General features: G+C 41.0%; 2 protein-coding genes across 4 annotated transcripts; one reads left to right on the forward strand and one right to left on the reverse strand.

Annotated features, from left to right (window-relative positions):
• The first annotated feature begins 13707 nt into the window (after nucleotides 1-13707).
• CNIH1 (cornichon family member 1) lies at nucleotides 13708-32843 on the forward strand. Of its 2 annotated transcripts, XM_067028460.1 has the most exons (6): nucleotides 13751-13935; nucleotides 19179-19247; nucleotides 19491-19538; nucleotides 23414-23526; nucleotides 24781-24924; nucleotides 28443-29448. In XM_067028460.1, the coding sequence occupies exons 1-6, from the start codon at nucleotides 13855-13857 to the stop codon at nucleotides 28468-28470; spliced, it is 483 nt and encodes a 160-aa protein (XP_066884561.1). In that variant the 5' UTR covers nucleotides 13751-13854; the 3' UTR covers nucleotides 28471-29448. The 2 variants fall into 2 exon arrangements, with proteins under 2 accessions (XP_058912636.1, XP_066884561.1); XM_059056653.2 differs by lacking the exon at nucleotides 19491-19538 and having other exon boundaries at nucleotides 13708-13935; nucleotides 28443-32843.
• A 1466-nt stretch (nucleotides 32844-34309) lies between these two features.
• CDKN3 (cyclin dependent kinase inhibitor 3) lies at nucleotides 34310-49301 on the reverse strand. 2 transcript variants are annotated; one of them, XM_059056655.2, is made up of 8 exons: nucleotides 49208-49301; nucleotides 46755-46837; nucleotides 45398-45453; nucleotides 44632-44676; nucleotides 42023-42245; nucleotides 38029-38060; nucleotides 36233-36336; nucleotides 34317-34549 (listed from the first exon to the last, which is right to left on the reverse strand). In XM_059056655.2, the coding sequence occupies exons 1-8, from the start codon at nucleotides 49214-49216 to the stop codon at nucleotides 34463-34465; spliced, it is 639 nt and encodes a 212-aa protein (XP_058912638.1). In that variant the 5' UTR covers nucleotides 49217-49301; the 3' UTR covers nucleotides 34317-34462. The 2 variants fall into 2 exon arrangements, with proteins under 2 accessions (XP_066886773.1, XP_058912638.1); XM_067030672.1 differs by lacking the exon at nucleotides 44632-44676 and having other exon boundaries at nucleotides 34310-34549; nucleotides 49208-49288.
• Nucleotides 49302-72089: the final 22788 nt, after the last annotated feature.

Below are 72089 nucleotides of genomic sequence, written 5' to 3' on the forward strand. Positions count from 1 at the left end.
TTAATCCATCTCTAGTCATGGGATTAATGGTGAGATTCCTCCCAACTGCTCCCAGTCAGAAGTACCTGACCCAGGGATGGTTGAAGAGGTGATTGTCATTGAGACTGGAATATGGCCCAGGAACTGAAAGCACCTAGCTTGACCTGCAAGACCGAATTTTCTGGTTTTCACGTCAAATGCAGAAGTTTGTTGATCCTCTTCCATTAGGGTAATAAAGCACCTATCTGTCTATTCCACTGTTGCTGCAGTTGAACTGCCTGACCATGGACTCTATTAGCCTTTTCTCAATCTCACCACTTTGGCTTGCTCAAAACCAGTTAGACTTCCCTTTACTCATGGATGATCTTAGTCCTTCCTGCCTCATAGCCATTCTCATTATGAATTCAGATTCAGTTCCTATAACAACCTTTTTGGCCTGGGGGTGGTAGCGGCTCCTGGCTATTTCGGGCTGCAGTGTACTGCATGCCCCCTTGTTAGTTTCCTTCAGCCTTGCCCACAGCACTGCAAACAGCCCGGTGCACTGCAATGTGGTACGTGTCCAGGCTGGCACCTGCCCCGGCCTGGCCTGGCCAGGATGCGGCCCAGCTTCCAAAGGAGAGTCCTTATAACCTTGGATGTGAGAGGTGGAATCTCATTACTGTTCTACTCACCTGGGGCTCTCTCTGAGAAACAAATGAAGCTGGTCCAATAGAACTGGAGGAAAATGAGTTCTTTTAAAGTTGTAAACTTGGGACTTCCCTGGTGGCGCGGTGGTTAAGAATCGCCTGCCAATGCAGGGGACACGGGTTCGAGCCATGGTCCGGTAAGATCCCACATGCCGTGGAGCAACTAAGCCCGTGCGCCACAACTACTGAGCCTGCGAGCCACAACTACTAAAGCCCGCATGCCTAGAGCCCGTGCTCCGCAACAAGAGAAGCCACCGTAATGAGAAGACCGCACACTGCAACAAAGAGCAGCCCCCGTTCTCCTCAACTAGAGAAAGCCTGCGCGCAGCCCGCGTGCAGCAACGAAGAGCCAACGCAGCCAAAAATAAACTTTAAAAAAAGACACATTTTAAAATAAATAAAGTGTGTACTTGTTACTTAAAAAAAAAAAATTAAAGGGACTTCTCTGGTGGTCCAGTGGTAAAGATTCCGCCCTCCAGTGTAGGGGACACAGGGTCGATCCCTGGTCAGGGAACTAAGATCCCACATGCCGCAGGGCAACTAAGCCCGTGTGCCACAACTACTGAGCTCCCAGGCCTCAACGAGAGAGAAAACCTGCACACCACAACTAGAGAGAAGCCCGTGCACCACGACGAATGATCCTGCATGCGTCAATGAAGATCCCAGGTACTGCAACTAAGACCGGATGCAGCCAAAAAAAAAAAAAAAAAAAAGCCAAAAAAAAAAAAATTAAAAATGTTTCTAATGACAAAAGCATATAAAGATCTTAAGAGGGTACAGTTTAAAGATTAACCACAAAAGAACATAAAATTCAAAGATTAACAAATGATAAAGCAGATACACATGCACTCATTATCCAGCCTAATCACCACATGTAGAAGCCCTGAGAATGATGCTCCACGCTAGCTAGAAAGCACTCGCATGCACCACAACTTGCTGTGTTATATCTGCAAGTTTGCTTTTTTTTTTTTTTTTTCCTGTTTTCTGAGCCAGTGGAGTTACTAGACTCCCAACGTCAGGTTCTGTGATGTTTCAGGGTCTAATGAGGTTGGCTTAGGATGACATGAACAATAGATACAACAGCAGCCAAGCAGTGAACATATTGAACTTTTGACTGTTATTGAGTTTGAATAACTTCCCATTCTTGTTTAGGAAGAGAAGCAGGCTACTGTGGGGAAACCAGCTTCTTTACTTCTGCTTAGACATGGTTTTGATCAACTCCTTCTTGTGTTGTTTATGCTTCCAGCTTACCCTGGGATTCTGCTTACTCCTGGGTTCTGTTGACTGCTTTCTCTTTAGTGTCTCTCCACTTGTGGCCTTGCCCTCGGTTGCTGAGTGTCCTTGTATATCTCATATTCAAACTCCCAGAGACACAGGGTCTGTGTGATACCCTTGGGGATGTGGTTCTGGGTGGGCGGAACAGCTCCCAGGCAGCAGTACCTGGCTCCTCTACTTCTCAGTCTATCCTTAGGATAAACTTCCCTAAATCCATGCCACCTGGGCATGACTCTGTTCCTTGCAACCCCAGTGGGCCTGAATAACCCCTCACAGATCCAATTGGCAGAACATCCAGTAAAGGAAATTTGAAAGCAGTATGTCCTGTAAGGAGACTGAAACACAGGGGGTGTTCCAATTACAACCTCAGGAAGTCACATCTAAAGAAGATCAAGCGCTCCCTGGTACTAAAAGGTGGCTAAATAATTTCTTGAAATAATTATGGCGTTTTTCTCTTGTATTTCCTTCTCCTCCTACGCTGTGAAGGTGGCTAGGTGGTTTGGGCTTCCACGCCTTGGGGATTTTTGCAGACAGGACAGAAAGAAGAAAGCCATTTGAAGCCAACCACTCTCCTTGCCCTTTATGAGAGCCCTAATTGCACTGAAGAGACTCTGCCAGGTGTCCCAGATGGGGAGGGTGATGTGTGAAGGTTTTGGGGGTCCAGGAGAGAAAGAAGAGAGGATAGCTAATCAGTCTCCTAAAGTAGAAAGGGATGAGAAGCCTGTGGATCTTGCACAGCTGTGGGTAGCCAGCATCTAGGCACTGCTCTGCTCAACCAGGACAACATCCCCAAGTGGACCACACAGACCCTATCTCTCAGGGAGTTTGAATGTGAGATATACAAGGACACTTGGCAACAGATGGCAAGGCCACAAATGGAGAGACACTAGGGAGAAAGTAGTCAACAGAACGTAGGAGTGGAGATCTGTGCCCTGCTCCGTGGGCCCTGGGGAGGTGCTGACATAATAGAAAGGGTGACCCCAGGGTGCCTGTGGGGGGACCAGAGTTTCCAAACTTGGCAATGATTCTAATACCTGCCAGTTCTGCCTCTGTGACCACATACATTTCCAAGACTCTAGTGTGACACTGGGAAAGAGGATCCCCAATAATACCTGGTACACAATCTTTCACGAATTCAGTGGAAGCAGAACTGGAGTTAGAATTAAGTGTTTTAAAAACAATAAAGAACATAGCACCTTCTCTATGACCCAGCCATTTCATTAATATTTACCTAAGAGAAATAAAATATATGGCCACAAAAAAAGACTTGTATAAGAATGTATATAGCATATTTATCTGTAATAGCTCCAGAATGGAAATAACCCAGATGTCCTTCAATAAGAGGATGGATAAACAAATTGTGATGTATTCATATGATGGAATATTACAGAGCAATAAAAAGGAATGAACTACTAATACAGCAAGAACATGGATGAATCTCAGAAACATGCTGAAAGAATCCAGATGTAAGAATACATACTATGTAATTTTAATGATAAGGTGCTCTAGGTAAGACAAATCTAATCTGTAGACAGAAAACAGATCAGTGGTGGCCTTGGGCTAGGCATTGGGAAGGGACACAGTGGAACTTTCTTGGGGTGTTGTAAATGTGGAATGCACTGATTATGGGTGGTTACCTGAGTGTGTAATTTTGTCTAAATTCATTGACTGTGCACTTAAAATGGGGATATTTTATTTTATGTAAATCATACTTCAATGAAGTTGATTTTAAAAATGAATGAGGGACTTCCCTGGTGGTGCAGTTGTTAAGAATCTGCCTGCCAATGCAGGGGACACGGGTTTGACTCCTGGTCCGGGAAGATCCCACATGCCACAGAGCAATGAAGCCCGTGTGCCACAACTACTGAGCCTATGCTCTAGAGCCTGCATGCCACAACTACTGAGCCCATGTGCAACAACTACTGAAGCCCACGCACCTAGAGCATGTGCTCTGCAACAAAAGAAGCCACTGCAATGAGAAGCCTGTGCACCGCAACAAAGAGTAGCCCCCGCTCGCCACAGCTACAGAAAGCCCGCGCACAGCAATGAAGACCCAATGCCGCCAAAAAAAAAAAGGAACTCCACGGAAGAGTCTCAAAGAAAACCCCCAAATGTTATGCTGAGCCCAAACAGCCAGACACAAAGAATACATATCATAGGATTCCATTTAATGAAGTTCAAGAACAGATGAAGCTAATCTATGTTACTAGGAAGCAGGACGGTTGTTGCCTATGGGGGTGGGCCGTGAGGGAACTTTGTGGGATGATGGCCAAGTTCTCTATCTTGTTTGCAGGTGGTCATTACATGCGTGCGTGCATGTACTGAAACTCCTTATACACTTAAGATCTGTGTTTTTCACCATTTAAAAATTTTACCTTCATGTGGCTTTATAAAAAAATGCACACATTAAAAAAAGAATACCAGTAAAGAGATATTTTGCACACATGAGATTGTTGAGTAATTTTTGTACATTGATTCCTCTCATAATGGTTGTATAACAGGCACTCCTAGGGCAAAGGGCAAGGTGGATAACACAGCCACCTGATGTGAGAAACCACACAGGCTGCTGGACAGCCTGATGCTGTCTATTTGTATATAGGGACTTCCCTGGCGGTCCAGTGGTTAAGACTCCGGGCTTCCACTGCAGGGGGTGTGGGTTCGATCCCTGGTCAGGGAACTAAGATGTGGAGCAGTAAAAAAAAAAAAAAAAAAAAAAAATTGTATGCAGCCTTAACCCAATGATTTAGAAATGTATGTGGTAAACAGAAAATAACACGAACAGCCATCAGCTCTGCCCCATACAGAGCAGCTGGGAGTCAGACATCACTCTGGAGGGCAGGAGCTGCCTTCTCCTAAAACCCTGGGCTGGGGAAGGGCTCCTCCTTGAAGCACATGGGATGAGGGTCATGAACCCTTGAACAAACTCTGAACTCTGCCAACAAGAAAGAAGTGGGAGTGGCTTGAGGGGCAACCAATACTTTCTGCTATACCTCCCATTCTTCTTAGCTCCACAGCTATTCTTTCCAAGGCTTACATCTCAGACACATGTCCAGATCCAGGTGCCACCCCACAATCACCGGGTGAAATTGATTTTCCCCCGAATATGCAAACCTCTTCTGGAACATTGGGAACCGCTGGCCTACCACTTCCCATGCTCGGTATTCAACGTAAGGGCCTAGGTCCTCCCCAAACATCATAGGTTCCTTATGGTATATGTCATCTGGATGACGTGTTCCCCTCTTGTTCCATGCCTGTGGGAGACCTTGAGTTGGTTGAGGACACGTTCACAGTAGTGTTGGGACTCTCCCTTTATGTTACCACGTGTCTTTGAGGAGCCTATTCATTCCCTCTCCATGGAGAGGGTGCCTGGTTTACCAGCCTCCTGGGCCAAAGAAAGAGGAACGTCTCCTCGGCAGGGGCTGAATGTGGTGCTGAACGGAGTGGTGAGCATCACTCCCCCTTGGAAGATGGGTGTGTGAAGACGACCTGCTGTCGAACGGCAGTTCTCAACAGACACCAACGGAAAGGAAAACTGAGCTCAGCTGCCAGGCGCTCGCTGGAGTTTGGCAAGGCGGTGCTGGTTCCCAGGGAAGCTTGCAGCTTGCTTGAGCTCACGTTCTCCTGACTGCTCAGCACCTCCTCTCTTCCCTTTTCCTCAGCACTGGCTTTCTTCATCTAGTCTAAGGGGCTGGAAAGTTCTCTCAGGTGTGTATCTGAACTTTTTGGATCCAATTCGTAGACTACAGGCTTTGTATTTGTGGGCTTTGCTTTCCAGCTCTCTGGTGGCTGACCTCCGCCTAGCTGTCTGGGCTGAGGGCGCGCGAGTAGAGGCAAACTGATGGGAAGACAACTTGAACAAAGGAAATTTGAGTGGGGGAAGAAAAGGAGGGGGGGAGAGGGAGTGAGTGAGCGAGCATAAGATTGATATTTCTTTGCAATATCATCCAGCCCCATCCATGTATGTAACTAGAAGAAGGAACTCAATTCACCATCTACTACAAGATTACTACCATGGGCTAAAAAGGGTTAATGCAACTTTTTAAAAATACTGAGAATTGTTTGCACTTTCTGCTCATAATGGTCCTCCAAAATATAAAGTAAACCCATTCTTTTCCTCGACGACGGCCTTGTCTATGGTTGGTTCATCTAATTAGCTATTTGCCCTCATTAAAATCGGTGTATTTTCTAACCGATTACCGTTGTGTAATATTGTCTGAAGCAGTGCTGTCCAACAGAACTTTCCGCGATGATGGAAATAGTCTTTATCTACGTTGTCCAAGAGGGTAGCCAGAAGCCACATGAGACTATTGAGCACTGGAAATATGGCTAGTGTAGCTGAGGGACCAAATTTTTAATTTAATTTAATTTTAATCAATTTAAACAGCCACGTGTGACTAATGGCTCCTGTATTAGACTACACAGGTCTAAAATTTACCTGTGTGCTCTGGTAAAATGTAAAGGGGGCTTCACACTGTCCCAACCTCTGAGCGAATCAGTCAGCATTCTATCTGATGTAGAATAAACCCTTGTCGAGACACCTAAAATGCTACCCTTGAATGAAGTTCAAAATTTCTCTTGCCCATTTTTTTCTACTTTCTTAGGTGAGTTGTCCCTTGTAGAACTGAGGGTGGGTCCTCGGGAGACAGTTCCCCTTTGTGTGATAAGGTGCTGGACATAGTTACCAGGCAAGGGAAAGATACATTTCAAGTATTGACCTGAAATAGATTGCCAGATGTTTCTCCAGCAAAGATGGGTTTATTCCAGATCAGTAGAGAACTGTGATTCGGGATCTGCATCCACATGCAAGTCCCCCAAATGGCAAGGAAGGAAAAAGAACACTTTTATAGAGGGGAAAAGGAAGTTGGGAGGACTATGGCAAACAAAGAGCCCACGGCTTTTAATTGACTGAGTCCTTGCCAGGAAAGAGGAGGAGTCTTTCATTTTCCTTTTGGGCTCTGCTGTTATCACAGGGTGTGAGAGCTCCCTTGCTGGTCTCCCAACCCTATTTAATTCAGGTTTCTATTAATTTTTTGCACAAATGAAGCTGGAGAGGAGCTTGTTGCCAAAAGGTAGGACCTCAAGGTATATGGTGATGAAACATTATTTTCCAAAGTGTAGATGGGATTCATTTATAAGAAGGTGGCTGGAGCTCATGGTCTGGCTTGGACAATTCCATGTAAACTCTTTTTTCCCCCGACCTTAGGAAACTGCCTCTGCCCTCATTAGATCATGAGTTCCCCTGGACAAATATTGCCCAATGCTGTATTTTGTCATGCTTCTGTGGCCTGTAGTACTGTTTATGTCTTCTTTGACGCCTTCCTTTCTCTCACCACTGCATACAGTCAACCAAGTCCTACTGAGCTTATCTCCTAAGTATTATCAAATATATTCACTCCTTTCTCTCCCAGGTTCCACAGCTTTAGTCAGAGCCACAGCAACTTTTACCTGGATCATTGCTATGGGCTCCTTGCTTCCAGTCTCATGCTTCTCTAATGGGGGTCATCGTGTCCAGTTGAGCAGTTTGTATACTGCAAAAGGTGGCTGGCCAAGGAGGTTAGTAGGGCTGAAGCATCGCCTGCATTCTTGTGCACGGGTACAGGAGCTCTGTTTATCTGGAGAGAGTACCTTTGTAATTTGCACAAAAGTGCCACATAATCCTCATGGCTATCCAATATGGTAGCCACTAGCCACATGTGGCTCTTTAAATTTTTTAAATAATAAATTTATTTATTTTATTTATTTTCATTTTTGGCTGCATTGGGTCTTCGTGCTGTGTGCGGGCTTTCTCTGGTTGCGGTGAGTGGGTCTACTCTTTGTTGCGGTGCGTGGGCTTCTCATTGCAGTGGCTTCTCTTGTTGCACAGCACGGGCTCTAGGCATGCAGGCTTCAGTAGTTGCGGCAAGTGGGCTCAGTAGTTGTGGCGCATGGGCTTAGTTGTTCCGCGGCATGTGGGATCTTCCTGGGCCAGGGCTCGAACCCGTGTCCCCTGCATTAGTAGGCAGATTCTTAATCACTGCACCACCAGGGAAGCCCTGGCTCTTTACATTTTAATTAATTAAAATAAGTAGAATTTAAAGTTCAGTTTCACAGTCATACTAGCCACATTGCAAGTTCTCAATAGCCACAAGTGGCTATTGGCTACTATATTGAACAGTGCTGATAAAGAAAATTTCCACCATTGCAGAAAGTTCTGTCAGACAGCACTGGATAGACTGCGTCTAAACCATTCTCTATACAGTTCGCTGGTGTGAGCGATCTTTAGCACAAAGCTAAACATGTCCCTCTCTTGCTTAAAAGCCTTCAGTGATATCCATTTTCATCAGCATTGATCATTTAGCAGGTGGTGAGCCAATTCTGTGGGTGACAACCAACATTAAAAACAAGATAGCAGGGAAAAGCAACAAATAACATACAAGGGAATCACCACAATGTTAACAGCTGATCTTTCAGCAGAAACTCTGCAAGCCAGAAGGGAGTGGCAGGACATATTTAAAGTGATGAAAGGGAAAAACCTACAACCAAGATTACTCTACCCAGAAAGGATCTCATTCAGATTTGATGGAGGAATTAAAACCTTTACAGACAAGCAAAAGCTAAGAGAATTCAGCACCACCAAACCAGCTTTACAACAAATGCTAAAGGAACTTCTTTAGGCAGGAAACACAAGAGAAGGAGAAGACCTACAATAACAAACTCAAAGCAATTAAGAAAATGGTAATAGGAACATACATATTGATAGCTACCTTAAATGTAAATGGATTAAATGCTCCAACCAAAAGACATAAACTGGCTGAATGGATACAAAAACAAGATCCGTATCTATGCTGTCTACAATAGACCACTTCAGACGTAGGGACATGTACAAACTGAAAGTGAGGGGATGGAAAAAGAGATTCCTTGCAAATGGAAATCAAAAGAAAGCTGGAGTAGCAACTCTCATATCAGACAAAAGAGACTTTAAAATAAAGACTATTACAAGAGACAAAGAAGGACACTACATAATGATCAAGGGATCAATCCAAGAAGAAGATATAACAATTATAAATATTTATGCACCCAACATAGGAGAGCCTCAAAACATAAGGCAAATGCTAACAGCCATAAAAAGGGAAATGGACAGTAACACAATCATAGTAGGGGACTTTAACACCCACTTTAACCAATGGACAGATCATCCAAAATGAAAATAAATAAGGACAAATGCTTTAAATGATACATTAAACAAGATGGACTTAATTGATATTTATAGCACATTCCATCCAAAAACAACAGAATACACTTTCTTCTCAAGTGCTCATGAAACATTCTCCAGGATAGATCATATCTTGGGTCACAAATCAAGCCTTGGTAAATTTAAGAAAACTGAAATCGTATCAAGTATCTTTTCCGACCACAATGCTATGAGACAAGATATCAATTACACGAAAAAAATCTGTAAAAAATACAAACACATGGATGTTAAACAATACACTACTAAATAACCAAGAGATCACTGAAGAAACCAAAGAGGAAATCAAACAATACCTAGAAACAAATGACAATGAAAACATGATGACCCAAAGCCTATGGAATGCAGCAAAAGCAGTTCTAAGAGAGAAGTGTATAGCAATACAATCCTACCTCAAGAAACAAGAAACATCTCAAATAAACAACTGAACCTTACACCTAAAGCAACTAGAGAAAGAAGAACAAAAAACCCCCAAAGTTAGCAGAAGGAAAGAAATCATAAAGATCACATCAGAAATAAATGAAAAAGAAATGAAGGAAACAATAGCAAAGATCAATACAACTAAAAGCTGGTTCTTTGAGAAGATAAATAAAATTGATAAACCATTAGCCAGACTCATCAGGAAAACAAGGGAGAAGACTCAAATCAATAGAATTAGAAATGAAAAAGGAGAAGTAACAATGGGCACTGCAGAAATACAAAGGATCATGAGAGATTACTACAAGCAACTATATGCCAATAAAATGGATAACCTGGAAGAAATGCACAAATTCTTAGAAAAGCACAACTTTCCGAGGCTGAGCCAGGAAGAACTAGAAAATATAAAGAGATCAATCACAAGCACTGAAATTGAAACTGTGATTAAAAGTCTTCCAACAAACAAAAGCCCAGGACCATATGGCTTCACAGGCAAATTCTATCAAACATTTAGAGAAGAGCTAACACCTATCCTTCTCAAACTCTTCCAAAATATAGCAGAAGGAGGAACACTCCCAAACTCATTCTACGAGGCCACAATCACTCTGGTCCCAAAACCAGACAAAGATGTCACAACGAAAGAAAACTACAGGCCAATATCACTAATGAACATAGATGCAAAAATCCTGAACAAAATACTAGCAAACAGAATCCAACAGCACATTAAAAGGATCATACACCATGATGAAGTGGGGTTTATCCCAGGAATGCAAGGATTCTTCAATATACACAAATCAATCAATGTGATACACCACATTAACAAATTGAAGGAGAAAAACCATGTGATTATCTCAGTAGATGCAGAAAAAGCTTTTGATAAAATTCAACACCCAGTTTTGATAAAAACCCTCCAGAAAGTAGGCATAGAGGGAACTTACCTCAACATAATAAAGGCCATATATGACAAACCCACAGCCAACATCGTTCTCAATGCTGAAAATGGAAACCATTTCCACTAAAATCAGGTTCAAGACAAAGTTGTCCACTCTCACCACTATTATTAAACATAGTTTTGGAAGTTTTAACCACAGCAATCAGAGAAGAAGAAGTAATAAAAGGAATTCAAATCAGAAAAGAGGAAGTAAAACTGTCACTGTTTGCAGATGACATGATACTATACATAGAGAATCCTAAAGATGCTACCAGAAAACTATAAGAGCTAATCAATGAAATTTGTAAAGTAGCAGGATACAAATATAATGCACAGAAATCTCTTGCATTCCTATACACTAATGATGAAAAATATGAAAGAGAAATTAAGGAAACACTCCCATTTACCACTGCAACAAAAAGAATAAAGTACGTAGGAATAAACCTACCTAAGGAGACAAAATACCTGTATGCAGAAAACTTTAAGACACTGATGAAAGAAATTAAAGATGATACAAACAGATGGAGAGATATATCATGTTCTTGGATTGGAAGAATCAACCTTATGAAAATGACTATACTACCCAAAGCAATCTACAGAATAATGCAATCCTTATGAAACTACCAATGGCATTTTTCACAGAACTAGAATAAAAAATTTCACAATTTGTATGGAAACACAAAAGACCCCGAATAGCCAACGCAATCTTGAGAAAGGAAAATGGACTGGAGGAATCAGGCTCCCTGACTTCAGACAATACTGCAAAGCTATAGTAATCAAGACAATATGATACTAGCACAAAAACAGAAATATAGATCAATGGAACAGGATAGAAAGCCCAGAGATAAACCCATGCACATATGGTCACTTTATCTTTGATAAAGGAGGCAAATATACAATGGAGAAAAGACAGCCTCTTCAATAAGTGGTGCTGGGAAAACTGGACAGCTACATGTAAAAGAATGAAATTAGAACACTCCTTAACACCATACACAAAAAAACCCTCAAAATGGATTAAATACAAAATGTAAGGACAGACACTATAAAACCCTTAGAGGAAAACATAGGCAGAACACTCTATGACATAAATCACAGCAAGATCCTTTTTGACCCACCTCCTAGAGAAATGGAAATAAAAACAAAAATAAACAAATGGGACCTAATGCAACTTAAAAGCTTTTGCACAGCAAAGGAAACCATAAACAAGATGAAAAGACAACCCTCAGAATGGGAGAAAATATTTGCAAATGAAGTAACTGACAAAGGATCAATCTCCAAAATATATAAGCAGCTCATGCAGCTCAATATCAAAAACCCAAACAACCGAATCCAAAAATGGGCAGAAGACCTAAATAGACATTTCTCCAAAGAAGATATACAGATTGCCAACAAACACATGAAAGGATGCTGAACATCACTAATCATTAGAGAAATGCAAATCAAAACTACAGTGAGGTTTCACCTCACAGCAGTCAGAATGGCCATCGCAAAAAATCTACAAACAATAAATGCAGGAGAGCGTGTGGAGAAAAGGGAACCCGCTTGCACTGTTGGTGGGAATGTAAATTGATACAGCCACTATGGAGAACAGTATGGAGGTTCCTTAAGAAACTAAAAATAGAACTACCATACGACCCAGCAATCCCACTACTGGGCATATACCCTGAGAAAACCATAATTCAAAAAGAGTCATGTACCACAATGTTCATTGTAGCTCTGTTTACAATAGCCAGGACATGGAAGCAACCTAAGTGTCCATCCTCAGATGAATGGAGCAATAAGATGTGGCACATATATACAATGGACTATTACTTAGCCATAAAAGAAATGAAATTGAGTTATTTGTAGTGAGGTGGATGGACATAGAGTCTGTCATACAGAGTGAAGTAATTCAGAAAGAGAAAAACAAATACTGTATGCTAAAACATATATATAGAATCTAAAAAAAAAAAAAAGTTTCTGAAGAACCTAGGGCCAGGACAGGAATAATGACGCTGATGTAGAGAATGGATATGAGGACACCCGGAGGGGGAAGGGTAAGCTGGGACAAGTGAGAGAGTGGCATGCACATATATACACTACCAAATGTAAAACAGATAGCTAGTGGGAAGCAGCAGCATAGCACAGGGAGATCAGCTTGGTGCTTTGTGTCCACCTAGAGGGGTGGGATAGGGAGGGTGGGAGGGAGACGCAAGAGGGAGGAGATATGGGGAGATATGTACATGTACAGCTGATTCACTTTGTTATAAAGCAGAAACTAACACCGCATTGTAAAGCAATTATACTCAATAAAGATATTTTAAAAACAAATAAAAACCACCTAAGAATAAAAGAAAAGAAACAAACAAAAAAAGAAAACAAAAAACTCTCCAAAAACAAGACAGCAAAAAAGAATAGAAGGTCAAGTACTCGTGGATATTTAGTTTTGTGAAATCTTTGTTTGTTATATCTGTATTTCTTTGTCTCTGTATCCAGATTTCCATGTCTCTATAATTCCACGTGTGTATGATGTTCTGTTGTGTTGCAATGAAGAAGTCTAATTGTGTGTGGTGAGCAAAAGAGGTTGAAAAACATGGGCTTATGGGATATGAAGTCTGAGCTCCTTAACCAGGCATATAAGGCCCTCTGTGATCTAAACCCTTGATGACCCCTAACTCTCAGCACTGCCTTGTCCACTAATTTAGAACTGCTTAGGAGGTTTCACCTAAAACACCGAAATTTTTTTTTCTTTCATCTCTGTGCCTTTGCTCACGTTGAACCCTCTCCTTGGACGGCTGATTCTACCGTCTCTTTGCCTGGACAACTTCTACTCATTATGTACGCCTCAGTTTAAGAGACATCTATTCCAGGAATCCTGTCCTGAACGCTCCAGGGTGGGCTTGGCGCCTGCTCTGACCTTTCATAACATGCTGCAGACTTCCATTAACAGGGTAATAATGCTGTAATGATTTATTTACGTATTCATTTCCGGTACTATACTAACTTCTTTCCGTGCTAGTACTATTTTACTCACCTTTGTATCTCAAAGGAGAAGCACAGTACCTGGAACATACTGGCACTCAGTCAGTGAATATTTGTTCAAAGAATAAAGGAGCGAAGTATGCAAAATAAATTAATCCTCTAGGCAGACAATACAAGTGCATGGCGGACTCCGGCCACCGGAGGGCGCCTTGCACCGGGGTTGGTGCGCAGGCGTGCTGGGAGGGCTGGCGCCCCGGCGGCGGCGGAGGCGGCGGTGTGGGTTTGTGGTCGCGGGAAGTGAATGGTTTTACCCATAGAGCCCTGCGCCGCCTTTCTCCGCTGGCACCGGCGCTGCTCCCTGCTCCTCCTCCCCGGCCATGGCGTTCACGTTCGCGGCCTTCTGCTACATGCTGGCGCTGCTGCTCACCGCCGCACTCATCTTCTTCGCCATTTGGCATGTGAGTAGCCGGGGCTGGGGAAAGAAGGGCGAGGTGGCGGCGCAGCCTCTTTTCGTCCCGGGCCTGTGGTCGGGGCGGCCACGGCCCTCGAAGGTCCGCACAACGGGGAATGGGGCCAGGCCGGGGCGGTGCCGGCCGCGCGGCCAGGGCCCTGCGCGCCCTCGGTCCGCGAACCGGGGGCTGCAGGTCCAGGAGGAGCCCAGGCGTCCGGCGGCTGGCTGGCTGCGCCCGCTGTGTCCTGCCGCAGGCCGCGCGCGCCGCTACTCCTCCCTCGCCGGGTGGGGCGGCCGCGGTCCTAGCGGGCCCTGCGGGCCAGCGCTTAGCTGGCCGGCGCCGCATCCCCGCGTTCCCTCGTCCCTCGGGAGGATGTCAGGGGCGCAGAGGGGAGTGCTACGTGCTGAGCCGGAATGAAGTTTGCCGAAATATTATTATTTAATGCAGATTGCCTTTGTTTTCTGGTGTCCACAGGAGTGTGGCCCAAATGAGGTAGTTATAATCTACTTTAGATAAATTTCCAGCTCTACTTTTCAGGCACTTGTTGGGTGCTCTTCAAGAAGAATCACACACACACCCCGCCCCCGGCATTGTCTCCTGGTGAACTTTGATGCCGGTTGAATTGATTACTTTGTTGACCACTATCTCCGAACTTTCCCCCTAAATCATACTTTGACCGACAGGTTTCTCGAGAGACTTCCTAGCCACCTCTGTGCTCGGAGTAGCTTGATTTAGTAGAGGTAGTTTTAATTTGATTTTGAAAATGCTCAGAAACCTTACGCTTCTCTAGGATATATATATATATTTTTCTCTTACTCACATCATGTTGCAGGACAGAAGCACATCCTTACTGGTCCCTGTAAGGAACAAGTTAAGTTCCCTGTGAAATACAAGAGATTTTTAAGGATTCCTGTTTCTCTAACACAAAATTAGAAGCAGCCTTTTGGACATAAGCATTCATTAAAAATTTTTCTTATTTTTGCTCTGCCCTCCATATTCTAGTACCTTCTGGAATATTGGTTTTAGTTTGAATGATTGGGCATGTTCACGCTCGTGTAAACTTTCAGTCAGGTTTCATCATGCCCATAGCAGGGATTTGTTATGGAACATACAGGGGCAGAGTGGTTTACGTGGTAGCAGTGTCTTGTGAAAAAAAAAAAAAATTCTCAAATCCATTCCCTTTTGCTAAGGAGTGTAATTACCTTTATAATTATTTGAAACCCAACTGCTTGTGTAGTGGGGGAATGCTTATGTAGGCTGCTCCCTCAAAATGCTTTGTCAGTAGGAACCCATAACTTGAAGAGCATTTTGGGCTCTTCTTTGGTGGAATAAAGACAATAAGTAAAGATAATTTGGGATGCAAACTAGTTCTGCCTTAGTAAGCCTCTGATGAAACTGAAATGTGTGATTCCCTGCCATTTGTAGATGAGGATTTAATCACTTCCTGCTTGATGGGCACTCTGTTTTCTGAGCTGATGAGGATTCTTAGAAGAGAGCTGTAGATGGCTTACATTTAGAACTAGATTGTGTTTTGCTAAGAAAACCTGAACTGCACTTTAAAGAAAAAAATGGGTAATTTAAATGAATATGTGTTTGGGTGAAGTAGATGATTTTAAGTCCTGTTACAGAATTAAAAATTTGTTTGTACTGCACAGATTAGTGGAGAGCTTATATCCTTAGGATTTCCAGTAGTTCAGAGAATTGTGCATCCTTTGGGAAAAAATAGAAAATTCTAATAAAATAAATAAAATAAAGATATAGTTTTAATTTTTCTGTTAACTATGTAACCTTCAGTTTCTTTTCTTTAAAAAAATTTTTTTTTATTTTTAATTTTTAAAAAATAATTTATTTTTGGCTGCATTGGGTCTTCGTTACTGCACGCGGGCTTTCTCTAGTTGCAGCGAGCGGGGGCTACTCTCCGTTGCGGTGCGCGGGCTTCTCACTGCAGTGGCTTCTCTTGTTGCAGAGCATGGGTTCTAGGCACGTGGGCTCAGTAGTCGTGGAGCACAGGCTTAGTTGCTCCGCAGCATGTGGGATCTTCCCAGACCAGGGCTTGAACCTGTGTCCCCTGCATTAGGCAGGTGGATTCTTTACCACTGCGCCACCAGGGAGGTCCCCGGTTTATTTTCTTAGGTCATTTTAAGTATCTGTCAGAAGACTCATCTGGAAATTTCAAGTATAAATTCAAAAAAACCAGTTTATGTTAATTGTTGTATGGAGGATTTTTTTTATGCTAATGGTTACGTCTGTCAGCTTAGTCCTAATTCATGTGACTGATGCTTTTTGGAGAATAGAGTTGGGAGTATAGATTTGTTTGAAAGCTAAAAATGCAGAAGTCATTCCCCAAAGATGTGCATCGAATTTGAAGGTATCCTGAATTGTGTAGTTTGCTATCTTTAGGGATTTTTGTTTGTTTGTTTTGTTTTTGCACTTTTGTGGAAAACTTTGTGAACGTCCTTGTCCAGACCGACAGGCACAGCATTGAAAACCACTAGTTTAAGAATCTTTTCAGAAGAGTTTTGACAACTCTAGCTTATAGCACTCAAACAGAAACCCATTCAGCAACATACGCATTAAAAGATCCTTTGAAATCACCTGAAGAAACCGTTCAGTGGGAAAAAAGTTAAAGCACAAGTTTCATACTCTGCTAGTAAATTGGATCTTGTTATAGGGAAGTAATTGTATTTGCGATCACAGTCCTTGTCTTAAACGTTATTACTAAAATGCATTGGGGACTTACCTGGTGGCTCAGTGGTTGAGAGTCCGCCTGCTGATGCAGGGGGCGCTGAGCCTGTGTGTCCGGAGCGTGTGCTCCTCAGCGGGAGAGGCCACAACAGTGAGAGGCCCGCATACCGCAAAAGAAAAAAAAAAAGCATTGGGAATATATCACAGCTAATGTCAGGTAATTGACTAATTATATCCATAAATAATCAGAAATTAGTATCTTCTATTTGTATATTTATAGTTTTAACATTTATATGTGTTAGGGGTCATTAGCAAAGGAAAATGCCTTTTGGTGAGTTCCGTACTTTTTTTTTGAAGCATAGGACTATTTTTTCCTTTTTCCTCCTTTCATTCAGTAAGTATATTTTTTTAATATTTATTTGGCTGAGTCAGGTCTTAGTTGCAGCAGGCGGGATCTTCGTTTCGGCATTTGGGGTCTTTCGTTGAAGCTTGCGGGCTCAGTAGTTGTGGCACATGGGCTCTAGAGCATGCAGGCTCAGTAGTTGAAGCCTGGGGCACGTGGGATCTTAGTTCACTGACCAGGGATCGAACCCACATTCCGTGCATTGGAAGGTGGATTCTTAACCACTGGACCACTGGGGAAGTCCCATTCAGTACATATTGATTGAACACTTATATAGGTGCCAGGCACTATTTTAAGCCCTTCGACATAGCAGTGAACACAGCAAAAATCTTTGCTCTCATGGAACTTACATTTTAATGTTTAATTATTTTCCTTCTATTTCTACCTTCATTAAAATTTTTATTAGGCCAGGTTGGTAATTTTATAAAATTCTAGAAATTAAAATAACTCATCTTTTTATGAAGCTAAGAATTTCAACAGGGTAAGCCAGTATATTAAAAGCTAGAAATATATGACTTCAGTGATTACTGGTAATATTGAGTAGCACTGTCTCACATCTAAAAATACTAGTCCTAACCCACCAGAGGAAGGGAAGATTAAATTCTTTGTCCCCTGGGTGACTGGTGGCAGCAACAAAATAGCTCCCCCATAAACTTGGGGCCTTTGGCTTCTTATTTTGACACAAAGTGGTGTGTCACCCCTATTTGATTTTTAGTGCATTTTGCCTTTGAAGTTCTGTGTTCAGTGACCTTAAATGTTAAAGCCACATTTCTTCTCAGAGTGTGGACAGGAACATTCTTGCTGTTTTTTTAATGGTATGATATAAAATTTTTATTTACTTATATTAAAGTATAGTTGATTTACTCTTGCAATGCATTTTATTTATTTATTATTTATTGGCCACGCCACAAGGCATGCGGGATCTTAGTTCCCCGACCAGGGATGGAATCTGTGTCCCCTGCAGTGGAAGCACGGAGTCTTAACCCCTGGACCGCCAGGGAAGTCCTTGCAGTGCATTTTAAGTGGATGAGATCTTTCTCCCCTTATCATGTTTATAACTGTTTCACTCACCACACCATGAGAAGCTGGCCTTATCTGGACTTTACCCTTCTTCAGTCTTTAGTTTGGTGACCAAATGAAAGGACCTGCATGTGGTAGGAATATACAGAGGACATGAAAGGAGGTCAGATTGATCATTTTTGCAGTGCCCTTAAACAGGCCTGCTCTTGCCTATGTGGTGCCTTAAGGTGAATTAGAATAAGATGCCTCTTGAGGCAGAGGATTAGAAAAGTCCTCCCTCCTGAATAGCCCCTGGTGCAGAGCCCATGCCAGGGTGCTTGGCAGCAGAAGCGTGCGTGGCATTGTGTCCCCACCTGGCCTTTTGTTCTGTGCAGAAACTGCAGTACTGTATGTGGTGGTCCTGGCTGTGAAGTTTAATATTCTCTTAGTGTTCCTCTATTCTGAGGCTATTTCTTGAATTTCCACATCAAAGCAGGACCGTGAAATGTATGTGTTTAGGTACAAATGGGAACAAATTGAAGCATACAAGTTCATTTCTAGTGTCCCGCTGAACACTGTGACAAGGGAGGGACATGCACAGATGACTAAAAACACTTCACCCTGAGGGGCACACAGTCTAGTGGGGGGGGACACAAACCTGAACTTAAATCCTCTCCTCCAGTATGAGAAATGCCAGCCTGATAGCGTTATAAAGCCTTGTACTATGTGGAGATTAGACAGGCGTGCAATTATTTCTGCCCAAGGGAGTTAGGGAGACCTCCATGGAGGAGTTGACATAGGAAAAATGTTTTTTTAGGATAAAGCGGAGCTTCTGTAAATAGTTATGGCTGAGGGAAAGACTATTTCAAGCAGAGAAAATAACTTTAGTGGAGGCATTGAAAAAATTGAAAATTGAAGATATTTATCACAGTGATACCAGATCATTTTAATGATAACAATATACAAGTGTTTTCAGTTCTTTGAATGTGATTCTAGTTATTTATTAATTACCATATATTGAGTTTACTGTAAACTGGTACATATAAAGTTGCTACACTTCTGCTTTTGTCCTATCAACTTTATTCAGTTATTGTTTGATGGGCAGGTTTATTGCTGCTTTTTATTAAAGTGAGAGATCCTAACTATTTTATTTTTATTTTAGATTATAGCATTTGATGAGCTGAAGACCGATTACAAGAATCCTATAGACCAGTGTAATACCCTGAATCCTGTAAGTTATAATATAGGCTATTTCTCTAGATTTTTAAACTGTTTTTGCTTTTAACTTGATATAACTTGAAAATGGCCAATATTCTCAGTAGCATGATAAATTTGTACTTTTTGAAGTAGGCAGAATTTTAAAAAATATTCTTTTTCCTGTCCTGCTTGACTATTCTATTATTAATCTGCTGGTGATCTTGTCAGCTGTCATACTAACATTCTTCCAATCTGCTTTTTACATTGTCGGCCAAAGACAGTTGAAAAGGTCAAAAAGATTAAAAGAGTCAAAATTGCATTAAAGGTGTGTACTGCTTTTTAGTTTAATGTTTTAATGCTACATTCATTTCATGGGGAGGGTTAGGGCATTTGTATTTGTAAACTGTTCTGTTCAGTGTGCTTGTTCATATGCCTGTTGAGGTTTATGATTTCATGAAATTTCATATTTTATGCAAATGTTTGCTTGCTGGCCCAGTCAAGTAGGGAAAGCTGTTAAATGCTCATGCATTTAAAAAAATGTTATAGCCATAGGCACTTCGATATTAAATTATTAGGTTCAGTGTTTGAAAGTTGGTTAACATGAAATGACTTTAATAGGTGAGATTTCTTTTGTTGTAACTTACTCTGAGGTAGTCTGTAGGTGGAGTCTTTAGTACCATACTATTTTTATCTTTGGTTTTGTCTATTCTGGAATTTATTTATTCTTTCAGCAGCTGTTTATTCAGTGCCTTTTAGGTGGATAGCTCTGTTCTTAGGCTCTGGAATCTTGCAGTAAGGCTTAGCTTTGGATTCATGCTGTCAGAATTTTGTGGATAACAATTTGTATACAAATGTCTACATAGTTATTTCTAGTATATATCCACTCTAAGTTTCTAAAACAGACCTGTCTTACACTAAGTTCTGAGCTCTTCTGGACTTAGTTATAATGTGGCCCCATTGTGCTTAGGGGTTTTATATGTATATTTGACTTCATTTAGTTTACAGGAAGATTCTCCTTTAGCCTGTAGGTTTGATTTTTGCCTAACTGGTCAGAAACTGAAAGGTTTTTTGTAAGAAAGCAGTGAGTATGTCTTCAAGAAATAGAATGTAATAATTCATCTTTAAAAATTACTTAATGAAGATGAAAACATGTATAGACTTATAGTTGCGTAAAACTGTAAAGCACTAGCATGCTAGAGGGATTTTATTTGGAAAGGGTCTATAAAGTTGGTTTGCTACTTTTTTTTTTTTTTTTTTTTGGCGGTAAGTGGGCCTCTCACTGTTGTGGCCTCTCCCGTTGCGGAGCACAGGCTCCAGACGCACAGGCTCAGCAGCTATGGCTCACGGGCCCAGCTGCTCCGCGGCATGTGGCATCTTCCTGGACCAGGGCACGAACCTGTGTCCCCTGCATCGGCAGGCGGACTCTCAACCACTGCGCCACCAGGGAAGCCCGGTTTGCTACTTTTATCATTATTTCCTAGATAAATAGCCATGATGGAATAGATTCCTGGTTTGTCTCTAAAGAACTGCTACAGTAAGACTTGATGTAGGTACAATTAAAAGTATTAACTTACTGTTTCTCTACTCTTATGAAGCAAAATATGAGATGAATCTGCTTTCTCACTGGAAAGTAATAATGTTCATTGTAAAACAACTTACTGTTTAAACTAATTGTTACCAAGAAATTAAGAAACTGAAATTTCTCCTTTTGATGGCTGTTTATTAATAGTATTCTATCTTCTTTGGCTTTTCATTACTTCAAATAACCAAATGATGATGAAGATGATAATAGCTGAAATCAGATGAGGGCTTTCCTGGGTGCCAGGCTCTGTGCTAAGCATCTTTACCTGGGTTTTTTCATTCAGTTTTCATGACAGTCCTGAGAGGTGAGTATATTATACGCATGAATAGGAGAGTAAACTGAGGCTTAGTGAGGTTCAGGCACTTTGCCCAGAGTCACACAGCTAACATAGAGTCAGAATTCAAACCCAGACAGCCTGATTTTATTAGGTTTAGATTCTTGTATTTTCCTAATTTACTATAAACTTAAGAGGGACTAATTTCATTTTAAAATATAGAATGTGATTTTTGGCTTTTTTTTAATGGAAGGAAATTCTCACTTTGTGCTTGGGACATCCTAATGCTGCAGTGGATTGGAAGGAAGTTTCTACACCAGCACAAGTTGTGTTTTGGATAGGGTGCCGATAATTGGCTTAATAGCAGTGCATCTGACAGTTTTCCCTATTGAAAATTTGTTTTGACAATTCTGCCAAAGTATGGGGGAAGACAAATACCACTATATTTAAAAATGTGAACCTTAACTATAGAATATTATGATTTGCATGTTTAAGTACTATCATTTCAGCCATATTTGCATGAGGTGTTTATGGATACTAGTTTTTGTGTAAATGTGGGTTCCTAAATGGAATCACTTTGTGCCACTAATGGGGAAATTTCGTCATTAAAGAATGATTGAAGAGGACTGGTCTTCATGAGAGATGCGTAGAAAAAGTATCTGGACTGTGTGAGGAGAAGGGAGGGAGTGTGGCATTTGTTTCATATTAAAACTGGTAGAGTTGCAGATTATCTTTATTATCACTCTTATTAAAGAATATTGTTTAAGAGCAGTAGGGATCATGCTTTCAAAATCATTTTCTCCCCATACCCTAGTCTGGAAAACTTGGATGATGATTTGTATTGTTAGATCACTTGGTTTTAGAGGGCTGAAATAGGCTCATTATATTTTAAAGAAAAATCTTTTAATTTAAACTAGTATTATAAACAGCAGCTTTAGTGGAACTCCTAATAAATGTATTATGTATTTTTCTTGGTTTGTCCTGGTTGTAGTCTTTGTGTTCCAAAGATTTTCCTATGGATATTTTCTTGCAGATGTTTAACTTTGATCTTAATTAAATGCTGGCTTAACGGTCCATGTTATTTACATGTCTCTATATACGTGCAGAGTTTATCTTCTTATTATATTACTTAAATTTGTAGAAAATATCTGGTTAGTGGTATAGATTAATTGGTTTTACTGGAATTTTATTTAAAATAGTATTAATTTAAAACTTTGCTTTACAGCTTTGAACGGGAAAAGTAATTTGGGAGTACTAGAAAATGGACTTGAATAAGTAATATATTATTTCTACAGCTATAGTTTCCCCTCAGGAAAGATCTGATGGGACAGTGCAGCACATTTGAGAAACTGGCTTTGCAGCTGTGACTTGTAGGAAGCTCTTTGGCTGAAACTTGAAATGAAAGGTTTTGGTATTTATATTTAACAGGGTCATTAGGCTGAAATCTATAGGATGAGAAAGATAATTTAAAGTAAAGCATGAACTCCTGGTTATTTTATAAAAAGCATTTTGCTTGAACTAATTTTTCCTCACTTAATACTCCCTGCTGTCAAAAGATGTATTTTGTTTTTGAGTTCTGAGCTTCTACTGGTCTGCTGTGTTTGTAGCACTTCATTGGAGAAAGCAGGCTGAAAGAAATAGGAAGGCCTTGTAGGGATGGGAGCTCAGGAACCGGGAGAATTCCAATTTCATGGTTCAGATCTTAGTCTTTTCCCTCCTACATTGCAGAAAGCACATCGTTTGCATCTGTGCATATTAATGTTCTTTCCCCCCCAACTGTGCTGAGATTATTGGCTGTTGGCTTTCCATTGAAAAATTACTTTTGTGGTAATGTGATGTGGTTTGCTAAATATTGTATATGTAACACCCCTGGTTTCTGTTTAAAGGCTTAAAAACACTAATGTGTAAACTTCTAAAGGGGAGTTTTGTTTTTGTGGATTTTTTTATATCATGTTGCATGTGATCAGATATTTCATTTTTGTATTTTCATCATTCTTGAATGGTGGAAAGAAAAAATATTCTGAGTGATTAGCAAATAACTGTGTTTGAACAATCTGGGTGGTAACTTTGTATAATTTAACCTGTTGCTCTAAGAGTATGGATTTTAAATTTTAAGTTATATCTTATTCTTTTAGTGCAAGCTATATCCTCTGGTCAGTTGGCATATAATCCTGCTTTTGTTCAAAAGCTTAATATGGAAGTAAAGCTCAGTAGCATCTTTCATTTCTGATTCTAGGAAAACAGTGATTTTTCATTATTGAAACTTAGTTGCCACCTGCTTTCCAAATTAGCAGTTGATTTAATGCTGAGGCATTTTGATAACTGGCTTGTGTTTTTCTTCCAGCTTGTCCTTCCAGAGTACCTCATCCATGCTTTCTTCTGTGTCATGTTTCTTTGTGCAGCAGAGTGGCTTACACTGGGTCTCAATATGCCCCTCTTGGCATATCATATTTGGAGGTAATATTTAGATACACTTCTAATACTTTTCCTAATTAAATTTTAATTATACTATGGTTGATATGGTTATCTTACGTGCTAGTCACCTAAATGAAATTATTTGGCATTTATTTTTAAAAACACAGATGGATGCACAAATAACTGTGTTAATACCTCTTATGGAGCTTGTTATTATTCTTTAAAGGGTTTTTTTTAAAGTGAGGTATAACTTACATACGATAATGTGTGCACGTCTAAAGTGTACAGCTCAATGGATTTTTACATATGTATACACTTGTGAAACTACCGCCCAGATCAAGATATACAGCACTTCCAGCCCCCAGAAGAGTCCATTGTGTCCCATTCCAATCAGTTAGCCCTGTACTTTCACAGGAGAACCAGTGATCTCTTGCAGCTTAGATTAGTTTTGTCCATCTTTGAACTTCATATAAATCAAATTGTACAGTGTGTGTCTAACTTCTTTCTCCATGTTTACTTTATGACTTTAAATTTGGTTATTTACAAAAGATTCAGATTTCATAACTTCTAAATGTTATATCTGATCTATGTAGCATTAGAGTGTTTTGTTTTAGATAGGCATGTCAAAATCTGATTGCCCTTGATTTTAGGAAGCACATACGGAAGAAGTATTTAGGAGTAAAGTGGTTTCACATCTGTAACTGGCTCTGAAATGGCTCAGAAAAAAATGTACGTGTATTTAGAGAGAGAACAGAAAAGAGAAGGACAAAGCTGTGTGGTAAATGTGAACGTTTGGAATATCTTGGTGAAGTGTTCTTTATGTTAAAATAAAAAGTTGAAAGAAAAAATTGTATTTCCTTTTTACAGTTATTCTTAATTTTCTTGGATTTCTGAAAGTGTAGAGGAGACCAGATATGACTTGTTTAACCACCTTGTTCTCTGTAGGGGCTCCAGTTTTATTTTTATTTTTTATTTTTTTTAACATCTTTATTGGAGTAAAATTGCTTTACAATGCTGTGTTAGTTTCTGCTTTACAACAAAGTGAATCAGTTATACATATACATATGTTCCCATATCTCTTCCCTCTTGCGTCTTCCTCCCTCCCACCCTCCCTAGGGGCTCCAGTTTTAAAATTAAGATGATAAAAGGAAAGAACTCCACCTAGAACTAAAAGTATGCTTCCCAATGTGGACCACCTCTCATTGTAACAAATATTAATTTGAGAAGAAGAATGCTCCTTTCCATCCTGAAGGTTAGCTTCCTTTCTGAGTGGCTAATCAACTGTGTTTATTACAGGTATATGAGTAGACCAGTGATGAGTGGACCAGGACTCTATGACCCTACAACCATCATGAATGCAGATATTCTAGCATATTGTCAGAAAGAAGGATGGTGCAAATTAGCTTTTTATCTTCTAGCATTTTTTTACTACCTATATGGGTAAGTTTAAAAAACAAAACGAAAATATGATTTCACTTTGCTGCTGGAAACATTTGCAGGCTTTATGGTCTGAACACCTTAAAATCCACTTAAAGAATAACTCATGTCTTGAACGGTGGTACGGATAACGGCACAGTGCATACTATCAAATTCATACACATTGAATAAACTGGTACTTGTCAAGGCAACCAGCGGATATGCAATCAGAGGCAGAAAGTTGGGTCAGGGATGCTGCTTCCAAAGTCTCAGACAAGTCAGTGAAGGACAGTCCTCATTCTCCATGGCAGAGCAAGAGGACATGGCTGTGTGCGTTTGCAAAAAAGTTTCTGCTTGGCTTCAGTGTCTGTCTCAAGATTATGTTTAATTTTTTCTTTATCATTCTTCATAAACTGTATGCTCTACCCTTTATTTTCTGGTTTGCATGACCCAAATGGGATGAAGGAAAGAAAAGTTCTATCACATAGGATGCTACAGTTATTTATTTTTTAAATTTTTAATTTATTTTTTTGGCTGCATCGGGTCTTAGTTGTGGCATGCAGGATCTTCATTATGGCATGTGGGCTTCTCTCTAGCTGTGGCGCGTGGGCTCCAGAGTGCAAGGGCTCTGTAGTTTGTGGCAAGCGGGCTCTCTATTTGAGGCACGCAGGCTTAGTAGTTGTGGTGTGCGGGCTTAGTTGCCCCAAGGCATGTGGGATCTTAGTTCCCCGACCAGGGATTGAACCCACATCCCCTGCATTGGAAGGCAGATTCTTAACCACTGGACCACCAGGGAAGTCCTGATGCTGCAGTTATTGATTTTCCTCCCTTTATACTGTGATGGACTCATATCATCATTCCTCTAGGTCAGGGTTTCTTGACCTTGGCACTGTTGATATTTTGGGCAGGATAAATCTTTGTTGTGAGGAGCTGTCCTGTGCATTGTAGGATGTTTAGTAGCATCCCTGGCCTCTGCCCACTAGATGCCAGTAGCTTCCCCCTGCCCCAGTCATAATAACCAGAAATGTCTCTAGACGTTTGCCAGATGCCCTCTGTGGGGCAAAATCAGCCCTGCTTGAGAGGCACTGTTCTAGGTGTACTGTAGGTGGAGGAAAACGGCTGCTTATTAAAACTAGAAACGGACACGGGTGAGTATGGAGTTATAATTTTTCTTTAAGCTTTATAAATACACTTTTCCCATTTTTTATTGATAAATATTCAACTGGAGAGGAATTTCTACCTGATTGTCAAAATATGAAGAAAATTAGTTGTATTAGATGAAATTTTGGCAGTAGTTAAGTTTCTCTTCCCTCTCCTTTTTGTTACTTGAAAACTTGCTTATTTCTTGTTTATATCATTACTAATTTCCATTATGGAAAAGGGTGAAGTGCTAGACTTAAATTTATGGAAAATGTATTTTTACGATTTTAGACGTTGTATTTGTGAAAAATGAGTGTCCGTTAGTACACCTAGAGACGTTCATACATGAAACAAAGATAGTGAAAAAGTTCTGAGAAGTGAAATTCCATGTGTCCTTTTAATTTCTGTTAATTTTCAGTTTTTAGTTTCTATAGTAAGTGTCTAGAACAGTTCTGGCATGTAGTAGGCACTTAAAACATATTTGTTGAAAGAAGGAAAATAAATGAATGCTTGAATAAATGATAAAATTGGACATGTAGAGTTGTGGGAAAATGTTCACCAGGAGATGGTGGCGCATCATTCATTTGTTTTAAATTGTCTATCAACACACATGCACATACACACGTGTCCAGGCGGGAGGCCCAGCCAACACAGTGCCTTGATTGAGGAGAAAGAGAAGGGCAGACACCCAGTCTGGGGGTCATATCAGCCACGAGCCCCCACAAGAGCAGCAAACTAAGTCCCAGGCCTATCGATGGAGTAGGGTATCACCCCCACCTGAAAGGCCTTTCTGAGAAAAGCCTGGGACAGCCAGCTGTCTGCACGAGTAGAATGGAAACAATCGCCCGGATCGCGAGAGCCCACAAGTCCACTCTGTCTCCATCATCTGCCCTCAGGCCAGGCACCAAGACCATTGACCCATTGGGCCCCCTGCCAGGCTGTCTGTGAACCTCTGTGAGCCCAGCCCTTACAATGAAGCCTATTGTCTTTCTTTAAAAAGCAATAGTAGGGACTTCCCTGGCAGTCCAGTGGTTAAGCCTGTGCTTCCACTGCAGGGAGTACAGGTTTGATCCCTGGTCGGGGAACTAAGATCCCGCATGCCAGGCAACGGGGCCAGAAAAAAAAAAAAAAAGCAATAGTAATGGATAAACATCATATTTAATCTGTGGTCCATCCAGACAGTGGAATATTATTCAGAGATTAAGAGAAATGGTCTATCAAGTCATGAAAATACATGAAAGAAACTTAAATGCATGTTGCTAAGTGAAAGAAGCCAGTCTGAAAAGGCTACAGACTGTCTGATTCCAAACATATGATATTCTGGAAAAGGCAACACTATGGAGACAGTAAAAATATCAGTGGTCACCAGGGATTAGCAGGGGGGGAGGGATGAATAGACAGAGCACAGATAATTTTTAGGGCAGTGAAACTATTCTGTATGATACTGTAAGGGTGGGTACGTTTGCCAAGCAAATACACGTTTGTCAAAACCTGTAGAATGTCTAACAGCCAGTGAACCTTAATGTAAACACTGGACTCTAGTTAATAATGATGTATCAATATTGGTTCAGTTGTAACAAGCATACCACACTAAGGTAAGATGCCAATAATAAGGGAAACTGTGTGTGTGTGTCTGTCTGTCTGTGTGCTGGGAGCGGGAGGTCCATGAGAGGTCTCTTTACTTGCAGTTCAATTTTTCTGTAAACCTAAAACTGCTCTTTTAAAAAGTCTATTAATTAAATAATGATAACAAAAAATAAATAGTCTATCAAGTTTGCTCACCTCCTTGCTTTGTATTTCCGTTTAGACACACATGCTTTTGAACCATGCCTCTCCCACCTTGCCCTTCATGTAGGATCAAATGGTTATTGCTTTTTATTTTGCTTGTTGGTCCCCTTTTCTGTTTTAACCTTGCTGCTATTGTCTAGAGCCTTTCTCTAATGGGAAAGTTCCTTGATCATTCCTGTCTGTACAATGGGGATAATGGTACCTACCCTACCTTCTAGGACCTAACAGAAGGCCTGGCATGAAGTGAGCCCTTGGAGATGCTCACTCCTATTCTTAGACATAGCTCTGGAGCAGTGTGCTGTTTGGATTGCTTCTCTAAGCTCTGATCCCCATTAAGCTTTCAGCTGTGCTGTTCTGCTTGCTAAAATTGGAAAGGAAATAGGGGACAACTACAGCACATGCACTGAGCCAATCCTACCTTAGGCAAAAGTCCATAAATGCAGATTAAAATCATACTGTGAACTTGTCATTCATTGGTCTTTCCATTTCTATTTTCTGTGATGGTGTGATATCACAAACTAGTTTGCTATATAAAACAGACTCAACTTTTTGGTGCTCTTAGTTTTTATAATTAGGAATGTTTGAGTTAACAATAGCCTTTTTCTTCTTTTCAGCATGATCTATGTTTTGGTGAGCTCTTAGAACAACACTCAGAAGAACTGGTCCAGTTAAGTGCATGCAAAAAGCCACCAAACGAAGGGATTCTATCCAGCAAGATCCTGTTTCCAAGAGTAGCCTATGGAATCTGATCAGTTACTTTAAAAAATGACTCCTTATTTTTTAAATGTTTCCACATTTTTTGCTTGTGGAAAGACTGTTTTCATATGTTATACTCGGATAAAGAATTTAAATGGAATTACGTATAAATTAATATAAAATGATACCTCTGGTGTTGACAGGTTTGAACTTGCACTCCTTAAGGAACAGCCGTAATCCCTTGAATGACTGCATTAATTATTGACTATCCTTAGTCCATTGGAAGCTCTTGTTTATAGAAGTTGTAGGGCTCATTTTGGTTTTATTGAAATGCCATTTAATTATAAATTAGCTGTAGATATCAGGTGCTTCTGATGACTTGAAAATATATATCTGACCTGTGGAAACTTCATGGGTTTCCTCAGCTATCATGTAGGTGATTATATATGGATGCATTAAAAAAATGAGTGGGATTTTTTTCCCTTTGACTTGAAATATTACCCCTGTATATTGCATGAATGAGAGATTTCCCATATTTCCACCAGAGTAATATACTTGCTTTAATTCTTAAGCATAAGTGAACATGATACAAAAATATATGCTGACTTACTTGTGAAGAATGCATTTAAAGCTATTTTAAATGTGTTTTAATTTGTGAGATGTTACTTATTAAGAAATTGGTTATTATACTTAGTGTTCTAATCTGGTGGTAAAGATATTCTTAAGAGTTTGCAAGTACTTTAGATTTTCAAAACTGAATGAGAGAGAACATTGTATAACCATCCTGCTGTTCCTTTAGTGCAATACAATAAAACTCTGAAATTAAGACTTATTTTCAGTGCATTGTTTTAAAGATTACAAATAGCTATTCTTAAACTTGCTTATTCCAAATAAAGACATATCACTGTCAATTTTTTAAAAAGATAGTAGAGTATTAAATTTTTTTTTTAAATACCATGCTTGGATCTAAAAAGGAAGATTTTTAAATGGTTAAGCATATTACCTTTTTTTGTCACTTGACAAGATTCATAAACACTGATGGCACAGCATCATCATTTTTTTTACCAATTAAAAAATTATTGTGAAACTTAAAATGTTTGAAATTTTTTTTTTCCTTTTTGAAACAGCATGTTTTAAGGTAAAAAGACTTATAAGTTTGGTTTTTTTGCTGCTGCTTATAAGGCAGGTAAATTATAATTATGGCTTGCATGTTTCCGTAAGCATTCTTGTGCTTTATTTGGGCTGAGGAAGTTAAGGCAACTGAAAATAGTTTAAGTGGTTCAAAGTTTCTTCAAGGATCAAAGAAAGAAAACCATAGGCAGAAATTCCACATAATGATCAAGGGAGGTAGGTTATGGATGTGTTTGTGGAAGTCTTACTCTAAGTACCCCTTGAATTAGACGCTGCACTGTTTTATTTTCTACTAGTGAAAAAAACGCCTCTCCATCTTTGGGAGAGTGGCTGTTACTGTTTTGAGTTTGGGCAATGGGGGTGAATATGTTGAAGAAGAGGATGTAGAACTAGAAGAGTGAGGAGAGTCCAACCATTTCATAATGAGAGACGCTTTAAAGACCTTGCCTTTTGTAGTCTGGATCACGCTTCGAGGGATCATCAGTTCATGCAGTAAATTGTTTACTGAGCCCTTGCTAGGCACTGAAGACTCATGATCTGAGTATAAGCAATAATTCAGTTTCTAATCCACCCAGTTGTACCAGCTTGCACTCATTTTTCTTTCTTGTTCACAAGAACTTTTGATCATGAGAGACTTGGCCAAGTCTTCTGTACTTCACATAGGTTTCCTGGGGCAGTTACTTTTGTATTCTTGTCAAAGCACTTTCATGAGCCCTTGCTGTCTCTTAGCAAACACCACTTTAAGTTAACATACTTTTAGTAATGTATTCCATAATACTCTCCAGGATTAATGCAAGGTTTGCTGGTTGTAATTTGTGGAAGCCACCTTCTTATGCTTCAAAAATTAGATATGTAGTCCTTAGCTGATTCCTCAAAGATGATTGACAGTTGAGGTTCACCCATCTCAGTGGTAGATTATTAGTTCCTAGGCATGTGATTGGGTACCTGGATGCTCTCATAATATCTACTCATCTTTACCTTTTCCAGTGTTTTATGAAATTAAGTCACTTACCAAGAGAAAGCAGAAACATAATATTTGCATTTGACAGTATCCCACTTGCTCTTTCCCTTGCTCTGAGTTTGCTTTGTTCTCCCCATTAATCTGGTTTGGGTGGCCCTAGCCATATTGCTATTTTTCCTGCATGCCCAGCTGAAACGTAGTTAGCCTGGGTTTGTAATCCTTTCCAACTTTAGTCAGACTGCACCCTGTGTAGCCACAGCTGTTTATTTAGGAATTCTTTTCTCCCTTGTTAAAATTACTTTTGCTATTGTGTGTTTTGATTTGTCTTTAAGAGCATTCCAACTCTGTGAAACCATTAGTGTAACACACTGTGGTTTTTATCTGTATCAGCAACCCCTTGCTGTTGGTACAGATTCTCCTGCATTAAAAATCTTATATAACAAATGTAGTCTATTTAGCAGTTATTCTACTTAGTAATAATACTATATCATGCCAACATGTCCTATTAGTGTTAAGGAGGTACAGGGGTAGAAACTCAACTTGAATGTCTGAATCTGAATTTAATTAATAATGTTTGATGATTTTCACAGTATTCAACTGATAGTACCCACTCCCTATCCCAGGATAGAGGAGAGTTGGGTGTACATAAACTGCTAATTTGTTTGAAGTTTGAATTACTTTTCATGGGAAGGGGGTAGTGATAGGAAATGACCAGATGATCCACTTTTGACACATACCAGGTATTACTGAAGCATTTGAGAAGCCTCATGGATTACACCATGAAATGCCAGACCTACCAGTCAAGTGTAGATACCCAGGTAATGGTCTTACACAAAGCAACAGAATGCATGGCAGTTTGTAGTATGTGTCTTTTAAAGCCTGTTCAGTATTTTCCAACTTGAGGACCACTTATGTTAATAGCTGTCATCTTCTCTGCAGATCAACAACATATTGAAAATATTTCAGATAATTGCATAGCAAGGAAATAAGAGATATAGATATACTTTGAAACTAGCAAATTATTTTCCTTGATACAACACTTCTCTTCTCCTCCAATTATATATATTTCTGAACAGTGTGCATGGAATATTATTACCATAGTACAAAGAATGACTTCTGTGGATTTCTTCTTACACCCTGGAGGAGGGTGGGCTTTCATTTCAGGTATGGCAATAGCATAGCAGCATCAAGCCCATTAAAATAATCTATTTAAAAGTTTTCATCTAAGTTACTTATTTAAAATGTGCATCTCTCAATAATCAGTTGTACAGTATAATTGGAAATCAGAAGTTTTGACAGCCGAAATATTTTAAAACAACACTTTTTAAAGGGGAAAGAAAGTAATGTCGAATAATTTAAGCTCTTTTGTTCAAACCAGTCATTGATCTGTGGTGGTCAGACCAGCAGCTAATGAGTCTCCGGCACTAGTATTGTAGCTTAGCAGATGGTTCTGAACTAACACTCTGGGGCGATGCTAAGAGAGAAAATGGGGTTGTTTCTGGATATGTTGAATAGCTTTCTTAGAACAATTTTACTTTGATTAAAATTAATGGTTTTAAAGCTAAATGTCTAAAAGGAGTAAACAACTGTGCTGCTTGTTCTTGGAAAATAGTATTAACCACCTAAGGTGATCTGTGGGATTGGAGTGAAGGTTTTACCCTACTTTAGTTTCATTAATGCACATTGTGGAAGATGTAGAGAACATCTTGACATGGAAAAGAATGAATACGTTAACGTTCATCGTACAGTGCTTTCCTAAATTTCTTTGGTTATCATGTTCTTATATTCTGGAGAAGAAAAATTTCTTAAATAATAACTTGATGACTAGGTAGATCTTAAAACTACTAAGGGAAACACCGAATATAGTTAGCCATCTGTGCTCATGGTTTGTTAGATTTAAAATCTAAGTTAACCTTAATGGTGCTGTACACCATCCAAAGACAGTGCCCTTATGTCGTCCTGCCTTCTTAGAGCTTGCTTGCTTGATTTTGCTTTTGTATATTTAATTAAAACTGTCTCAAATGTTTCCTTGTGTAGTTTGGGGATAACAGTTGAGTTTGTGTTGATTCTATTTCAGCAACTAACTGGCTTGTGTGTGACCAGGATTCTAGCTGGTCTCTCTGTCTGCCCTCCCCCATTGTTTTGAGGGCTGTCCTGCAGATTAACCAGAGAAAATGCTTTTCCAAGAATGTTGGAATTACAGTTATTAAACTTAATTGGATAATTATATTTTAGTGACATCCCATGTTTCTTTGTTATGGAATAATTGATGTTTTTCCTTTTACCTAGTATTAAAATAGTTTAGTCAAGCATTTTAAATGCAGAACGCTTAACAAGCCCTTGCAGTGGAAATTAAGAGATGCATGCACTTTGAAAATTCAGTTGCTTATTAAAGGATTTGATTAGTCCATGCCAATATTTATCTTCCATTTTCTTAAGTATTCATGAGTAAGCTATGTTTATATTGGGAGAAAGCTAATATAAGATTTGGTAATGTCAATTTCAATGACTGTTTAAAGTTTAATGGAATATTGTGATTTTTAAACTGTGTTTGGTTATAATACCAAAATCATGAGGAGGAAGGTCAGTCTATTATTGCAGCCTGTACTTTAAAAAAAAATAAATAACTTTCTAGCTCTAAGTTTTGGCATTTATTACCTTGGGTAAGAAATCCCTAGGGATATGCGATTCTCCCACCTTCCTTAATAGTCTTATAAAACCTTAGGTTCTAGAAGCACTGTGTATACAAAAGTATTAAAACATTGATTTTATATTATGATACATGCTGGCTCTCTGGTCTGAAGTTCCCAAACAGCATTAGTAATTGTTTTATTCTCTAATGAAATTAAAGTAGTCCATCAGAGCAAGAAGAGTGAGAGACAGAGTAAGACTTTTGGTAATTATATGATTATTTAAAAGTAAGGGTTGATGTAGTGAAATTTGCTTTGTCTTGTGTGGAAATGCCTCTGGCTGTTGGCCACGCTTGTGACTACCAGTAGCCAAGAGAGCCAGGGCACTCTGCCGCAGTGACACCACTGAGGTCTCTTAACTTTGACTCACTGTATGATCCTTGTCTACAAATGACTACTTTCAGTAGCTCAACATGGAATTTAAAGACAAAAAGACATGTTCATTAGCATAGAGTGAAGTGAAGGAGTGAGAGAACTGGAGACTTAATCTGTAGGTAAGTGCTTTTATAAAATAACTGTGGAGGAGGGATTAAATTCATCCTGTGTAGTTCCTAGGGTGAAAAAATGAATGCTGTAAAAACAGAGCAGCTGTCTGAACCAATTGGAAAATTCCAGCAAATGCTGGATAAACACCTGTTGGGATGATCTGGTATTGGGAGGGAGGTGATGAGATGATTCATAGGATCCCTCACAATTCTGTATGTCTATGAAGTAGAGAAAACAGTGGGAGAAATTTTCAGAGGAATAGAGGGTAAGAGTTATTTAAATAATTTTAGCATGGCTGCTCATACCAATTTTCATATATATTACTATGTCATATGCTACCCAGTAGTTACCGATAATATGAGGTAAGAGTGTGGTTAAAAAATAAAAATATTTTTTTCCATATGCTTTTTTTCAGCATTGCCTCCAGGTAAAATACAACAGAGCAGCTAGTGCATTTTTAAAAGGAAAATTGTATACCAGTTTTTCTATCTCCTATAAGAGATGAAAGAGACACAGTGAAATTTGTCAATAAAAGCTTTAAGAATATCTGCACATATACATCTACATTCATTACATTCAATTTGATAACAATAGTAGTTTCATCTCAATACAAATGTTAGAGAGCTCAAATTTCTGCCATGGTCATGTATATATGCTATTTGAAATTCTTTTATCTAGATACAGATCTTGATAGTGACTCTCTTGATGATAGGTGTGCAGCTAGTTTCTCCCGGAACTCATGAAGATAATTATATTGCTGAAAAAAGTAAAGATATATTGAAATACATTATAGAAAGCTGATTACCAGAGTAGTCATACTAGTCAGAATCAGGAATCAAAAAAATACTTGATAAAAACAGTTCTACGTCCTTTTGCGTAAGGAGGTATTTCTATCTTGAGGAAGTTTTATCTTTCAATAAAACTACATATAGTGTGAAAAACTTGTTTTAAAAATCTCTAAAAATTAGGAGGTAGCATGAAATAACAGCAGTGTTTTATAAATCTTTAAAATCCTTTCTCCCTTTACTGGCAGGAGGAAATAAGATTAAAAACACAAAGATATTCTTTTTGCTAATGCATTATCCCCTGGGGAGTAAGTACAGGGGAGAGGGCACTTTCTGCAACGATTAATGGCAGCATATTCAAGAAAATCTATTTCTTAATTTACAGAAGCCTTAGTTTTCTGCTTTTGGTGATGATAAAATCCATTTGGAACAATTTTCATAGTAGATAATATTAAAATAAAATCACTAATCTTAACAGATAAGCAAAATAAAATCTTTAAATAATTCATTTGGGGCTTCCCTGGTGGCGTAGTGGTTGAAAGTCCGCCTGCCGATGCAGGGGACACGGGTTTGTGCCCCGGTCCGGGAGGATCCCACATGCCGCGGAGCGGCTGGGCCCGTGAGCCGTGGCCGCTGAGCCTGCACGTCCGGAGCCTGTGCTCCGCAACGGGAGAGGCCACAACAGTGAGAGGCCTGCGTACCGCAAAATAATAATAATAATAATTCATTTGGAGTTTTAATAGCTGCCCAGAGGATATTCTCACTCTGCCAATAATCTCATTTTGTATTACTGTTCAGAAATTGAAATTGCATACTGCTAACTTACATCAGCACAGAGATGGAGAAAGCACGTTTGCCCCAGAATGCTGAGGTGATAAATTGACAGCCCATATTAATGTGGGGTTAACTCTCTACGATTAAAGATGTAAAACATGCATATACATGTTTGACCGTGTATTTTGTTTTGTGTCAACAGACACTTGGGAACATGTTGAATATGAAGCATCGTTTGTTAAAAACCAATAATAAAGGGAGCTTCTGTTTTCAGAACCCGCTCCTCCTCAGGCTTAGTCCTAAAGTTGAGACTGGGTAATTGGGAAAGGAAGGCAAGTTAGCTTTACAGGTCTACAAATCAATAATATCCTTGGGGCTTTGCTACTGCAGTGTTTTGGTGTTAAATAGAAAGTAAATGGGAAAGATGTCACTTAGGTTATCCACAGCAAAGGGTAATTAGCATGGTTTTACATTTTTTTCTATTATAGTCATTCGTCTATCTTTGTTAAATGTTTTGGTGATACAGTAATAGGATCTTCATGAGATCTTTTTGGTCAAAAATATACCCAGGAAACTACCAAGTTTACAGTAACTGCCTCATTTTTCCAGGTGAGAGGATCCATTCCCAGAACAGAACGGGCAAAAACTGAACAGTAGTGGATCTTGAAAGAGTAAACTGGAAAGTTCAAATTTTTCATTATTTTGTTTGAAAAACTGAACTTTTTCAGACATCCAGGTTATATTTAAATAAAAATCAAAATATAAACAGGTGATACATGAATAATAGAATGCTTTGGATTTTCATTACCCTTTTGATAAGGTGTTACACTGTGACGGTCTGCCCCTGACCACAGCCTCCGGAGAACAGTCACCCTCCTTACCTTTATGGTCTGTATTGCTCCAGACCCTCTCAGGTCCCTCAGGCTGTCGATGGCTTGCTGCGGTGATACTGTGTCAGACAGGTATAGGAGGAGACAAGCGGCTACTAAATAGAACATGAGACAAAGATTGTATACTACGTGTTATATTTTTATAGTATATTATAAATTAATGATATGCTTATACTTAATTCAGACTTCTATTGGTGCAGAAGACTGAGTTTGGGAAATGAATTAAAAGGCTTTTAATATGTGCTTTTGACAAATTTTGATTTTAAATGACTGTGGCTGAATTAAAATTTAACACTGGCTTCATTTTTTTTAAACAGCTTTATTGAGTTATGATAATTCACATCCCATACAATTCATTCATTTAAAGTGCATAATTTAGTGGATTTTAGTGTATTCACAGTTAAATGCAGCCATCACCACAGTCAGTTTTAGAACATTTTCATCACCTCAGAAAGAAACCCTGTATACTTTTGTTATCATCCCTCTATCACCCATCTCCCCTCCCTTAAGCAACCACTAATTTACTTTGTCTTTATGGGTTTGCCTGTTCTAGACATTTCATATATATGGAATCATACGTGGTCTTTTGCGACTAGCTTCTTTCACTTAGCATAATGTGTTCAACATTTGTACATATTGTGGCACATATCAGTACTTCATTTTTATGGGTGAATAATATTCCATTGTATGGCTGTACATTTTGTTTTGTTTCTCCATTTGTCAGCTGATGGACATTTAGGTTGTTTCCATTTTTTGGCTATTATGAATAATGTGGCTATAAGTGTTAGTGCACAGGTTTTGTCTGGACCTGTTTTCATTTATTTGGGGTATATGCCTAGGAGTGAAATTGCTGGGTTGTATGGTCACTCTTATGTGTAACTGTTTGAGGAAGTACTGCCTGGCTGTTTTCCAAAGCAGTTGCACCTTTTTCACTCCCACCAGCAGTGTATTTAGGTTCCAGTTTCTCTACATCCTCTCCGAAGCTTGTTCTCCACTTTTTGGATAACAGCCATCCTAATGGGTGTTAGGTGGTATCTCACTGTGGTTTTGATTTGCATTTTTCTGAGGACGAAGATGTTGAGCATTTTTCCATGCGCTTATTGGTCATTTGTATATTTTGTTTGGAGAAATGTCTATTCATATCCTTTGCTCATTTTTAAATTTTTTAATTGTCTTTTTACTATTGAGTTGTAAGAGTTCCTTTATAGAGTCTGGGTAAGTCCTTTATCAGATATATGGTTTTGCAAATATTTTTTTTCCCATTCTGTGGGTTGTCTTTTCATTTTGATAATGTCTTTGAAACACAAAACTTTGTAATTTTGATATTGTCCAACACTAAAAGGAATAACTGTTACTCCCACTGTGGTATTTCATTAGCTGTTTCCCCCCACGAATACATTTTTTTAAAGTTTAAAGTTAACATATATAACTTTGTTTTTATGCTTATGTTACCCATGGATATTATTTAGAAGTTACTGTCCATATCTTAACACCTGCAAAGGGAGAACATTAGAAAACAAAACACAAGAATGCAGGTGCTAAGACCTGTAAATTATGTTTTGTAGAATCCTGCAAAACGATGCTGAAAATACCTCTGACTCCCACCCAGGCTTTCTAGGGAACACCAAATTTAGGGCCTTAAATAATCCTTTGGGTCTTAGCAGATATATATTGTGTTTCATCTCATTTTCATACAAAGTGAGCATATATATGGCCCAGAAACACAAGTTTTCGTACTTCGAGGTAAAAAAAAAAAACAAACTGAATAATAGAAATATATTTCTTACCAAGACAAGATCTCCCAAGTCCTCCATAACAGCTGAAAGGGAAGTACAGTTTTGAAGTTTGTACATTTTCATTCCATGCCAACAATTACAACCAGAGACTTGCTCTTTCTGCCTTCTATTTCTACTCTAATGCCTAGCACAGTGCCTTGTACCCAGAGATTAATAAATATTTTTGAATAAATCAATCAAGAGCAAAGTGTGCTTATTTGTTTGTTGGGAGGTATTCTGTACACCTATAAGGGACAAAGAAGGCAGGGGCTTTTTATTGACCTCTTTAAACATCTGAGGAGTGGAACATGTTACTAAATTGATAGAAATCAGACTTTTACCAACTGCCACTTAATTTTTCTCTAAACAAAACCTTAGTGGTTATGGGACAGGTCCATATGATAATTCTTCATTCATCTAGAAAGAGTAAAGAGGCAGTGTATCCTAGAGGTTTAAAGCTTGCGCTCTGGAGCCCTACCGCCTGCGGTTGAATCCTGAATCTGTCACTTATTAGATGTGTGAACCTAAGTTATTTAACCTCTCTGGGCCTCAGCCTTTTCACCTATAAGATGGGGCCGGCAACGGTACCTATGTCACAGTGAGGACTGAATGAGATAACATTTGTAAAGCTCGCAACAGAGCCTGGCATAGAGTAAGAGGTAAATGAACGTTAGCTGCTATTATGTGGCATTGTGAAGAAATGAGCAGTTCTGTATAACTGGATTTTCTAGAAAAACAAGGACTGATTATTAAGCAATAAAACCATTCACTTTAATCAGTTTCAAAGATCCTAAAAAAGTGTATTCCATACTTCCTAACTTTTTCAGAGGTTGTACTGATCCTAATTCACTGCTGACAACTCATCATGAGCATCAGTTACTGTGGTGTATTTGTAGATGGAGCTTAAGATACATGTCTTGTGATAGGATGTGAAACAGAGGACCAAACATGTACTGACCCCTCGATAACTGATGAACCTGCTTTCTACAAAGTGTCCCAGCTGTAGGCCTGTTTCAGGGACAAGGCTCAACTGTATAAAGGTAGAGAGAGGTAGAACATTTTAGTGGCTTTCTGCAAGATTAAGATGTACCACTTTTGGGACTTCCCTGGTGGCGCAGTGGTTGAGAATCCACCTGCCAATGCAGGGGACATAGGTTCGATCCCTGGTCTGGGAAGATCCCACATGGCGCGGAGCAACTAAGCCCGTGCAGCACAACTACTGAGCCTGCACTCTAGAGCCCGTGAGCCACAACTAATGAAGCCCGTGCGCCTAGAGCCAGTGCTCTGCAGCAAGAGAAGCCACCGCAATGAGAAGCCCACACACCGCAACAAAGAGTAGTCCCCGCTCACCACAACTAGAGAAAGCCCATGCGCAGCAACAAAGACCCAACGCAGCCAAAAAAAAAGAAAAAGATTACTTTATATCTTGCTAGCTTTTATCTTTCCTCTCGTTTGATTGATTCCTACTCATCCTTCAAAACTTAGCTCAAATTTCAACTTCTGAAATTTCTTTGCGCCCCCATAGAAACCACTGCCATCCTGTGTACTGCCTCATATACACCTGTTTTGAGTATTATTACACTTACATGATAGTGTCGTTGGCTGTGGGTTCCTTGAGGGTGGGGACTGTGTCTAGAGTGTGTGTTTTATATTCACAATGTTTCATACACAGTAGGTTCTATGGGTTGAACTGTGCCCCGCTCAAAAGATATGTTGTACCTAATCACTGGTACTGTGCATGTGACCTTATTTGAAAATAGGGCCTTTGCAGATATAATCAAGATGAGGTCATTAGGGTGGGTCCTAATCCAATATGACTGGTGTCCTTATAATAGGAAACACCATATGAAAACAGACACACAGGGAGAATCATGTAATGACAGAGGCAGAGGGGAGTGATGCAGCCGTAAGCCAAAGAATGCCAAGGATTGCCAGCCACCACCAGAAGCTAGGAAGAAGTGAGGAAGGACTCTATCCATGGTTTCTGACTGAAGATAGCCCTGCTGACACCTTGATTTTGGACTTCTAGCCACTAGAACTGGGTGGGAATAAACTTCTGTTTTTTAAGCGACCCGGTTCGTGGTCCTTTGTTACAACAGCTGCAGAAATGATGTAACAAAATAGGCGAGCAGTGTTCACTGACTTTATAAAGGAACAAAAATGTCCAGGGAGGACAGACAACAGAACAGGGAAAAAAAAAAAACCCTCTTTCTGAGGGATAAACTCTAGAGCTGTCTAGCAGTGTGGGCACCCAAAGGTAGCAGAAAGGATAGAAAATCATCTTTGTCCAAACAAACATTAGTCGCTGTAGGGACACCTTTGAAAGCTCTAGGCCAATGAAAATTTCCAGTCATCAGACGTTTCATTTTATGGGAGCCTGAAGCATCTGACATATGCAAGATTGCCCATCCACCTTTCCATTCTGTTTGTATTCAAACACTAGAGCATTTGGTTTGCTAGAACTTGCTGGAGTAGATTTTGTTAAGCTTTTCTAAAATGAGCTGGTTTGATCTCTAGTATAATCTTTCAGTAGAGGCTGCTTTCAAAGATTCGTTTGAAAAAAAAAATATCTCAGAATTGGTTTGAAAATGGGTTCAAAAATTGTAAAATATTTTTCACTAGCTCCATCTAACCACCTAATGCTATTTTACTTAGATTTATCAGAAAATTTAGCACAGGCAACTGTATTTATTCTAAAATTTTGCTTCTACAATTAGTACTAGATGAGAGATTATGTGTTTCTATAAAGTTTGGAAAACTGTAGGATGTAGGATGGTTTCTAGTTCTTTTTCCCCTACTTTGCAGGTGATAGTTCTCTATATCAGAGTTTAGTTTGGTCACAAACAGATATGTGTCCCCAAAGACGCTTGTACTGGTTGTTTGCTTTCAGAACATGAGCTACTGGCATGAAGCCCTGGGGCTCTTGGTCTAAGGAGAGAGAAGCTGGCTGGGCTTGCCCTTTTCCTAGGTGCCTGAGACTACTCAGTTATTTGCTATAGTCTGTGTACTTTCTAGCTCAAAGCAATGACCTTAGAGCTTTTGAGGTATTACACTACTTAATGCTCTATCTTGCTCCAGAAAGGATTAAGAAGATTAGGATGCAAAAAACAAACAAACAAACAAAATCCCCAAAACCAAAAAAACAAACAAACAAAAACCCAATAAGCACAAACACCTATGTTTAGTGAATGATGAGTTCTCTTTGCTCTTCACAAATACCTCCTCACATATTAGAATAAGTCTATAGTTTTCTCTTTGTGGCTGGCTCCCCTCTGCTCTGTGGGTCTCACTTCTGGTATAACTAATGTTCCTTTCCATGGCACCACTTAGAGTCTTTCCAATGCTACTGTCTACTGCTGATTGTCACTTTCTTCTTCCTTTCTCCAAGCTACTTTTTTCTCATTTTTTTCCCTTTAATCCATTTTCTTTTGTTTTAAACTTTCACACCAGCAGCTTATTTACAGCCACTGACAAACGATGAGAGTCCCTCTTTCATTCAGGTAGCAAATTCATATCATCAAATATAGTTTTCAAGTCTGTTCTTAGGATTGCTCATTGCTTAGGGATAATTCCTTTGCTGCTAATTTTTAAAAACTGGACCTTCTTTCTGTTGGAAGAACTAAACAACTGAAAGGCCGAACAGTAGGTATGGTGTTACATAAAAAGAATGATGCCCTCACCTTTTTTGGGAAGGAGAGGGTCCCAAAATTATAAGTAAAGGTCTAAGACAAAAGGAAAGAAAGAAAGAAAAAAAACCCTGTTACCCTATCCTAAAAATTTCCTAATCTACTCATTTATTGTCCTTACTCTTCAAAAGTAATAATGGCAAATATCTGAGTGCTTGCTCTGTGCCAGGCATGGTGCTAGTACTTTTCATGTATTATCTCCTTTTGATCCTTGCAACAAACTATAAGGTAGGTAATAACTGCATAAGGATGCAATAATTTGAGAAATCATTTTGACTGGGACATTTTTCATGTAATATATGGAGAAAAGGAAAACATACTGTATTAAAGTTTTTCGGTTATTTTTAAGGCAGATTTCAAGCTCCTCCATTATATCACAGCAGCTGGCTATGTCAGGAGTCCCTCCATCTGGAATCGGATGATGATGAGTGATAATTCCATACTGATGGTAGAGGTCCACAAGGTTTGGAACTCTATATTTTGACAGTTCCCCTCTGGTGCAGAAAACAAATATGTCTTGTATACCATAGCTCTTTAGTTCTTCTGCCAATAGACCAGGATACACAAGGACACACATGGACAAAACATTACAAATTTAAATACAGTCAGGAGGGAAAATATGGAGTTAAGTTCCTTAAGCCAAACAAACTAAGTAAATAACAAATGATAACCTATGAAGTGCTCATTAATAATCTAAAACAATACTGATCTGTCTTCAAACTAGGGTAAAAACCAAGTCACTAAGCACAAAATAGTAATTAGAAACATCTGAACCAAAAGGTTATTAAAATGAAACCTGACTTTATAAGTCAAAATGTTTTTTTATTGGATTGTAAGACATCCATTATATTGCTGTTTTGAAAAAAAATTTTTTTACAATAAATACTGCTTTAAAATAAATTGTAAAACACCTAATATTTCAAAATAAGAAGGAATGATAGCACATTTTTTTCCCATTTTCTTCTCACCAAATCAATGGTGTTTGCTGTGTACAAGTCTCTGTTATTTGTTTTACCCTAAGCACTGTATATAAAATCTCCAGCATAGCCATGGTGCCAGAGCTCTTGTATTCTCACCTATATTTGCACTGTACCACACCATTATGTATTTAATTTTATGGACTAGGTTTCTAGGAAATAAAGCATTAGCTGTATGAAAATTATGTGACTTAGCGAATTTCAGTATAATGATATGAACCAAGCGAGAGTACTGCAGGCCATTCTGTTCACTGGAGCTTCTTTAGGGCAATATTCACTACAGAGCATTTGGTTCATAATGAATAATTCTGACTCATCTGATTCCCCTTGTTCTCTCCCCACCCACTAAATCCTAGGACATTTAGCTATTTAAGTACAAAGTACTTTTTATCATGAAACTCTAAACCTGTACTTGAAATATGGCTTAGTCCAAATTGAGATGTATTGTAAATGTAAAATACGTATCTGATTTCAAAGACCAAGTACCAAAAAACTCCTATCTCAATAATTTGTTTTATATTTAAAGCCCATTGAAACGATACTATTTAGCCTATATGAGGTTAAATCAAGTATGTTACTAAAATTAATTTTACCTGTTTTTACTTTTTTAATGTGGCCCCTAGAAAATGTCAAAAGTACATATACGGCTTCTATTTGTGGCTCCCAATGTTTCTGTTGGACAGTGCTGCTCTAGATAATACTATTATGCTTTTGTACTTGTAAAAGGGTTTAACTTGTAGTTGACATCCGTAACCATTTTTAAGAGAGTAGGTAAATTTCCTATTTGCCTCTTGCACGCATTGAATAATTTCTATTACATAGTAGATTTCAACTTTCCCAGAAAGGACTCTGAGGATGGACACAGGAAGTGCTGCCAGGAGAGTCTAGGTCTTCCCCTTCAGACACTGTCGTCTGTTTTGTATATTGGATTCCATTTAAGATTTCATTGGAAGAAAAAAAGGTTTGGTAAAAAATTGGAAACTCCTTTTACAGAAGAGACTAAATGAACAGGGCTTTCCAAAATGTGCAAGATTGGTTCTTGAACCAATGATTTAAAGGATATTTTGCTCATAACTGAATGTTCTCCAAATGGAAATTTCCTACCATGGTGGGTATCTCTAGAGTAGAAAATCTTTACAAATACTGCAAGGGGGTCAACTAATCTATTAGTCTTTTCTGGTAGGTAAATTAAAGAAAGTATATTAGCAAATTGATATTCTAGGGTAACTAGGAAGAATTTTAAGATTTATAAAATCTATACTGGTCAGAATCAAACAATATATACATTTTTGTATTGGTTTATTATAAGGACATTGGTAGGACTATCAGGCTTGAGATATTCCAGGCCAACCAGAATAAAATATTCTGGAAGTCTAATTTGTTAGTATCATACAATATATAAATTACAAATTGGGACAGATTATTGGGATATTTGTAGGATTATTAGACTTGAGGCTAAGAACATCCTTGGGCATGTAGAGATCAGACCCTATTCCATCTTTTCCACCTAGACACTGGTTCTGTAAATTTTCTATGTGGGATGGACAATTTCAATACTACCTCTGGGTTCCCAGCTCAGGCTTAATTTCCAGTATCACAGTCAAGTCTGCAAAGAACAGTATGTTCAAAGATCTGGGCAGTGCAATGTCAGCTTTCTATTTACATACTTTTCCCCCTCCAACTTATACATTATAACTCAAATGCAGTTTTTATGTACAGAACTACAACAATCAGTGAAAAGCAACACTATGTTTAGTAAATGATGAGTCTTCTTTGCCCTTCACAAATACCTCTTCACATATTAGAATAAGTCTATAGCTTGAAACTTTATGAAATACCAAACATTTTTTTGGAAAATTCAGAAGAGACTACAGCTTGTTCTTTTTGACAAAGAGATTTTTAGTATTATTTTTTAAGAACCTATTAAGATGGTTCTGTCATATTACACCTACCTGTATCTTTTTGGATATTTCTTCTAACATCTTTAAATTTACAACCTGTAAGTAGTAACAAGGCAAGTGAAAGAGTCAGTTTCTGGTCATAAATAACAAGTATATTAAACACATATATAGGGCTTCCCTGGTGGCGCAGTGGTTGAGAGTCCGCCTGCCGATGCAGGGGAAATGGGTTCGTGCCCCGGCCCGGGAAGATCCCACATGCCGAGGAGCGGCTGGGCCCGCGAGCCATGGCCGCTGAGCCTGCGTGTCCAGAGCCTGTGCCCCGCAACTGGAGAGGCCACAACATGAGAGGCCCGCATACCACAAAAAAAAAAAAAAAAAAAAAAAAACACGTATATAGCTACTGTAGAAAGTCATTACACATGATCATTTATATGCTTCAACTCCATTCTGAATGGGAATTTAAATTTCTTATATTCTTAGGAATATAATTCCAGGGATTCATAGATCCCAGCTGAAGGAACTCTTAATCCAAGGATTCTTTATTCTGTGTCCTTTCTGTAACAAGTACCTCGCTATAGTCCTTAGCCTCACATTGTACCCCTGTGTTACATTTTATAAGATAGGTAAATCAGAAATGTAGAACTATGAATGTGAATGTGGAAGGGTTGAAGAGTGGGTCTATGTTCCTTTATCTGTAGCCCACCAAGAGGGTTTCCAGAACTGAGTTCCTAGGCTGATAGTCTGTGAAATTCTCTTACTGCTCAGTACAGAGAATTATATAAAAAATAATTTCTAATATATCAATAGTGTCACCTACCTGGAAGAGCACATAAACCAAGAAATTGAGAACAGTTCACTCGTGACAGGGGTAGCCTGAAAGGAATAACACTTTATCAAGTTTAGTTCAATTTAAAGTTATAGATGGACATTTATACAAACGTGTGTGCCTGCCACTAAATGAAGGTGTTTTGAAGTTTTACAGCAGTCACAAAACAAAAATTCATAGTTAAATATCAATGTATTGGTCACAGAAAGGCTTAGAAAGACTAGGAGTTTTAAAATAGGAACTTATCATTTGCTTTGTTGCAATTTAAGTCTTAAAAGTGGCAAGCTAAGTTAAACTAACTTAAAGATAGTAATGCCTAGGTTGCTTACAGCTGGTATAAAGTGTACTTAAGTTATCCTGTGGTTTGTTACCTGAGACATTTTGTGTTAGTAACCTTAGAAAAATAAGCTGGAAAATGACCATCTGACAATTTCATCTCCAGAATTCATTCAAAATTACTATTTTAAGATTTCTTTATAGGACTTCCTTAAACAGATACAATTTCATAGAATAAAAACCACAGGCTACCTCTTCTTTGTTGTAATGGATTTTGGTTAAAATGAAATAATTTCAAGAAATCCTATTCCCAGTTTGCAGTGCCTGGGGACAAAGCGGGCAGAGGCTCACCTTGTCTGCAAAACAGAAGATGAATTTAGAGGAAAATATGGGGCATTGTATAAATACCACCTGACTCTGAAAATTAGATGAGTTTTTGAGTTCAAAGGTGGCTTAGAAGGGGAAACGAAAGTTAATTGCTATTTGATGGCATAACAAAAGAACTATAGGGACAACCCTTTTTTTCTCTTCCTACAGCAGGGTCAGTGCTTAAAGAGAGATTATTACACTTACAGGGATTGTAGAGAATCTGCTGTAACCGTTAAGTCACTGCCAAAATTCAGAAGTTGATTTTATATAAAAACATTTGTTTTTGTTATTGTATCTATGGTGATGTGGCTTTTATCTTAATCAGGGTCTGCTGATAGATGCATTATTGTGGCAAGTAGTTCTAGGACTGGAATAATTGATAACATAGGGTATCTCATCCTATGTTTGGTACACTATTCTTTTGTTGTAAAAGAATAAGAAGGTTTTGGTACTAAATGGGAACTCATTCAAATCTTAACTCCTTGTTTCTACTATGGTTTTCTCAATGTATAAGGAAGGAACTCCCACCACTCCCCTTACCCCCCCCCCCCCCCCCCGCAAAAGCTTTATTTTACCATAGATAAGAAAGATAAGAATTATATAATCAGAAGAGAATCATTTTCAATATGTAGACTAAATTCTACAAAGATTATTATGTACACATCAAATATTTTAGCTCATCATTGAACAGAAAGTATCATACCATGATATCTGAATTGGAGTCTGTTCGTCTTCAATAGGCTCTTCGTCTGATGAGTCAAACTCACTTGTTTGCACTGAAGTAGGCTTCAAAAGAAATCAGTTATGTTAAACAACTGTAAAGAATATTTACATATAGATTTAGTATAGCTGATCCTTGCTTAAAGACAAACTGATGCATATTTGCAATTTACTTAACCTGGAATATCAGAGAGATCAGCGATATCAATAAGCTATTGCTGTTTACTGTTCTATTAATAATTACAGCCCCATGTAGTGGAAAGAGTGTTGGATTGGGAACCAAGAAACCTGTCTTCTGGTCTTGGCTCTGCCACTTACTGTATAAACTTGGACAAGTGATGTCAGTTTCTACTGGATCTCAGTTTTCCAAAACTATAAAGTGAGATTTATTCATTCATTCATTCACAAACATTTCTTGGATACCTTCATTTGCCAAGCTCTGAAGATGCAAAGATCCATAAAATAAATAGCCTGCCTTCAGTATAACTGGAGAGACAATGTGTAAATAGATTCAAAAAATTAGAAGTGCTAAAATGGCACTATGCCCTTCAGAGCAGACAGGGGAGTGACTGACTGCTTAGGGAGCTGGAGAAAGCTTCACAGAGGAGAGATCCATTAGTTGGGTTTTGACGGATGAGCACGAAGTTTTTAAGCAGATAGAGAAGTTAAGGCAATTAAGGCAAAAAGAGAAAGGGCTTTGTACAGTATAGTCCCTTGGTGTCCGTGGGGGGTGGGGTGGATTGGATTGGATTGGATTGCAGGACCTCTCCCCCACCGCGGGTTCCAAAATCCCCAGATGCTCAAGTCCCTTACATAAAACGGACCAACATGGGACAGTTGGTCCTCCACATCCACGGACACCGAGAGCTGACTGTATCCAGGAACTGTGACATCAGAGCAGAGAAGAGGAAGCTAAAGAAGTAGTTTTCTCTACCCCATTTCTCAATAAATAACCCCCAAACAGCCTAGCAATTTGGTTGGTGGGTGGGTGGGAGTATAGGTGGAATAACATGTCCCTAACTTTGTGAATCACTGGACTAGAGAGACTGAGATGAACTTTGTGTGCTGATCTAAGGAGTTGAAAATCACGTGGGAAGCATTTCTACATGGAAGATGTGTTATAGGACCAATAAAAAACACACCTTTCTTCTGCTTCCTAGTTGGAACCAACTGAGGGATTAGACACTGGAGAGGCAAATGGAGATCAATATATCAGTTTTATTACTGAGTGTCAGATGGAGGATGGAGGATGTGGCTTTAAAGCTGAGGTCAAGTGGGCTTGTCAATTCTTCACTCCAGAATTGGACTTATCCACCCAGGCACAGGCAGTGATGGACAACCCATGGCTCCCCTGTGGCAGAGAGCACCCCAGAGAGTACTCTCTGCAAAGAGAAGGGAAGGAAGGGTTGAGCTACTTGTGTTCAGTTCCTCCCAAACTCAGGGATCAGCTCACTCACTCTTCCCCTTCTAGGAACAAGTGTAGAAAGAGGCCAGGAGTGAAGGACAGCTGATGTCCCTCCACATGGAATTATGGGGATCAGCAAGTGTAAATGCCTAATGTCTTTTCTAGCTCTGAAGCTATATTCTATTCTATGATGGTCTTATTCGTAACTACCAGATCACTTTACAGAGCCAATTTAGGCCATGGATTTGAGTTGCTTTGGATCTGTCTGTATTATTATTATCAACTCAACTCAAATGGAGCCCCTTCAACAGGTTGTCAGCTGTGGTGGTAGGTGATGTGAGTCAGGTGGGGCTTCAGCTCCTTAAGCCTGTTTTTTCTTTCTTTAAGGCAGTTCTGATGATTCAAGAGTTTCAGTTTGCGTGGCCCATTCACTCAGGCTCTCCCAGCCAGCTTTACAAATCCTAACAGAGTTGGATGTTTCCGCTTCCCCAAGCCCAGAGATTCTTAACTCCAGGGAAAGGGCCGCAGTGCCAGGTGGCCCCGTGGAATGGTGGCCATGGTGACACACCCACAAGCTGGGGGGTGTTAATCATCTTTCAGGAAGTTTTCCCTGTCCGCCGAGAGGACTGCTCCCCAGGCCCAGGGCATCCCAGGATATGCTTTGGGGCTGGGGTGTCAGGCTGAATGATGCACGGAGACACTTAAGCTCTCTATGCCTCAGTTCCTTCGTAAAACGGGGCTCAGCCCTCTCTGGCAGGGCTGTTGTGAGGCTTACGACACCCCGCATGCGACAGCTCACAGCCCACAACAGGAGCACAGCGAATATCTGTCTTCCCCTCGCCCGCCTCCGACCCTACTCCTTCGCTGCTATCCTTCTCGCAGGTCCCGGGAAGCGCCACCTCCCCTTCCCTGGACGGTTACTGCGCGAGTCGTGTCGCGACCAGGCTGGGGCTGTCCCCGGGCTCAATAAATGGCCTCGGGACCGCTCCCATCCCTGCGGCTCGGTTCCTCCAATACCCGGCCCCACTCACCGGCTTCATAGCTGGCTGCCAGACATCTAAGGAGGACTCCTCCTGCCTCGGGCAGCACCGGCGTCTCAGCTTCCGCCCCGCGCCGTCTGCCCCTCCGCTCAGCTCATTGGTACCTCCTTCTGTGAGGTGGGGCGAGGCTTCTTCTTGGAACCAATCGGACACTCTCTTTGTTTCTTACTCCGCCCCCGGTGCCCAGGCTCGGCCTCTAACCGCTCATTGGTTCCTACGGGGCCTTTGAAACACGCGCCGGAGGAGGGCCCTGCTGAGTGTTGATTGGCTGGGAGGGCTTCCTCCTCCCCGCGGTTGGGAGCGGGGTGGGGCGGGGAGAGGGGCGGAGCGATATCTTCTAAAGGCCGCCTCAGCGCTGTGGGGATGCTGGGAAGCTGTACTTTCTCGAGGCAGGATCCGAAGTGGTACCAGGGTAGGGAACTTTATTTGTTTTTTTAAATTATTTTTTATTTTTTAAGGGCATGATGGGAAGCATTGACCTGGAGCATCTTGTGAAAACACACCACATCCTGTAGACTTTATAATTGTGGTCATATCTAGTCATATAAATACTATGGGAACCGCGAAAAATCCAGAATATAAACATACCTAATGTGTTTGATATTTTATGTTCCTCACCATTCCAGGATATATACAGGTTAGGATGTAGATCAACCTTCCTGTTAACAAAATATCAATGAAATAGTATGTTATGAAGAGGAGATAAAGTCTCCAGATGGTTTTAAGTGCCAGTTTCTAAGTAATTGGCTATTATCTTTAAAAAATATGTTTGGGGCTTTCCTGGTGGCGCAGTGGTTGAGAGTCCGCCTGCCAATGTAGGAAACGCGGGTTCGTGCCCCGGTCCGGGAGGATCCCACGTGCCGCGGAGCGGCTGGGCCCGTGAGCCATGGCCGCTGGGCCTGCGCGTCCGGGGCCTGTGCTCCGCGACGGGAGAGGCCACGGCAGTGAGAGGCCCGCGTACCACAAAAAAAAAAAAAAAAAAAAAAAAAGTTTGATTATTCTCTCCTCCATTCTCCAGTCCCTGTTTAGTTGGCCATGGGGAAGAAGGTCACCTGGAGCAATATTACCTGCTGATCTGACAAAAATATGCAGAGCTTTCAGCTCCCTGACTCACGTTGTGGAAACCAGTGGGTAGAGAGCTAATGGGAAGGATTCTTTAGCAAAGAAGAAGATAGCACAGTTTGACTTAGAGACTGTATTAGTCAGGGTTCTCCAGAGAAAAGAACCAATAGGATATGTACATGAAGAGATTTATTTTAAGCTTGGCAAGTCAAAAGCTGATAGGGCAGTCTAGGGGGAGCTGGAGACTCAGGAAAAAGTTATAGTTGTAGTTCAAAGGCAGTCCGCTGTAGAACCAGGACTACCTGATATTGCAGGTGAAGTTCAAAGGCCATCTGCTCCAAAATGCCCGCTTGCCTTTTTGTTCAGGCCTTCAATTGATTCAGTCAGGACCACCCACATTACAGAGGGGAGTCTGCTTTCCTCAAAATCCACCAACTGAAATGTTAATCTCATCCAAAAACACCCTCACAGAAACATCTAGAATACATTTTGAGCAAATATCTGGGCACCATAGCCCAGCTAAGTTTGCACATAAAATTAGCCATCAGGTCCAATCATCACTGAACTTGATTCATTAATTTATTCAGAAAATATTTATTGAGCATCATCTGTGTCTTAGGTACTATTCAAGGTGCAAGGAATATCTGAGTGAACTAAACAAAGTCCCTGCCTTTATGGGGCTCACATGCTGCTGGGGGAGACTGTCAGGTAGTGATATGTGCTGTGAAGAAAAATTAAGACAAGTGGAGTCTGATGAGGATGCTATTCTAGATAGAAAAGTCAGGGAAGGCATCTTTGAGCTGTCACTTGAGAAACACCCAAATGAAGAGAGAGAGTGAACCATTTGAATATTTAGAGGAAGAGTTTTCAGTCTGCCTGAAGAGTAAGGAGATGCAAAGCCCCTGGGGTGGGAATATGCTAGGTGTGTTCAAGGAACAGCAGGGAGGCCAGTATGGGAGAAGCTGATTGAGTGAGGCTGAGAGAGGTAGGGCAATGAAGCAGGGCCTTGTGGGAGGCTTAAGAGCCTCTTTTCTGAAGCATTGAGAGAGGGTCCAAGGAAAGACTGGATCTGGGCTCCAGGTACATACTTTCTGGGTGGGCTTCAGGATGTTTGATACTCCCTCATTCCCTAACTCTCTCCTTCTTTCCACTTCTCCCAGTGTTGTCTCCACAAATCTCTTTAATCTTCAATATCAGACGTCCCTTCCATTTCCTCAGAACATACCTGCCCCCCTTGGAATTAATGATATCCCAGCCTCTTAGCGTATGGTACAAATTCTGCCACCTCTGGCCTCAGCTGGATGTGAACATAGTCTCAATCTGTTCTAGCTCCTGCTGATTCTGCAGAGAGGGGAGGATGAGCTCCAGTCCCATGGTAGGAAGAGGGTAGAAGGTGGAGGGCTGGAGTAAACTGGGAGCATTACAATTTCTGTTTGTTCTCTCCACCAGCAGGGCCGGTCTAGGCTTTCTCTCTACCCAGAGACAAATACATCTCACCTCTGTGATATAGGGTTTTATTTTTTGTCTAGTCCAGGGTTTGGCAAACTATGGCTCATGGACCAAATCTCACAGGCCTGTTTTTATAAATAAAGTTTTATTAGAAGACAGCCACACTCATTGTTTAAGTATTTTTAAAAATTAATTAATTATTTAATGTTTGGCTGCATTGGGTCTTCGTTGCTGTGCATGGGCTTCTCATTGTGGTGGCTTCTCTTGTTGCGAAGCACGGGCCCTAGGCATGTGGGCTTCAGTAGTTGTGGCAGGAGGGCTCAGTAGTTGTGGCTCACGGGCTCTAGAGTGCAGGCTCAGTAGTTGGGGTGCAGGGGTTTAGTTGCTCCACGGCATGTGGGATCTTCTGGACCAGGGCTTGAACCCGTGTCCCCTGCATTGGCAGGAGGATTCTTAACCACTGTGCCACCAGGTAAGTCCCCTGATTGTTGAAGTGTTATCTGTGGCTACTTTTGCATTACAGTGGTAGAGTTGAGTAGTTGCATCAGGGACTGTATGGCCTGCAAAACCTCAAATATTTACTCTCTGGTCCTTTACAGAAAAAGTTTGCCCACCCCTGTGATATATATGAGAGAAATATATATTTCTTCTAGTAACATGATTTTAACTCTGTTTCTTGCAAAGGAAGAATCCTGGCCTTATTATGCTAAAACATTCTCCTCTGCTCAGCTTGGTCCCTTCATTATGGGGGTCCCACATAAACTGACAAGGGCTATGGCTGAACTATCTGGTTAAATGGCATCATAGTAACCTAGTTTCTCTCTAATCCCCAATATTCTCCCTGGAGAGGAGGAGTGGGGGCTGAAGTTCAGCCTGCCACACCTGTAGTCTTCAGTTAATTTTTTGGTGTGTGACTCATGGCTGTTAACAGAAATGTGTGTGGTCAAAACAATGTGGAGGATTTATCCAAACCATCAGAGGGAAAAGTGTTAACATATGTTCACAGACAGATGAGTATCTTTAGAGATGCTCAAAGAGAAATGAAACATGATTGCCATCAGAGGTTGTACTTGGATGTATGTTTTACAAATAGATCCATATTTTAAAAATATTTTAGTATTAATGCTAATGGATTTGACATGTGTGTTAGGGAGAGAACACTGGAATCTTAGAGTTGACTGCAACTTGGAGAGATCATACCTCCCCATTCTTGACATGCCAAGTTTAAAAATTTCTCTTGTGCTGACCATTGGTTACAGTATATAACATCTGCAGTAGGCAAATGTTGTTTTCCAATTACTTCTTCCTTTGGTGAGTTGCTCCTGTCTCATTTCATGCAGTCTTTTTGGGCATGTGACTGGGACTGATCCATAAATGTACCCTATTCCTCTGGTCACAGTTAATGGTCCAGGGAATGCATGTGACCTCAACTGGAGCATCCTTCCTTGTCTTGTGTACTTTGGTTGCTGGTATTCTTATTTTCTTCTTTACCTTCCTAAGGTCTCTGTTTTACCCCAGAATGATGATGAGTTCTAATTTGCACTGGATAACTGGAGTAGATTGTAAAATATATTTAAAATATTATTTAAAATTTAAAATGCTATTGTATTTTGTAGTGGGAATGGATGTAACAACTTCGCTCATTCCACAGACTCTTCTGTCCTGTGATTTTGCCATGCTTTGTCACGAGGTGGAGTATAATACTCCTCTTAAATATGGGCTGGCCTTAGTGACTAGTTTGACTGATAGAATATTTCAAAGTGATCAATGATAAGCTTGATAAAATTGCATCCTCATGTATCCAGCACCCAGATCAAGTAATGGAACATTACCAGCCCGCAAAAGTCTCCGTCCACTAGCCACCCCAAAGGTTAGCTCTGGTTTGATTACTGAAACCATTGCTTAATTTTGCTTGCTTACAAGTTGTATATAAATGGTGTCTTTTGTGTCTGGCTTCTGTTGCCCAACTTTGTGTTTGTGAGATTCATTCATGCTGTTGTGTGGGGTTGTACTTGTTCATTCTCATGGCAGTATTCTGTTGTATGAATGCGCTATGATTTATTCATCTCATCTATTGTTGATAGGCACTGGGTAGTTACCAGGGCTGGGCTTTTATGAATAGTGCTGCTAAAAATATCCTTGTCCACATCTTTTGGTAAACATATGTACACAATACTGTTGAGTATATACTAGGAGTGGAAGTGCATATTTTCATCCTTCATCAGTGCGGCCAGTTTTCCAGAGAGGTTGTACCAATTCACACTCCCATGGGCTGTGTTAGAATTCTAGGTCAACATTTTGGCCAACACTTAGTATTGCCTGTCTTTTTCATTTTAGCCATTCAGTGGGTACTAATTTCAAATTGTCAAGAGACTAACACTAATCAGTTGGATATCAGAGAGAATCAGTAGATGCCATTCTTTAAGAGGTAGAAAAAGTGCCATAATTTTTAGGAAGTTTTGGAAAATGTTTTTGTACTATGTTATCATGTGTAAATGTTTTATACATTATTTTATAAATGTCCATATCATTGCAGTGTCCATATTTTGAGGGTACATGCCTACTTTAGACCGTAAAACTACTGATATGAACAGAGTGGCCCTCAATTTAGGAATCTTCCCAAATTTAGGCCTCATCAGTGAGCACCTCGCACTGTGATGGGAGAAATATTATTTAAGTTTCCCAGGCATCCCCAGCTTGGGGCTAAAATTAAAGTCACAATAACCATCCTTTATGAAATAATATTTCTCTGGTTCCTAGTCTATCTACGCTGAAATTGCAGCCCCTGTTTTAGTGTCCAGTGCATACTCATGGATGACATCCCATATGCTTGGAAAGGCAAGAGCAAGGCACCTGTCTTTGGCTCTCCTGCTCTCCCTTGCTTGTCAGGTCACTGCCCAAACCTGGAGCAGCAACCATGCTGACACCCGCCGAAGGTGCTGGGACCACTGCTGACCACTGACGTCACACCCATCTGCAGTGCTAACTGCACCTTCTCTGTCGCTGCTGAAATTGCTGGCACAGGATTTGCTAACACTTGCATCTTCAATGTCCCCTGGAGATTTTAATGAAATAGCTCTTTTTAGTTTCACTGGCTGTTTACAGCCATGGAACTTGGGTCACAGCATGTTGGGGGTGGCCAACACTGGGCAGTACTGAGAATTGTCCCTCCCCTCTGGCTCTGTCTTGTTGTCATGGAACCCAATTTGTGTACTTTGACTTTCTCTTCCTTTAGGGTGAGTTTCTTCCCAGGAGTCCTCTGGCCTCTCTGGGAAACAATCCTGACAAGATTATCTCACCCTCTGCCAGCTGTGCTCAGGTATGTCTGAGTCCCGAGTGCTTAGTCTCAAGCTGGGGTGACCTCATGTCCGGCTTAAACCTTAGTCCTGGTTTATGACTGTTGGTTGCCCTGGAGTAATTATTAACAGCTCTCTCTTTTACTTTCAAAAGTGTCCAGGGTGGGGTAGTAAATTATATGGACATTCTCTCTCCAGCCATCTTTAGGAAAGTTTTCCAGAGGTAAAACAGAATCAACAGCACATTTTAGAACAGTCACGAAATAGAATATATTGGAAAGGGTTTTGAATGCCGAAGGCTGGGTGTGGCATTGCAGCTACGGCCTCGTTTGCTGCCCCTGCTTTTCCTCTCAGCCCCACGGCTGGCAGCCGCTTGGCTCCACCTACAGCCTGGTTTCTGCTCTGGTTTTACACGGTTTCTTCTTCTCACAGGGAGATAGAAGGAGTAGGAGTAAAAGACTCTGAAACTCAGTTGGAGGCTAATACTTGCGGTGGAGGGCCTACCTGGCGTGGCCTGGGCCCAATTTTGCTAATCTGGCTTTTGCTGTCTTCCTGACACAGTTTCTATTTCGATCATATCTTAGTTCTGAATGGAGCCCTGATGATCTCTTATGATTTCCCCCGTCCCTGGCCTGCCCTGGACCTGAATTCTGGCTCCTGACCCTCAGTCACATGGGTTCTGCTGTCCACGGCCAGCTTTCTCAACACGGCCTGTCCTACCCTGTTGCCTGCTTGCACCCCATCAGTGTCCTCTGCTCTTTGGAGGCCGTTTTGTAACCTCTGGTTGCCCTTGCATCCTGGGTTCCCACCAGGAAGGTGGGGTGCTCTAGCAGGAAGGGAGAGGGCCTTGAAGTCAAAAGACCTGGATTCAAGTCCTAGTTCTGCAATGAGCTGTGGGACCTTGGATTAATCACCTAATCAGCTGACCTGAATTGCAATCTCCTCATCTGTAGCATGTGGAATGGAATCGCTACTTGAAAATGAATGAATTCTGAGCTCAGAGAGTTTCCTAGTGAGTTTGTTTGGTTATGAATCAGTTATCTGGGGCTGGAATAATCCTTGAGAAGTCAGATATCTGAACTTGAGCAATCAAGCCTCTACAAAAAAGAAGCTGGGGTAGAGAGGCTGGAACAGTTGGCTGGATTTTCCATTGTCATCTTAGGAGAAAGTTTGGCCAGCTCCTGAAGCTGGGCTATTCACCTGTCCCAATTGCTTTCAGCCCAGAGAGGCTTTTAATCAGACAGCTTCTCACAGAGGAGTGTCACTAGCACCTTTCCCCCATCTTCTCTCATTGGTTTTGGGAAACCAGTTTGAGAAATTTTCCAGGAATGGAGAAGAGTCTTAAATTTCTGTCTTTCAGTAATACTTAGTTTATTTTCAATAGAATCTAAAATAGGGACTTCCCTGGTGGCCTAGTGGTTAGGAATCCGCCTGCCAATGCAGGAGACACGAGTTTGTTCCCTGGTCTGGGAAGATCCCACATGCCACGGAGCTACTAAGTCCGTGAGCCACAACTACTTAGCCTGCACTCTAGAGCCCACGAGCCACAACTACTGAGCTCGTGTGCTACAACTACTGAAGCCTGCACACCTAGAGCCCGTGCTCCACAACAAGAGAAACCACTGCAATGAGAAGCCCATGCACCACTGCTCGCCGCAACCAGAGAAAGCCCGCGTGCAGCAACAAAGACCCAACACAGCCAAAAATAAATAAATTTAAAAAGAATGAGAAAAAAGGGTCCAAAAAAATAGAATCTAAAATAAGGAGAAAGAGCATTATTTTCATCACATCGAAGTGAATTCAAAATAAGTTGGAAACAGGTATGTTATAAGCATCCATATTAATGATCTAAAATATAAAACTGAAATTGGCAAGGCCAACCTGATTATAGTTCTGTTCTTCCTGGAATGGGAGATAGCAGGCGAGAAAAGTAGGATTTCAGAAAACATCTTCCTCCCATGCAGAAATCCCCAGTGGGACTCAGATCTGATTAAATGAGTCAGGCTTACTTTCATTACGGTGTATTACAAACATTTTTCAGCATTCAGAAGAGACTGGTGTCTCTGTGGATTTGGCCAGTTCCTGGCAATTATGCACTTGGATGCTAGTGTAAACCAGTGTGCCAGGCTCCTGGAATGACGATCCATGTCTGAACAACTTTCAGTCTGGGAAGGATGTTGTTCAAACACCATGCTCCTTCCCAAGATGGCCAAATCCTGGTTACAGTTCTATCCTTTAAATCTATTTATCCTGAAACCTGACCGGGAAGGATATGGCCACATCCCTTGCCCCTTTCAGCTTCTGCAGCAAACACCTGGGGGACCTTGCATGTGCTTTACAGCGTCTGTCTGCAGAGTTATCAAGAAGTAGTTCTGTGCCTAGCGCCTTAATTGGAAAATCACATTCTGAACATAACGTGTCAGATGGATTATTAGAAAACGCTAATTTGTTCAGAGACTGTTAAATTGGAGTCCTGGCCAAATCCTGAACTGAGTCATGGTGTTCTTTTTCTGAAATGTCCTTCCACTTTAATTTGTATGAGTATTAACCAACCTGTCCTTCACTGTAGCTGATTCACACTTGTTCTTTGTGCTGCAGCCCTTTATTAGGAAGAGAGGCTGTCGCGTGGCATGTTCTGTATAGCAGTGGAAGCTGGTGCAAAAACTTAACACTTTTTAGGAATTTGATCTAGGACTACCTTGGCATACCTGGAGAGGAAGAGAATGTGTGCTCTCTGAGGCAGGAATTTTTGTCTCTCAATGACTGTGAACAGCATCTAGACCAACATCTGGCTCGAAAGAGCCACCCGGTAAATATTTGTTGAATGAATAAATAAGTGAATAAATACTTATAAGCCCACCCTCTTCTTTTTTTAAATTAATTTATTTATTCTTGGCTGTGTTGTGTCTTCGTTGCTGCGCGCAGGGTTTCTCTAGTTGCGGCGAGCGGGGCTACTCTTAGTTGCAGTGCGCAGGCTTCTCCTTGCAGTGGCTTCTCTTGTTGCGGAGCATGGGCTCTAGGTGCATGGGCTTCAGTAGTTGTGGCTCGCGGGCGCTAGAGTGCAGGCTCAGTAGTTGTGGCTCATGGACTTAGCTCCTCCACGGCATATGGTATCTTCCCGGACCAGGGCTCGAACCCGTGTCCCTTGCATTGGCAAGCGGATTCTTAACCACTGTGCCACCAGGGAAGTCCACCCACCCTCTTCTTAATTGCACAGTAAATATCATCTTGTCCATTCCTTACTCTCTTTTGTTTTCTCACTCTGTTTTTATTCAGTTTACACAGAAGGCATTTAAAAGCATTTCTCTACCAAATGGGGCAAGTTGAAAGCAAATATGGCCACCTTGATGGGGACCTTGTGTGCACTTGTCAGTCTTTTCACTCTTCCCTCTTGCCTCCCTTCCTCGCCCAGCCTTCACCCCTCTCCTCTAGAAGTAGCCCTGCTTCCCGGCTCGGCACATGGCCTGGCCTTCCTTTGTCTGCACCTGTAACATTATGTGGCCATGGCAATGCTCGCCTCTTTTCCCCTAGTTTGAATCCCTTCTATGTAGGACAGACTCCTTCCCTTCTGTGGAATCTTGTAGCACCAGTTATTTCCTCTCTTGCGCCAGCTCCTCACTATTGACTTCCGCAGAGCCCATAGAAGAGCTCAAGTCATGCCAGTGTTAAAACACACACAATACACACACACACATACACACACACAAACACACACACCCATACCCCAAAACAAATACCCCTCCCCAACCCCTCCAAACGTGCTCCATATCACTTTTACCCTTAGAGCCTAGTTTTTCAATAGAAAGGTCCGTATTCAGAGATTCTACCTTCTCACTTCTTTTAAATCGATTTTCCTTTGCAAAATTCAGTAAGAAAAAAATGTTGTTTCAGAAGGAAAATACAAAATCAGAAAATATGTCTCTCCTTTAAGAATGGAACCAGACATTTTTCTTCCTTGCTAGGTAGATTTCTTAGGATAAGAGCATGAATCCCAAGTCGCCTTGCATTTTGTCATCACAGAACTTTCCATGGGCAAAATCCCTTGACAACAAAAGAGAAAAATACAATCTTTTATTGTAAAACTTGTTTATAACCCAAGAGGAAATACACATCTGGAGCCCTTGTACTGAAGTTTGTTTTCAGGTTGAGGGACTGACTTGGTGAAAAGAAATGATGGTTCTTCAGATGAACCAGTTGATGAAGAATAGAGTTTGCTAATCTTTCTTAACGAGCATTATTGAAAAAGGTATTGAAAGCCATGCAAACTCCTCCTGGTTAAAGGGAACAATTCTAAATGCTCTCTTCCTCCCATGACAGAGTCCTTATAAAGGAATTTCTGGTTTTTTTTCCCCCGAATCCTAAACACAACACAGTATCTCGTTGGAGAATTACCTTCCCGTCAGCCACACTCAGAATGCCAGCCTGTACCTCTGGAGTTCTTCTGATGTGCTCTGCGCAGGTTCCCTCCTGACGACATCCTCCTGTCACATGCAGTGGACATTGCAGGTGACTTCTCTGTGGTCTTTGATTATGATGACCCATCCCCTTGTGAAAGTTCCCCTTCCCTCAGTTCAGCAGCTGTCAGTTCTCCTAGATCCTCTTTTCCAATTCCTCCTCCTCTGTCCTGGAAACTCGGCCTTCCTCAGGGTCCTTTCCTTGGCTTTCTTCTAACCGCCCCCATACTCACCGTTGCCTGCTTTAGTGGTCCTTCCACTGCCAATAAGCCCATGAATTCCTAATAACCACCTCTGGCCCTTACCTCTTCTGAGTTCAGACTCATGTGCACAGTTGCCTTCCACCTTGATGGCCCTCAGGCAGTAAAGCTTATCCATATACCCTCAAGACTTGCACAGTGATTGGCACAGAGTAGCCACTTAATAAAAATTTGTTGAGTGAATAAACTAGACAGTAGTTAGTTGCCAAGATGTATACTTTCTAAAATTGACATTCACTTTAATTCTTATCAAAAAGTGCCAAAAAGTTATTTTATAGTTGAAAACTTAATATCATTCCCAAATCCTCATAAATACTGATGCCTCTTCTTCAAGTCAGTCTCCAAAGATGGCCACCAATGAACATGCCTCCCAGTATTCATGCCCTTGTGTGGTTCCCCCCACCCCGCCCCCCACTGCTTGAACCTGGGTTGGCCCTTTGACTTGCTTTCTGATCAGTAGAATGAGGTGGAAAGGACACTGTATGACTTCCAAGCCTGGGTCAGAAGAGGTCTTACTGCTTCTGCCTGAGTTTCTTGGAATTCTTGCTCTTTTTTACTCTCTCTGGGAACCCAGCTGCTGTGCTGTGTGGAGCTCAAGTCACATGAAGAGGCCATGTGTAGACCCCTGCTGGGCTCCCAGCCAACAGGTAGCATGAACCACCAGCATGGGAGTGGGGCATATTGGACATCTAGCCCAATAGTCTGCAGGTGGAAGGCATAGCCAATTTTGCAGTGCAACTGTGTGACATCCCAAGTGAGAACTGCCCAGCTGAGCCCATTCAACACACAATCTGTGTGAGATACAATTAGGTTATAAGCCAATTAAGTTTTGCTGTGGTTGTACAGCGATGAATAGCCAGAGCATCTTAGAAGTGAATAAAATCTTCTGCTTGAAATAATTATGTTAAGGATAGTTTAACCCAACTTGCTACAACTGACCTTGGAGTTCTGTGCTACATTATTTCACAGAAAACCTACTAGACCTCATGCTTCAATGAGAGTTTTTAAATGTGCAGTGTCCTTCATTTGGAGAGTTATATACTCCCGATACATTTACATATTTATTTAAAAATCTTAGTAAAGTTTTCTGACAGGCTCATACACATCAAATTCTTACACAGCGAATAACGTGCTGATGAAAAATTGCCAGTATAAATTCCATCCTGTAGTAGCCAGTGCATTTTTCATTTCATTAGAATGAAATTGTAGAAAAGATTTCCTATGGTCCTTTCTATAGAGGAGTCATTCTTTAGCAAAATAATATATGGCAGATTTCAGTAAACAATATTTATTTAGCTTTTATATGTTAGATAGCTCTCTTGACCCATTAAAAAAATTAAGCTATAATTTGTAGACAGTAAAACGCACCATTTTTAGTATACATTTCTGCAAGTTTTGACAAATGTAGGCAGCTGTGCAACCACCATAACACTCAATACAGAACAGTTCTATAGCCCCCTTGCCCCCCCAATTTCCCTGGGCTCCTTGGTAGTCAAGCCTCCCCCTTGACCACTGATCTTTTTTTAAAACAATTTATTGTGATATAATATAAACATAACTATTTTAAAGTGAACAATGTAGTGACATTTAGTATATTCATAATACTGTACAACCACCATCTCTGTTTAGTTCCAAAAATATTTCCATTATTCCAAAGCAAAACTCTTTGCAGTGTTCTCTCCCATTCGCTCCTTCCCCCGTCCCCTGGCAACTACCAGTCTGCATTCTGTTTCTATGGATTTATCTCTTCTGGATATTTCATATAAATGGAGTCATACAGTATTTGACCTTTTGCTTCTTTCACTTAACCTAATGTTTTGGAGGTTGATGCCCTTTGTAGCATGCATCAGTACTCCATTCCTTTTTATGGCTGAATAATGTTCCATTGTATGGATACGATCCATTTCTTTGTCCTTATAGTTTTGCCTTTACAAGAATGTCATGTAAATGAAATCATATAGTCTGTAGCCTTTTGATTTCAATGAGATGTTTTGATCTTTGCTTTTAGAGTGTATGGGTGCCTTCAATAGTCCCTATCACTTATGAAACGGTTTTCCTAATGGTTCTTTGGGGGTATGATATTTTGGGGTCCTAACTTGTGTGTACCCGTCTCCCTCTGCTTCATTGAACCTCCTCAGTATCACACTGAGGCCCTGCCCAGGGCCTGGGCACACAACATATTAGTTGCTATCGATGTAGGGAAAGGTTGTTGATGTGAAATCAGAGGACACAAGAGTCTGATCCGTCACTTTATATTCAAAAGCCATTTTATGGGTATAAGTAAGATTTGCGAAGCATATATAAGGAGTCAGGTTTTTTCCCCTATGAGCTGATAGTTAGGGGCGGAAATGAGAGGATCAGATGCCACTGTGTTCCCAGAGAAAGGAGCAGCGGCTGCCTCCCACTCGCTTTATGTGCTGGGGGAGGGTCAGCAATACTAGGACATTCAGATGTGTAAGGGGATATGAGGAAGGAGGGAACTTGTGACTATGTACAGGGTTGGGCCTGAGAAAGCAAGGATTTCCTACTGCACCGGTGAGATGTCCCTGAGGATATGTAGATAAGGCAACAGAATGTGTCAACACAGAGAAGGCCTCCACAGCCTGCCTGGCTGACTTCCTGGCCGAGCATGCCTTAGGAGAGCAGACAGGGTTTCACATCTCTCTAGAAGGGCTTGGAGGATCGCCAAGAAGCAGAGGGAGAGCAGGTGGGCCTGAAGGGGTCTCTTGGTCAGGAGACCAGCCGTGGTGAGAGTATGTGCCGTGTGGCTGGGGACCAGATGGGATTTCAGCCGCCTCAGCAAACGCTGGCCTGCAGGGTCATCCATCTGAGCTGAGGACCAGACGGGGCTGAACATCTCAGCAGAAGCCGTTGTGCGGCAGATAATGGCAACAAGGGACAGGATGCCTTCTCCAGGTGTCATGATACTGCACGAGCCCCAGGAGCTTGAAAGCCACCCAGGGAAAAGGAGGGGGAGGAGAAACTCCAGACTGATTTTAAACTTGAAATAGCTAAATGTCCTTGGGAGCCAGGAGTGTAATTTCTGCCAGCAGGTGGAACTGGAACTTGAGATAGAGAATATGAGGAGTAGACTTATTAGTCTCTCTGGAGCTCAGTCTTTTCATCTGGCAAAGAGAGGGGTCATTCAGAGTCCCTCCTTTATACGGTTATTGTGAGCGTTAAATGAATCGATGTGTGCACAGCATTTAGGATGGTGCCTGGCACACAGCGAACAATAAATGTTAGCTCTCATTATCTGCAAAATGCATACATATGTACATATGAATACATACCTCAAGCAAACAAGCTGAAAAACAGAAAGTGATGGGAAAATAAAGACAATGCTTGAAAACCTCATCTGTTGCAGTTCTGTGTTACCGGACAAGCGAACCAGGAAATCAGACTTCCTGCCCTTTGGAGCTTTCAATGTAAGAAACAATGAAACTTCTGACAGTTCCTACTGTTGCTGCTAAAGCTGAATTATCAGTAAATACTGACTGCCTGCTAAGTGAATTAAGACAACGGCAACCACAAGGCTGGCTGGTATTTCAGGCGTGGCTATGGGTCTTTGCACGTGGCGGGTTGCTTGGATCTCCCCCTCAACTTTGTGCCTTTATGGGCTTAACTTTATCAACTTACCCTCAGTGAGTAGTCTTCCTGTGACCCCCCTCTCTCACCTTTTCTTCCTCTATATATATTACACATAAAAATATTTCCTATTCAGTCACCTTTCCTGTTCAGTAAACCTTTTGAGTAGTTTCAAAGATTTATTGGTCAATTTGATAATACTATATCATTGCAAGTGTTATTGCTCGGAATTAGTAGTCAAAATATTATATGTGATAAGGTTTTCCTTGTGGCTTCCTTATTCATTCTTATTTTGCCCATTCTAACATTTTTAGGATTGTTAACCATATTATTTTTTTTACTGTTCACAATTCTGTAGTTACGGTTAGTGTCTATCAATGTTTACTATAATCCTGTACCATTGGCTTTTAGCCAGTTAATTACTGTCAGAGTGATTTTTAGAGAATTGGCTGCCTTCCTGAGTACTGGCTGCAGCCCTTCTCTCTCTCTCTCTCTTTTTTTCTATTCAAACAGAAAGTCACAAAAATTATAATCATCCTCATCAGTTCACTCAGTCCCATGTAATTAATTTTTTAAATCTTGATCTTTTGTTAGCACTTTTATGAATTCATCAGTTTTCCATTACAGTTCTGAAAATGCTTATTCATTCAGTTCAGCAGTATAGTCAGTTACCAGAAACCTGTACTTGTCAGAGTCTTTTCCATGAATTCCTTGAAGATGAAACCCTTTTATAGGAACATTTTTGCAAAAGCATCAGAGTACACCCAGAACTGTCTGTAAATGACAAAAGACTTGAAAATGACCACGGTTAAAGATTTGATGAAAGTTCATAATAATGCAATTGACAAGGAAATTTAATTATTTCTGAGATACACATTTTAAAGTAATAACTAGAATTATGACATAACATTATCCCAGAACATATAAGATTTTTAGGAATTTCATGTAATATCTGAAACATTTATATTAACATACTTCCATATAAATAACCCAAAGAAAGTTTATTTAAAATTTGTATTTTATTTACTTTTTTATACAGCAGGTTCTTATTAGTCATCCATTGTATACACATCAGTGTATACATATCAATCCCAATTGCTCAATTCATCACACCAACCCCCCAGCCCCCCGCGGCTTTCCCCACTTGGTGTCCATACATTTGTTCTCTACATCTGTGTCTCAACTTCTGCCCTGCAAACCAGTTCACCTGTACCATTTTTCTAGGTTCCGCATACATGTGTTAATATATGATATTTGTTTTTCTCTCTGACTTACTTCACTCTGTATGACAGGCTCTAGCTCCATCCATATCTCAACAAATGACTCAATTTCGTTCCTTTTTATGGCTGAGTAATATTCCATTGTATATATGTACCACAACTTCTTTATCCATTTGTCTGTCGATGGGCATTTAGGTTGCTTCTATGACCTGGCTATTGTAAATAGTGCTGCAGTGAACAATGGTGCAGCTCTTCTCTTGATCATCCTACTTTCCTGTTCTTCACGATTTTCAGGCAGTCATGGTTCTCTTATTGCATTCATTATGCAAAAGTTCAAAACTTAGCTCTGGGGCTTCCCTGGTGGCGCAGTGGTTGAGAATCCGCCTGCCGATGCAGGGGATACGGGTTCATGCCCCGGTCCGGGAAGATCCCACATGCCGCGGAGCAGCTGGGTCCGTGAGCCATAGCCGCTGAGCCTGTGCATCCGGAGCCTGTGCTCTGCAGTGGGAGAAGCCACAACAGTGAGAGGCCTGCGTACTGAAAAAAAGAAAGAAAAAAAGAAACTTAGCCCTGTGCAAAGAGCTGAGTCCCTGGTCTGTTTTCCAGCACCAAAACCAAGTAAACCATTAAAAAAAAAAAAGTCCATTTAAAAAAAATCCACATTACATTGGGAAAAAGCTTTTTTTATGATACTAAATCTCCAGGAAATCACCAGACCAGAGGGTCCTGCCGAGCTTGATTTAGGCCCTTATTTGTTTAAGTGGTATTACGTTGATTTTGGATAGTGTATTACAGAGCTCAGATGCTGCTTCTTTCTGTTTTAATGGGGGTTGGGGGGAGGATCATCTTTTCTTCCAAAATACTCATGTTTTTCTCACATGTCAAAATTCATTTGTGACTAAATCACTATAGTGAAGCACTTGGAAACCTTTTTATTCTGGAGAGTTCTGGGTACAAACACATCCTCCAATGGCGATGAATATCAGGCTCCTGCGTCCTCCATGGGAGAAGGATGTGCTGGGTGATAAACCAAAAGGTGGCACTCCAGCAGGCTCTTTTAGCTCAAACAGAAGCAAACGCAAGGACAGGAAAGAAGCACTCCAAAGGCCATGGCACGTTGCTCTCAGGAAAAGAAAATCAGTCATTTATTTTTAAGCCATCTATCAACCAGCCTCTACATGATCTTCACTTTTTTTCCCCCCAGCTTTATTGAGATATGATTGTATATATTTTTAAAAGCTGCTTCTGACCCCCTCCGCACTGGGGCAATGTAAGTGTAAGCTACAGACAATCCAGCTTCCTAAGAAATTGTAGGAGCCGATGAGGAGAAATTGATGTCCTTTTTAAGCGCTTTCCTTCCTCTGCTTCCCAAATTGCTTTCACTTCGTCTGGAGAGCGCACTGCAGCAAGGTCCCTCCCCGCGGCTTGCTGGCCGGGGAGCCGAGCGCCACTGGAATGTGGGGCTGTGAAAACCCGGGATGGGAAGCCCCGAACAGCTTGCTGAATTATTACTCCATTCTCTGCCAAAGCAGCGGGAGGCAAGATGATGAGTGAGGGAAAGAGCTCGTGGACTCCAGTGTGGGCTGAGGGAACCAAAACAAACACGGAGAAGACAGGCCAATATTTAAATCTGCTTAAAGGATGGAGCACGCAGGAATGTTTGACTCTATTTTGTCTAGGGAACAGATTTCATTTTTTAAAGGCCGTGCTGGTCAGCGGAAAGCAGCGCTGGGAAGGGGTCTGTTTTTCTGCCCCCTTGCCCACGTCTCTACAGGCTCCTAGGGACATCTCCCCCTTTCTTTCTTGGTACTTACCGTGTCCTGGAAGCTTTATAAACTGAGTTGGGTTCTGAACTCGCATGCCCTGTTTAGATGCCCAGTACATCTCCCCGTTCTTTCTCCTTCCTGAATAAACTTTGCCTAAGAATATTGGGGGTGAGGAGTAGACCGTGGAGGGAGCAATCAAAGCCTTTCACAAATTCTGATTTCCCGCTTTCCATGTTGCTCAGCCCCGGTTGAACAGCATTAATCTGGACAGAGAGCCTCTCCTCACGCCCTCTCCAGCTGTTGCATGGTGCCTCTCTCTGGGTGTGTTTTTTTTTTTTAATCCCTTCCTTGGATATTCTTATTTTTAAAAAATTCAAAAAAATTTTTATATGTGTTTTTTATGGCCGCACGGCTTGTGGAATCTTAGTTCCCCGACCAGGGATCGAACCCGGCAGTGAAAGCGCAGAGTCCTAACCACTGGACCACCAGGGAATTCCCTGGGTATTATTTTTTACCACCTTACACAAATCTTTGTTCTCCACTCATCTCTCCACTTCCCCACTCAAGGCCACCCTCTCAGACTTCCATTGCATTTTCAAACATGTCCATACCATGTTCAACTGGTGGTTGCCAGCTCTCCCCTTGGCCTCCTGCCACTGTCACTGGCCAGGGGAAGTCAGTCCCTTACCTCCTTGATCTGTTGTTTTATGGCAAGTACTTTTCATTGACTTGCTACCAAGTATTTTGATGAACACGAGACGATCATTCAAACACATGTTCTGTCCTTGCAATTACATAATGAGATGGAATGTTGGCAGTGAGAATATATGTGCATATGTGTACACACACACACAGACAAACCCTCCTTTTGGTCTGTGGAGGGAGCTTATTACCCCAAAGGGCAGAGAGTCGAATCTCTGTTTACACTATGACTGTCCAAGAAAGCTGCCAATTTCACTTCCTTTTTATATTTTTCACTTTCAGGAAAATGTTGGAGGAACTAGCTTATCACGGGTGGTATGGGCTTTGGGGATGGTAATCTTTCAGTCACAGTATTAATAAAAGAAGACATTTTTCCACGCTTAGTCCGTTCAATAGTAAAATGCAATCTAGGCTCATACCTGTAGGGGGCGCTCATGTCTTAATAATAGTACTGCCATTGCTGCTAGAAGCAGCAGTGAGGTGGTGGGAAGAGAGTAACCTTTTATTACTAGATTATTTTATGGGAAAGGATATAAGGTGCATTTAATTTTCATATTACCTCTCTAACTTCTTTCTTCTTATGAATAAACTCATCTAATTTGTATCCTTTGGTTACAGTTTTGTTAAAAGTGTACCAGCCCTGCCCAGTGAGAATTCTCCTCTTTAATATATTATACCTTGTGTTGGTCCTGCCCCTGGATAACTGATACTGTGTGTGCAGAGCTATAGGTGATCTTCCAAAAATGGCAACTGGAGCAGGACACTCTTTGCATAAAAACCTTTAGTGGTTTTTGATCTCATTTGGAGTGAACCGCCCCCCCCCCCAACCCCCTTCTTACTGTGCTGACCAAGGCCTTGTAGGATATAGCCTCTTTCGACTTGTCAACCTTCTCTCTCTCTCTCTTCCTTCCCTGCCGTCCAGGCCGAATCTGGGACAGTTTATGTACCGTGCTCAGTGGTCCACACTCAATGTCCTCCTCAGTTGCTGCTCTATCTGCTCATTGAGCCTATCCACCCGTCTTCCCATGGCTGGCTTCTTTCCACTTCTCAGTCCCTTGCTTCATATAAATTCCTCAGAGAGGTTTTCTTCTTTGTCTGCCCTACCTAAAATAGGTCCTTCCACACCCAGCTTTTTTTTTTTATTAGAAAAATTTGAATTGCATTATGATTCACATAACAGTTTACGTAGTGTAGAATTCACCATTTAAAGTATACAATCCAGTAGGTTTTAGTCTATTCACAAGATTGTACAATTATCATAACTACCTAACTTCAGAACGTTTCCATTACCCTAAGAAGAAATCGCATACCATTAGGAAGTCACTCCTCACCCCCCATTCCTCCCAGGCCCTCATATTCACTAATCTACCTACTGTCCCTATGGATTTGCCTACTCTGGACATTTCACACCCACTTCGTTTGAACTGTTAAAGCACCCTGTTTGTTTCCTTTCTGGCACACATGCTTTTTTTTTTTTTTTCACATCTTTATTGGAGTATAAATGCTTCACAATGTTGTGTTAGTTTCTGCTGTACAACAAAGCTATATGTATACGTTGTTATCCCCATATCCCCTCCCTCTTGAGCCTCTTTCCCACCCTCCCTATCCCACCCCTCTAGGTGGTCACAAAGCATTGAGTTGATCTTGTGCTATGCGGCAACTTCCCACTAGCCACCCATTTTACATTTGGTAGTATATATATGTCGATGCTACTCTCTCACTTCATCCCATCTTCCCCTTCCCCCTGTGCCCTCAAGTCTGTTCTCTATGTCTGCACCTTTATTCCTGCCCTGCCCCTAGGTTTATCAGTACTGCTTTTTAAAATTCCATATCTATGTGTTAGCATATGGTATTTGTTTTTCTCTTTTTGACTTACTTCACTCTGTATGACAGACTCTAGGTCCATCCACCTCACTCAAATAACTCAATTTCATTCCTTTTTATGGCTGAGTAATATTCCCTTGTATATATGTGGCCCACATGCATTTGTTTCCTTGTTTATCATATATTCTCAGGCTCCATGAATATGAGTAGAGTTTTTTTCCTATGCAATCAGCCTAGCAATGCAGTGAGCTCAGCCTCTTGTTGTGGGAGTGAATCAATGTGGTGGTGTGATCACCCCTGGGACTCTTGCAGAAGAGAGTCCTCCTGGGGCAGGATGACCTATAAGAGGTCTTCTAGTCCACAGCTCCTACACTTTTGGGCAACATCCTTTTACTCATTACATTTCCAGGAGCAGCTCTTTGAGGCTCCAGGCCTTCCCCAAGTATTTTCTGTTCTTCACTTGCAACCCACAGGTCATAACTGATTTAATCCCATTCAACAAAGTGCCACACTGGGCTTCTCGATGATTCTGAGGGCTGGGATCATGCCGGAGCAATAATAACAGTAACATTCACGAAGCATGGGTCACGGGCCAGGCATGGAAATGCGTGTGCTGTTTGAACTTTTTTCCCCTTATTTCAATGGTCTTATAACAACCTTGTGAGATAGGTATTGCTATTATCATCCCATTTTGAAGATGGGAGCACTGAGGCCTAGGGAGCAGACACATTTTTACTCAGCCGGCTCTTGGCAGAGAAGGGACTAGAGTCTTGCAGTGAGACTCCAGGGCCCACTTTCTTCACCGCTTTACTCTCCGTTCAGCTTCTTAGGTTATAGCTATGTGTTTGCTCAAAGTTCAGTGTCATGTTTGCATGAAATGTGAATATTATTGCATTGTTAAGATTGTTCACAACAACGATACCATAAATAAAGAAATATTCCTTGCAGTTCTTAGCAGAGCAGCAGAGCAGCAGTCTTTATTCAATGGGATTCTCTGCTGCCCTCTGGGCTAGGGATGTGACCAGCTAGTGTTGTTTGGAATGCCTTGGGGCTGTGTTAGCTTTTGTGCATGGATGGAGGGAAGGATTCCTGTCAGGGACAGCAGTTCATGCTTCTGAACAGCTTAGGCAGTATATGAGTCAGGGTTCTCTCCATATATATACATGGAGAGAGAGATTGAGAGAAAGGGAGAGAGGGTTTTTTTTTTTTTTTTTTTTTTTTTTGCGGTATGCGGGCCTCTCACTGCTGTGGCCTCTCCCGTTGCGGAGCACAGGCTCCGGACGCACAGGCTCAGCGGCCATGGCTCACGGGCTTAGTTGCTCCGCGGCATGTGGGATCTTCCCGGACCAGGGCACGAACCCGTGTCCCCTGCATCGGCAGGCGGATTCTCAACCACTGCGCCACCAGGGAAGCCCTGTTTTGTTTTTTAATATGCAAAGTGGGCTGGTTGGCTGGAGACCCAGGCATGAGCCGAATAGTAGTTCAAGTCTGAATATGCCATTTGTGCAAAATTCCGTCTTGCTCAGGGAAAGTCAGTCTTCTGGTCTAGTCGGGTCTTCAACTGATTGGATGAGGCCCACCCGCATTACCACAGGGAGAGTAACCTGCTTTATTCAAAGTCCACCAATTTAAATGTTAATCACATCCAAAATACCCTCACAGAAATATCTAGAAAAATGTTTGACCACATGTCCGAGCCCTGTGGCCCAGGCAAGTTATCACATAAAATTAACCATCAAAGCCTGTACTTGATGCTTGGGTCCAACCTGGGCTAGGCTGGAATGCAAAGAGGGCAGTATTGCTGGAGAACTTTCTATTTCTCATTTGGTGAGGGGAGTCCAGCTCCCATCTACTGTAAGTTACTACCAGTCGGCTCCCCAAGGGAAGTGCTTGTGGTTAAGAATGTGTGGTTTGTCCAGAGAACAAACATTTGCCTGAGACCCATCTTTTGGTTGGGGAGGGGGTACGTGAGCACCCCACTTTTTAGTGACTCTAAAAAAAAGGCCCACTTTTTTAGCTGGGTGGGCCTCAGGAACCTAATAATCACTCACCCAAAGAGGACTCACTTGGTGCTGGCTTGAGCCATCTCTGGATTGCATTCATTTATTCATTCAACAAACATTTGTTAAATGGTTATTATGTGCCAGGCTCTTTCTAATTCTGAGGAAACAGCAGTGAACACAGGCGGACAAAAATTGCTATTCTCAAGAAACTTACGTTCTGGGAAGTGAAGAGAGACAGATGTTTAAAGAAAACAAATAGATTTAAAAAGTGTCATAGACCATCTGGTGTTAACTGCAGAGGAGGAAAATAAAGGTGAGATAAAAAATAGGGAATGCCATGGTTGGCAGTGTGAGTGGGAGGCTGGTGGTTTGCATTATGGAGTAGAGTGGTCAGGGAAGCCCTCAATGGGAGAAAAGTTACCTTTTGAATAAAGAGCAAGTCATGCAGATAACAGGAAGAGAACTCCGGGAAGAGAGAACAGCCAGTGCAAAGGCCCTGAGGAAGGAGTGTGCCTGGAATAGAATGAAAGGGGAGAGAGTAATGGGTGGTGCAGGTGGAGAAGTAGGAGAAGGCCAGGAGGAGTGGGGCCTTGAGGGCCACAGCGAGGACTCCACCTTCTTCTCTGAGTGAGCAGGAAACCACGGGAAGGTTTTGTGTCCAGGAGTGACGTGGTCTGACTGCTCTTAGGAGGTGTGTGTTTGCACTGGGGGGGCGGGAGGAGTGTCTTCGTCCATTTGGGCTTATATAACAAAGTACCACCAGACCGGGTGGCTGGTAGACAACAGAAATTTATTTCTCGCAGTTCTGGAGGCTGGAAAGTCCTACATCCAGGCACTGGCAGATTTGGTATCTGGGGAGACCCACCTTCTGGTTCATAGATGGCCAACTTCTCACTGTGTCCTCACATGGTGGAAGGGACGAGGGAGCTCTCTGGGGCCTCTCGTATAAGAGCACTAATCCCATTCATGAGGGCTCTGCCTTCATGACCTTATCACCTCCTAAATGCCCCACCTCCAAATACCATCACCTTAGAGGTCAGTATATCAACATATGGATTTTGGGGGGACACAGACTTTCAGACCATCGCAGGGAGTGTGAAGCAGGAGGGAGACTTTTTGTTTTGTTTTTTTTTGTTTGTTTTTTTATACAGCAGTTTCTTATTAGTCATCCATTTTATACACATCAGTGTATACGTGTCAATCCCAGTCGCCCAATTCAGAACACCACCATCCCCCACCCCCTGCCCAC

The sequence above is a fragment of the Kogia breviceps genome, chromosome 3, assembly GCF_026419965.1.
Source record: "Kogia breviceps isolate mKogBre1 chromosome 3, mKogBre1 haplotype 1, whole genome shotgun sequence".
In the NCBI taxonomy this organism is placed as follows: domain Eukaryota; kingdom Metazoa; phylum Chordata; class Mammalia; order Artiodactyla; family Physeteridae; genus Kogia; species Kogia breviceps.

Coding starts and splice junctions, on each gene's coding strand:
- CDKN3 (XM_059056655.2), bottom strand. Junction 42,246..44,631: donor AAATATCCAAAAAGATACAG/GTAGGTGTAATA, acceptor GTCTATTGGCAG/AAGAACTAAAGAGCTATGGT. Junction 38,061..42,022: donor AACCGAAAAACTTTAATACA/GTATGTTTTCCT, acceptor CTTCCCTTTCAG/CTGTTATGGAGGACTTGGGA.
- CNIH1 (XM_067028460.1), top strand. CDS start 13,855: ATGGCGTTCACGTTCGCGGCCTTCTGCTACATGCTGGCGCTGCTGCTC. Junction 19,539..23,413: donor GAGTCAAAATTGCATTAAAG/GTGTGTACTGCT, acceptor TTTTTCTTCCAG/CTTGTCCTTCCAGAGTACCT. Junction 23,527..24,780: donor TTGGCATATCATATTTGGAG/GTAATATTTAGA, acceptor TGTTTATTACAG/GTATATGAGTAGACCAGTGA.